Genomic DNA, 64,509 nt, shown 5'->3' on the forward strand with positions numbered 1-64,509 from the left:
GTGGAAGGTCACTAACTCAATGTCGTGAGGGCAGAGCTCACACCATTATGCTGAAGACACAAACAGCATCTAACTGTTGTAGATCCAGCTAATCTGTAGTGTATCCATTAATTATCCGTGTGACGTTGTGCCTCAGCACATCTATTACACTTAAACATCATAATAATTCATCATTATTACATGAAGAAACAGTGTGGAGATGCACATATTAACATTTACACTGCAGGTGAGAGGTAGTGGTGGCGAGGATGTGAAATAATGAGATATTAAGACATTGTTTGAGGTGGTGTAGAAGAACAAGATGACGGATGAAAAAGAATACTCACTTGTCTCATTCCTATAACACTAGGGTCCGCTAAACATAATACATTTGGGACTAAGGAATGGCATTTGCGTCCAGTTGCTTGGAATTGCATTACGTAAAAGCCAGTCAATGAGAATCTGCAGCATTTAGCAGCTTTCCAATGCGTTACACAATTGTGATTCAAAATGACTTGTTTATCTGAGTCTCCCTGTGTTAGGAGGCCCAGAGAACACTTTGAGTTAACACTTTGAGTTCTTAATATTTCCCCATTACACCGGCAGCTCCCATACCGTATTATCTATCATGCTTAGATGGGACTGATGCAATAGGAGACGAAGAGAGAAGACATTAACAGGAGACATTTGCCTGAGTGCACTTGTTTATCTCCTCTTCTTCTCACTTTACTTCCTCTCCCCTCTTCCTCTCCCCGATGCAGGAAGCAGACCCACCTGCTCCATCATGATGCCTCAATACCTCTGTCTGTGTTGTCTCTGTGCTGGAATTGGCAGGAAATCAATCCCACTCTCATCTACAACCCCCTCCTCCCCTCTCCTTATTCTCCTTCCTTCACGTCGTACTCCCCCTTCCGGCTATAAAGTGTCCATTCTGGACTGAGCACAAGCATCAGCACAACATCACGCCTTATCAGAGCAGGCACAAAGACCCATGGGCACATTGTTTGTCAGTATCAGCCAGCTCCAGTTTCTGCGCACTGTCTGCATCTGCCAAGCCCCCCAAACATACTCGTGACCGTAAACAAGACAACAGAATAAAACTGGAGTTGCCACTGAAATGATTTTTGGGCAAAATGCATTTGTAATTGTAGCTGTTAATTACAGAGTGCTATGAGAATGGAAAAAGATAGATATAAGGATACAGCACATCGTTATTTATTATGCAAATGTATTCCATTTTAGACACAATTAAGTGATTAGAAAGCTGTCGCTCTCTGCTCTCTTTCTTCTCCTTGTCCTTACTTGTCTTTTGCTTTGCTTTTCAGCATATTACTGTAATGAAGCCATTACTTCTTCAAGTGAATTTTAATGAGTTTTTAACTAACATTTTAATGAGCTATACATTACCATAAAGCATGGATTAGGCTAAATTGAATTGTGTGTGTGCTTGTGAGCGTGTCTGTGTGTTGGTATTGTTCGGGGGAAAGTGGTTCATTGAGAGTTAATGATATTGTCTCAGGAGCAGCATGGCACATTTGTCCTGGATCAGCCAGCAGAATCGCCCACTGCGGTCCTATTGTCATCATGGTGCTACCTAGGGGCTTGTTAGGCCAAATTAGGGGTGATCTTTGAAAAATGAGCTTAGACCTAGCTGCTGTTTGAATAAGGCTGTTTGTTCGGTCTTATCTAATGAATCAGAGTTAGAGGCACAATGTGTGGTATGAGTTTGATGAAATGCACTCTGTACATTTACAGTCAGCCCCATCCATTCAGCACCTTTGTACTCCTCACTACCTCTTCAGTTTGACCTTGATCAGGCATCCTCTCCTCATCCCCTACTGTGTTGTGTTATGCCTTGCCCCTTTTCCCTCTAGTTTCCCGCTGTAGCACACATTCCTTCTGTTAAGTATGCTCATTCTGTACGTTATCGCCTCCTGCCATTTCCCCCACTATGCCATCACTGCCGACCGTACGATTCTCTTTACCTTCGCTCCTTTCCATATTTCCTGCATCTTATCTGTGAAAGTGACAGTGTTATTTACAATCCCTTGGCTGAGGATTTGCAGATAGGGAGAATGCTGGTGGAGATCATATCGGGCTTCACCATGGTCTATGGAGAATGATCGCTTGTGCAGGGATATGGCTTCATCTGCAGAGTGCAGAGGCAGCGCTGACAGACCAGTGGAAGTGATTGGAGGAGAGCGAGAAGCAAAGCATGGCACGAAGCTGTGGCATTGGAAACAAATAGCCAGAGAAAAAGAATTACCTCTGATGCTGAAGAATAAGACAGGCAGAGAGATGGTGATGAGTTGTGCTAATGATGAGACTCATTTTTCAGGAGGTATAGCCGTGGGCATTGCCAGACGTCCATATTTTTTCAGCTGTTTCTCTGGTCTGACCTGCAACCCCTCGGTGGAGGAATATAGAGGGTATGTGTGAACCTGCTTCTAGCCTGCCTGCTGAGGGGGTAATTTCTGCATCTGGATGGGGGGCAAAGGTTAGTTCTGGCCAGTGGGAGGGCAAATGAGCGAGATCGAGGGGGTGAAAGCTTGCATCCAGACAAATGGAGCACATCTCCTTTCACAGTGTGGTAATATATAGTGTGGCATTATCCTTCTCCTGCCTTCAGCGTCAACAGTAATACAAAACATCAATGACAGCAAATAGAGTGGATTTTGTATGTTTTGTCAAGTGACACATATATTGTCTCTCTCCTCTAAGGGTGGAACTGAAACTGGTGGTATTGTAATAGCACTCTGCCGGATGAAGCGCAAAAAGCACTCGAACAAAATGATATTATAGCTTGGAGCTACCTCTCTTCAGCTTTAACAGGTTGTGTGTGTGTATGTGTGTGCATGGTTTATTTTTTAATCAGAGTGTGGGTAGAAGGTGGTGGGTCTGGGTGCCGGGGTATGGCCCCGGGCCTCTAGCTGTTGTAATCTCTCTCTGTGTTTCTTAGCCCCTGACCCAGGAGAATATCTGAAAGCAAAGTGTGGTTGTTTTCGCGCAATTAAATAGGGGGGGGGGGGGGAAGTAAGAACAACTAAACAAAAACACACAAATATTAACATTTGCAGTATTACAAAAAGTCATCAAGCCCTGCAGCTTTTATGGTTTTGTCAGGTTTGTGCATAGATTTTTGTGTCTGTGTGTGGTGAGATGTCATATGTGAATGTCAAGACTGAGGAGGGGACATACATATTCTTCACACATCAGTGTGCGGTGTTTGTGAACCAGAGCTAGGAACCCTCCTGTAGCAGAATGCATTTGTCAGCACTTATCTCAGTATGCAGGCTGGACGCTTCAGTCAGGACTTTCCACTAATCTCACTGACCAGCAGTGTCACCCTCCGCTGAGTAATATCTTGGGAAGGAAAAGAGCAGCAATGCACAAAATATCTCTCCTCAACTGTCTTCGCCCTGCCACCTCTTTGCTATGATGCAGGGTGCTGTCATGTATTTGCGCCGGGACACATTATACACACACACACACACACACACACACACACACACACACACACACACACACACACACACACACACACACACACACTACCGAGGTGGACCTCCCTGATGGTTGCTGGCACAGGCCTTCCCTGCCAATGTTGGACAATCTGCTTTTCAGAGTAACTGTGTGGGTGTCTTCTTTGTATTTTTATTTTGGCAAAGACCTCAACCCCTTGGCTGTTTCCTTGCGCATCTTGCAACCTGACTCCCTCCCCTTTCAAAGTTTCAGCTGTTGAAACAGTGCCAGCTTTAAGAGCTGCACGTTTGCCATGTTTTGCCCCCTGCCTGATGCTCCTTCTCTCCAATCAGCCCACTCCTCTGATTTTTTGGAGTTGAATAAATAAAAGAGAAGAAGCAAAGACAGATTAATATTATTCAGATATGGGTTATTTTAGCCCGCAGCAGGATTGACACAGATGTAGCATTTGCCAACAGAGGGGTGTAAATGTACAATATATAAATATTAATAAGCAAGACGGCAGAGTTTGAGGCCTACTGGAACTCCATGGGAGGTGAGATGTTTTCAGTGGAAGAAGAGCTGAGTGTTTCAGGGGGATATAAAGCCAATTACCTTACGTCTGTCAGCTGATTCGGATCTGAATGCCTACAGGGCCTCCTAGTTGGAGCAGGAGTTCAATTTCTGACAACAAATGCACAAACCCACCTAATGATTCACACATACCAGATGCACCTCTCGCAGATTAACAGAGAAAAGCAGCCGTATTCACATCATTCACTTGCTTTAGGACCTCCGGCAGAGGGTGGTTCAGCTCACAGTGGTGCCTGCGGGTAACCATTTGAGAGATACATGCTCATACTGTAATGAAGCTAGAAACGGTCACTAAGTAGATGCATATTTAAGTTGTGTGTTTGTGCTCTAACCATAGGAATTTGACCTTGGTGACCTTGTGGTTACAATTAGATTGTTTAATAAAGTGTGTTTTGATTGAACCCTCCCCTCATTTACTTAGTACATCAAACTGGTTAGAGTGTAGTCTTGGTATTAGCAAGCCCTGAACCAACACATAGTTATAATCCCTCACCAGTGGTGTATCTGTTTGTTTGCTTGTTGCTGTTTGCAATCCACTGTTTATCCTGTTCTCAAAAAAGTGTGTGTGTACATTGTATTCATTTCTGCTGGATTGTATGGTTTCTCTCTTTTTCATTTTTCTCTTCACATTTTTTGTATTTATTTAGATTGCAGGGCAGAGATGCATTTAGTGTGACGTGCATTGCCTTGTAGTATCAGATTAGAATAGACAGCGTGGCACAAGCACCGTAATGATGCACCTAATGTTTGTTTCTTTTGTCACTCCTCTGTTTCAAACGAAATTGATTCTGACAAAATCCCATGGGTGCTATCAGCAATGAATGGAAAGGAGAAATTAAATCCATCGCCATCTTGAAAACATTAGGCTGTGTATGGCCCAAACCAGGCTATGATTTTAAACAGCATGACTTCTGTTTGTAATGCAAATACCCCAAGCCCAGTGGTGGTGGTGGCTGATATCCCTGGCCAGGCGGTCGCCACTCTGGATCCGGCTAATTACCTTAGACCTTTATAGGGCAGCCCTGCATTAGAGAGAGAAATCCTCTATCTCTTCTGTATTCGGTCCTATTACCCCTGTGTAAAGGTTTCATTTGAAATTCATGTCACACAAAAGTCCCACTCTGTACCCCTGTGCATCCCCAGGATAATTGGGTTGAAAGCTTCCTCTCCTCCTCCGCCTATCTCCCCCTTGGTCTAAATAAATAAATAAAAAGACAATGGCTCTCTGTAGAGAGGGTAAGGAGAGTGAATGAAGAGATGAGAGAAGCCTGCAGCGCAGGGACCAGTTATCCCCTCTTATAATCCTGGCCCTCCCCACCATTGTCCCCGGTGCTATGTGGAATTTACATAAGGACCTATGGTGCTGCCCTTAATTTAGGCCTTCTCAAGCGTCTTCAAACATCCTCCAACAAGCTCAGTCCTTTTATCCTTCAGAGGAATAATGTGTCCCTCGCTCCCGCGTGGATGGACACTGCTGAAGCTGAAATGTATATAGTGCATCGCTTTGGATTCGATTTATTGCAGATCAAATGGAGATAGATCTGTTTGAGTACACACAGCAGGGGGGGAAGCCAGAACTACGCCCAGTTTATACCTTTATAATGCATTAGGTATTATGTATGTGAAATTATTATGGAAGGTGTATCCTGCTAGTATGTTTGCATACGTTTGTGCATTCATATTGACATGCTTGTGTGTGTTTGTGTGACAGCAGATCGCCATGTTTGATAATGAGCTGGTGTTGTGTGTTTTGCTGAGCACTATCCTGGGTGAGAGGCTATCTCTGTGATGAAAGGCCTACCTGAGGGGTATACAAGCTGGCCACAGTTGTTCACCAGACCACCCACTGTTTTTTTGTGCATTAACACATATCTGTAGGTGTGAGTGTGTAAGTCTGTGAGTGTGTACATGCAAGCAGAGTGAAGCCGTGTTGCACCCATGTGAGCTCTCACATGTGAATGACACCAGGCTTCAGGGCATTCTGTATCTGTTTGTTCTGCTGCCTCCTCAGGGACCTCCATTAGCTCCAATTAGCCTTCACTTGTGCTGGCTTTGTCAGATGAAGCGGCACACCCCATTCAAAATAGCCACGATATAAGCTGTATGCATTCACGCTGTGTTATAAAAATGGTAGACTTAAACATTTGCACTCTTACTGAACTATTTATTTCCTTTTTTTTGTCAGTGCTGCGAGATGACTTCAGACAGAACCCGACAGACGTGGTGGTGGCCGCAGGAGAACCAGCAATCCTTGAGTGTGTTCCGCCCCGAGGCCACCCTGAACCCACCATCTACTGGAAGAAAGACAAAGTGCGAATTGATGACAAGGATGACAGGATAACTGTAAGTACTATTTCTATCTGTTTTAATACCTGGACTCAATAGTAAGAATTACTGTCAATGTCTCTCACTTTCAGTTTCTGGGCACAACTCATGCTGCTGTCATCGAACACATTTAGCTGTGTTTTTTAGTGTTTGATGAAAGTATAATCATTTGGTTGCTTCAGTTCAACGCAAGAAAAAATTGCTGAAAAAAATGCATTATCTTTGTATTAATCCAAAAACTCTCTGTTTCTCTAGATTCGAGGAGGGAAGTTAATGATCTCCAACACACGAAAGACCGACGCTGGCATGTACATCTGTGTGGGAACCAACATGGTCGGAGAGAGGGACAGTGAGACAGCACAAGTCACCGTGTTTGGTAAGATTTATTTCTCTTGCTCTCCTGAAAGAAATGTTGTCTTCAATGATGTAGCAGAGCCACTTTTGTATTGTATATTCCTGGTTTTGACTACATTTCTCTATCAATGTAATGACCATAGAAAATATTGCAGATGATCATTGAGGGTTAATGAATGGACTAAGAGAGTTATGAAAGCAAGAGTTAGTAGACAGAAGGTCACCAGTCTGAAAGAAGAAACCACTGTGTGGAAAATAGAAGAAATAGAATTTTCATTACCCACAAACATAATCCCACAACATTATATAATAATATGTTCCTTTTCTATCCTCGGTGCCCATCATGCAGAACGACCGACCTTCCTCCGGAGGCCCATAAACCAGGTGGTCCTGGAAGAGGAGACGGTGGAGTTTCGCTGCCAAGTACAAGGAGACCCTCAGCCAAATGTACGCTGGAGGAAAGATGACGTTGATGTCCCTCGTGGAAGGTAGAGGAACATTCTTTAAAAATATGCTTTATTTCTATAGAGAGCTTCCTCAAAATATAGTAATGAAATGTATGTGTGGGTTTGCAGCACCACCACCAATGTGACAGGTTGCACGTTATATAAAGGAGCTGCGGAGGCATTAATGTCAATCTGAGGGACAGTTTCGAAGTAATCATAGCCCTCACTGACAGCGCTCACCTGGCCTGGCTGCTAAGGGACATTTAAAATCTTATTTAGGCTCTACACAATGTATATCACACATTCTGGATGGAATGAGCCCACCCTTTGGTATCCCATAACACAGCTCCCACAGCCAGAGGGGTAGACATTGTATCTTGTCAAGGAAAGAGTCTGCGTGAAAACAACCAGAAACTGAGCTAGACAATTAAAAGTGCGTGACAGGTAAGTTGGCAGGGAGGCTAAAAGGTAGACATCTAGAGGAGCAGAAAATAGGCCCCATTGCAAAGTAGACCAAGACAGATAGAAAGACAGCAGATATACAGAGACATCGTATAGCTGCTGACGTGGCCCTCAAGTGTCTGTGTACAGGTGCAGCTATTCAGGTGAAGTCTTGGCACAGACACCTCATAAAAGGATAATCACTCCCTCTCTTACACATTTAACCCCTTTCAGTGCCTATACCCTTGCTGACATGACACATGCATTCACTCACAGCTGCAAAGACACACAGTGATCAAATAAAATAGGGAATACAAGTCTGTACCAAGAAAGCATCGTTGCCAGATAGTCTGGCTCACTTCCTGTAAAAAGCTACTGATGATATAGAGATGCTGTAGCTTCTTGGTCCCGTGTGTTGCTTCACCATGAGTCACTGAACTCCCAGTCAATAGTAGTGTCATTGTCGGGAGTGGACTTCAAAGAGACCAGCGTTTTTTGTCCCTAGCAAACAAGCCAGCCACACACTGCTTGGATAACCTCATAAAAACATACACTCAGTGGACCTGACATCTCTCAAGGCTAGCCGCAGAGCTGTGCGTGGGCGGGTTGTTTGTGTCTGATAAGGATTTGATTCACTGGGCAGTTCGACACGAGCACTGTGCCAAAGCAAACACATATAAGTACTTCACTCATGCCTTTGATAGGGAGTTGGCTCTGGAAATGAGTTCATTTTGTACACTAATTAACAGATTTATAACTGAGTAGGAGGAGAGTCATGTGCTTCCGTCCTTGCGTACCGTCTTGTCCCTTTGAAGTTATGCCTTATTCGGATATTAAAAAAAGAACAGAAAACAAAAAAAAAGATACTGCCAAACAAATAAGTAATATATAGTGCAATGTTTCTAATTACAATGAGAATTCTTTAGTTTCCCTCACTATATTTAATTCTGCAGACGCAGAAAGCAAGCACGAAGACTGCAATATTCCAATTCTGACATTTTCTGCTGCCTTTGTTGAATGGCAAGAAAACTCGTATTTTAAAGTGACTGAGTGTTCCTGCTTTCCCTACCATTTATCCTCACTTAATTATCATCAAACAATGCCTTCTCTGACTGACAGAAGAATGGTTGAAAATCCCACACAGGAGTAGTTTCCAGTAAGATAACTGGCATGTGCTCAGAAATACAAGAAGAAATAGAAGCAGCTGATGTGTCACCAACCTGTAGGCGTCAAACAGTAATGGTCTTAGCCATAGGAGTAAACGATTAAAGATCAAGCACTTCTATATGCAGCGAGGAGAGGTCTTTGTCTGCTCTTTATCTCAAAAGGTTACACTGTCCTTATTATTATGTTAAGCTGTAAAAGGAGGGACTTAGTAAGGTGGCTCCTTCTTTACCATCAAATCGTTTTAACTTATCTTTGCTGGTCCCTTTACACTTGTGCGTGCCTGTTTTTTCATGTGTGTGTTTGTGTATAATTGTTATACTAGGAAGAAGGGAAATGGAGCCTCAGCTGAGTAAACAGGTCTTTAATATGCTCAGTGGTTTCAGCAGCCTCCCAGGCAAACACATGCACACACTGGCACATAGACATAAGGCCCATCAGGATGGCACTGGCTTCAGTCTCTGTGGGATAGAAAAAGGAAAAAGAGACAGCACAAGGATTGTTTCAATTAGAGGACAGAGACAATAGTGATGCTCTTTTGCCTCTGTGTGGGAGTTTTACTACGTTTGTTAAAAAAAAAAACTGGATTAAAATCAAACCAGCTTTTCTACTCTAGGAGACTGGCCAACAAGCTTTGGTACGGCAAAGTAATACAATAGGTACATTTTTCAGTATGAGGCCAAATCCCTAGACGTATCCCTGTGAAACCATTCAAATAACAGTCTGGTACATGTCAGAGTCAAATAAATAGCTACTGTATAAGTGTCGAGTAACAACAGGTGCATTATAACTGCAGGGGCATTAATTATGATTTTGAGCTTAAATATTAGCATTGCCTTTTGATCCAAAATCTAAATAAGAAATATTTAGAAATAACCAAATTGACATGGATATTTTAAAGCACTGTCTGGACTGTGTTCAACCCAACGCCTAATAACAGGATCTTGTTATTTAAAAAACAAATATACCATTTTAAGTGTTGATATCAAAGGCTTCTTTCCGAATTCCAATTCAACCATTTCATTATGAGGATGGGAGTCTTTGAGTTGTTACATGCATGTAGTAGGGCTGCTCAATTAATCGTATTTTAATTGCAATTACGATTATGGCTTGCAACGATTACGAAAACAACGTAATCGAAATAAAATGATTACTTTTTTATTATTATTACTTATTTTTCTTTCTTTTTTCAAATTACTTTTTTTTTTTTTTTATTGTTTTTTCAGTTGAATTATACTTAAAGTTCAGGGCAATCACAACTGTTAAAAACATACTGTTAAAAAAAAAAATTCTCCAATAAATTGATGTTTTCAAAGTAAATGGATAATCGTTTTTAATAATCGTGATATCAATTATTGACCCAAATAATCGAGATTATGATTTTTGCCATAATCGAGCAGCCCTAACATGTAGTCCACCAAAAAATACATGTACTAATAGCCAGGCCAAGACAGAATGATAACCGGCTGCTGAAATTAGATCAGCCGTTTGGTAACATTGCAGGTTCTTACTCTCATAATGGTTTTTCCTTAAATGCATATGGTGGTGCAAAGTTTTTAACAAGACTTAGATTAAAGCCATATATTTTGTCATTTTGCAGCCCTATTAATACTTAAACCAGAAAACATATCATTTTTGAGAGCAGCTTCATTTGGAATTCTATCAGGATCATATTAATATCAGTCTGTAAAGTATCTCTGCTGATTCTTGGGGAAAGTACAGAATAGCTGCTCCCACATCAGAGAGCCAGTAGAGGAGAACCAGGGAGCTTTGTGTCTCCAAATGGAAGAGTCTCCGCCATAGTCTATGAATCCCAATAAAAAAACGTTGCCAGTGTGTGTTATCTCCCACTGGATACCAGCTCAGTGTTTTACCTCGTCTTTCCCTCCTTTGGTTTCCCTTTCCCTGCTTGTTTGCTCCGGACCCCTGTGCCCTCTGCTGTGCCTTATCAGAGCCTCTTTGGTCCTGCAGTCTATCTGTATTCAGGCCCCCTGTCCCCGTTGACCTCCACTGCACAGCCTCTGCAACATTCAGCAGGAAAAAGCCTTTCTTTCTGACTCATTCCCTTCATGGTTTTGCACCGGTGTGGGTTTGTCTATGATAGAGGTGTGTGGGTCATTATATTTGAGAGAGCTGTTAAAGCTAGTGTGACAGGAGCGTCTGCGTTATGCTGACCATCCAGTTTCAGTGATTTCTCACCTCTGCAGCTCAGCAAAAGGAAAAGACGGCAAGCTATGGTTCCTGTCTCCATTACTTCCCCTGATATATAAGTGGATACATCTGGTATTTATGAGTGTGCATGTGTATGGGGGGGTGCTGAGTGCAATAGCAGTATGATGCTCAGCAGTGGTTTATTGATTGTGTCAACAGTAAACTAATGGGAATAAAACAAGAATCCACTGTTTATGACCGTGAATATAGAAATGTTAGTTTTGCATTAATTAGGATGATACACAGTGGATAATGCATTATGTATAAGAGCTTTTCATCCTCATGGAAAGAAAGAAAATGACCTTTCAATTTCTAAGAAAGCCTAGATGACTACCTCAGTTCTTTTGTTTTCTCTATCTCCATTTTCAGATTTACCATACTGACCGCTCCAAACCACTTTTGAATAAGTAAAGACTTCACTGCTGCCACTGTGGCACTGGAGAGAAGTCACTCTTTTAAAGGCACATTTTGGATCAGTTTACTACCCACAAACCACCAGCCTTACAATAAGGGTCAAAGTCTTTCCAAACTGATCCTATATCAATATAGGATAAGGTGCTGAATGTAAGTCAGACTGATTGTAGGCCCTGACCCTGCTGATGCTTCAGAGATGCCAGTAGGGAGTAGAGTTCTGGCTAAGGGCCTTACAAAAGGAAGATGAGAAGCGATAGCGGTTAATTGATTCCCTCTCATGGGTGACAAGCTCTGGACAGGTAGTCTCCAGCTCTTTTGATCAGGATGTGCTAAAGTAGCTGTTAGATGGTGTGAAACTGGATCAGACTGACAGAATGAAGTGGAGCAGAGAGGGGACTTTGTGTCAGAGCAGCAGGGCCAGAGAGCAGGCCTGAATTGGTCCTCTGCCGTATCTTGAGTCAGAGTTGGCACACAACCCTTCTGCCTACAGCCGGCCCCATTCATGTACACACAGAGACAGAGCAGATAAGATCCTTTCAGGTCGAGTCATTTTGTTGATAACAGTACGCACACATTCAGTCGGACACACTACCGAGATATACGATTCACTTAATGCGGGTGAATTGGCACAAGTCTGAAGGTGGAGCATGGGTGAGTGTGTTTCTGACAGATGGTTTCAAAGCAGATCATCTGCAGGACTTTTGAGATGTGATGCCTTTTAAAGTCTGTGCAATAAAGTTGTCATCTTTGCACAGCCTTCTTCGTGCAGCAAACACATCAAGTTGACAACCCAGGAAAATGCTGCTTTGTCTTGGCCTTTGCTTACATTCCCATCACTCCTCATCTTCCTGCAAGATTGAATGACTCGACACATGTGTGGAAATGTGTTGGATGATTGTGTACTCTGTTCTTTGTGTGAGTGCGTGTGTGTACAGCGTGCCTTTTCTCTGTTGAAAAGGAGGGAGAGTGAACTGGCTCTCCCTCCTTTCCACAGCCCTTCTACTTTACATGTGCAATTACATTCCTCCTCTAATAGAGAACAGAACTATGCCCCAATTCAGTTTCAATAAAGAGCTACTGTTCCCTTTCTGTGTGTACTTACACGTTTGTGTGGCCGCAACTACCTCTTATCCCTGAGTATTTCCACTCATCTTGTCATCTAGGCTGATTCCATATAGGAAGTTGATTACAGATTGATTGGGTTTATGTTTTCCCCTAATAAGTCCTGGACCAGCCTGAGGTTCTCTTTTGAGAGATTGATGGAGTAGGGACCTAGAACAAAAAGCATGTTGTCCAGTACATGTATACGTGGGTTATCCAAATGGTGAGGGCTCGGTCATGCAGATGTCAGACTGCAGGAAACTGTATGAGCAGTTGAACTGTCCACCTGTTTTGTTGTTTTGAGATTATAACATATTTGGCTCTAATACATTACCTTAACACAGTATCACAACTAGGGCTGCTCAATTAATCGTATTTTAATCGCAATTACGATTTTGTCTTGCAACGATTATGAAAACAACATAATCGAAATAAAACGATTATTTAATTTTTTAATTTTTAATTTTAATTTGTATTGGCTTTTCAGTTGAATTATACTTAAAGTTCAGGGTAATCAACTGTTAAAAACATACCGTTGAGATTTGTTTTTCAATAAATTGATGTTTTCAAAGTAAATGGATAATCGTGATATTAATTAGTGACCCAAATAATCGAGATTATGATTTTTGCCATAATCGAGCAGCCCTAGTCACAACTATGTCTGTCACAATTGTAGATGTCACAAGATTAACGTGGTCAAAAGTATTCGCAACATTTTGTTAGCCATGATGTTAGCATGGCTCTTTGGATGGTAAAGTCCTTCTGCCATTTAATTGGTCAGTCCACCATTTTGGTCCAGACTGAAATGGACTTAAAATGAATAATTATCTACCTTTAGCTGTACTTTATGATATCACTAATAAGCAAATGTTACATACCAAAATGTATCATCATTTTAAACTAGCATGATGAACACGGCAAACCTTCTACCTACAGTAGAATGCTGATGTTTGTTGACGCAGAGTTGGATATGGTTGGGTGTTTGAAAGTGCTCAACATATTTGTATCTTGTTCACTTGCTCTCATCTTTGTTTGTTTGGGAGTCATGGTGTTTTCCCTAAGCCATTGCCACTCTTTTGCTTATCTCCACCTCCTCTTGCAAGCCAGTACTTCATGTTGAGCTTCCCATTGAAGCCTGGGGGGATTCTCGTTCTAATAGCTTGTTTATTTTTCATCTGGCAACAGGCTTGTCACAAAATGTGCTGTAGATGCCTGTCTCTCAGTTTCAACAATAAATACTTTATTCACGTCCCCCACCCTTACCTGAACTGTACATCCCCTTTCTCTAGAACAAAGCATTCAGTCATGACTCAGTCAAATAATCATTATGGCTCCTTAAGTACCTGTGTGGATAGGAGGAACTGGCAGTCAGAGTTGAGGAATGTGCTTCAATAAAGCTGCCTTTGAATGCTTGCTCAGGAAATGTCATAACAGCAGGTGAAAAAAAAATACAGGACAGGACAGATTAGTTTTGCAGCTGCTAGTGGCAAGCAGCCATCAGTACACCTGATGGTCGAGCAGAGGGGTCTTTCCCACTCTGAGGGGAATGGACCATAGCATGCTGTTACTCTAAAATCACATCAGAAATTTTCGCTGTAAATCAAAGACTGTTGCCATATCTAATAGTCCAATGTATTATCCACAGTAAACAGATACCCTAAAATACCTCATAGTTTAAAATATAAATCACTTCTATTTAAATATCAGCAATTTCCATGAAGAGACCAAAACCAGAAATATATGTATCCCTCTAGCAAGCTGTGTAGCCAAAGTCCAATGTACCATACTCCTCTGTGCCACAAAGCTCTATTGTCATCTAAAGGCCATTAAAAACATATAAAAGAGTCATACTTTTGGACCGGGTGGCATATTTCTTCATTACAATGAACATGGCCAGTGTAGTTCTGAAATAACTTTGCGACTGCATTTTCCAATCTCTTAAGGGTTAGCACCATGTTGGGCAGACATATGTCTTATGTATTTTTAATAGTTGTTGGGCTGCAAGTTTGGAGTTTTATGGCACAGAGGTAAAAGCTATAATAAAAGGAGAATGTAATGTCAGGGCTGTCCTTTAAAGACCCTTTGTGGATTTGAAACATTCTGGCTTTGGGGGATTCCAAGTGGTGTATATATATGGACAGCGTTACTCATATTTAAGGCTGAAAGTAACACACAGATTGCAACAATTTCACTTTTCATTGTCGGATTATGTTCAAAAATATTCTACAATCTTATTAAAATGCTGCACATGTGCTCTAAAGGGGCAACATAGTGTCAAGCTCACATAGAGTGGCCTGTTATCGGAACATCTCAACACTGTTTTCTGTGCCTGTGAGTGACATACTGTGGACAGCAGAAGGTTGTCAGGCTGACAGACCACCATCACACAGCTCCACCACCCCCACTACTTACGCACTGCCAGGCCAGCACCCCCTTCAATTACAGACTGAAACAACAAGCCTGACCAGCATCATCCCCCTGTCAACCGCCTTGAAATGTATACAGGTCTAGGCACACACAACCTCTTGCAAAAAAAACATAAACACAAACAGTTGACTACTGCAGTGTAATTGAAATTACAGCCAGCTACAGTATAGATGCTATATACATTCAGTCAAATACAAAGGTGTAGCTCTTTTTTATTAGATTTATTGTATACATATATCCATGCATAGGGGTGTGGCTGCAGCATGGCCTAGTTATGCACATGTACATACATAAAGCTCTGCATATGGTTTAAACATACATACACAGAGAGAGAGAGAAGCATCTCATGAATATTAAACAAGTTTTGGAAGGTTCCAACTGAACGCACAACACTCTGTTTGTTGTCTGTCATTGTTGAATAATTGATCCTTGCAATCTTCATTTGTCAGAATGAACAATTGTGCTTCTGTGTTCCTCACAAAGGAGACTTTTACCAGCTAGGTAATATACTGAAGCAAGTCTTATCTGTCGAAGGGTTAATTTGTTATCTGAATGTAAAGTATGTATTTTCAATGTTGAACAGGTAACTTAGATTTCATGATTCCTCGTATGTGTTAACCTACCTGGTAATAAACCTGCTTCTGATTCTGATGATGTAACATCTTTGTTGATAGGTACGAGATCAAGTATGATAAGGATGACTATTTGCTGAGAGTGAAGAAGGCTTCCATTAACGACGAGGGCACGTTTACCTGTGTGGCAGAAAACCGCGTGGGCAAGCTGGAGGCCTCCGCCACTCTCACCGTCAGAGGTAAAAACCCTTCTTTTCTTTTTCGGACAATAACTAGCATATGACAACACTTAGAGAAGTCATGGAGCACTGAGGGTAACGTACATGTACACTAAAATGAGGTTCAGGTTGGTAGTTTACTCCATAGGGTCCCCTTTACACAAATAGGAACCCAGTATGCTGACTCCCGCAGCCAAGAAATATGTAGACAGTCAATGAATCTGTTTAATTATTTACATTTCCAAGTGCAGCGTTGACACACTCTGCCACCTTCCCCCTGTCGTGGTGGTCTGCTAGCCACGCTACCCTCGATTCTGCAACCACCCAGTCAGCAAAGCCATTTCACAGATTACTGGTGCACACCGCCAGTCCAACACCTGGGGTTTTGCGATGTTAATAAAAACATGCTAAGCATAATTTTCACCCTCATTTCGCCACTCTTATTTACACTAAATCCAAGTGATTAGAGTCTCTGTTGAATTATTTACAGGGACACAGGGCCATGGGTGGATAAAACCAGGTGTGGGTCATTTTCTCTTATTGGGCTCGTGATTTGTGAAGGCAGCGTCTTAGTGTTTTGCTTGAAGATGATGACATATACAGCACCGAAGAAACACCACCTGCACCAACTTTTCTGAAGGGAAAAGGGTGCTTCAACAGTTCTGATCACTGGATGAACGCACATGCTGTCTTCACGTTTTTGCTTTCTATTGATCTCCTTTATTCTGCTCCGTCCATTAAAAAAACACACCTTCATTTTGCTACTACAGACACACAACATCCGTACAAATGTAGATTTCATTAATGCAGACAGCAAAGGTCCAGTAGCTTTTTTGTCACTCACAAAAATAATTGCCTGAATTGGAAATTTGCGACCACCAGGCTGCGCTCATATTAGATGGCTGTTCCAGACATGCTGTTTCTGAGAAACAGAGCCTTTGAGCTAATCAATAAAACTGCCCAGTGGACAAAGACTACTGGATCCTCTCTGCCATGCTGACCCTGTGCCAGAAAAGGGTTGGCCACAAAGCAACATGTCATTCATTCTGACTTTGATTTTGTTTTGTCTTATTTTTTTTCTGTTTGTCTTTTTTTGTTTTTTCTGTTTGTTTGTTTGTGTCTTGATTTGTTTATTTGTGTATCCACTCCTCCATTGTTGTGTCTCCAGCTCGCCCTGTCGGTAAGTACCCATACTTCTGATTTGATCCCATCCTGCATGATGTCTTCATACAAATGTTTAATTTGACTGCTTTACAATCAATTACCATTGTTTTATTGTTAACAGGTCTTACTTCACATGGCGCACTCCTATAATTATTGTTTACACATCGTTTTGTAGTATGTGGAGATTTTACAGCTCTAACTGGATTAATAAAACACTAATGGTGAATAACAAGTGTTTTTGTTCATTTAATATGATACACTTTATTCCTGTAAGTTTTCTTGAGTATAATGTTTTGAACTTAAATGCAAATAACCTACTTATACTGTAATACATTTCAACAAACTGTCAACATAATTTCTGATCCAAAAGTATTCTCTATATCAACATGATGTTATCATAAAACAACTTGTGAAAGCAGTAATGTTTAAAAATCAAAAAGCATTACTTATTTTAGTGTTAGTTTTTCAAAATGTCAAAAAGCCACAGAATATTCAAAATTAGAGTCTTTATTTATATCACCTGATTTCAACCAGCAGGTGATGGAACTGTTGTAGGTTTCAATTGAACTCTCTTGTGTGACAGATTTATCCTATCCCCTAAAGTTGTAGCATAAAACTAATGCCAGTAGACACAATACCATTTCCTTAACAATGACTGAGTGGGCTGGCAGTCCAATAGTCTCAGAAGTTGTTATCAAATATGTTCCAGAACGTGTTTAACTTGCAAGTCTTGAAGCCATCTGTGAATTGTTGGAACACAAATCTGAGATCTGTTTGTTTTGGACAAGCTTCATTTCTTTTGAGTACCACACTATAGTGTTGGGAATCTCATTGTATTTCCCTAGAGATTGGGAGAAGGTCATGGCAAAAGTACATTTGTTATGCATAACAGCTTACATTCTTAAAGGAATGAGTGAAAATGGGCATCTTGAAAAAAAAAGGTGAGCCTATTGAGAGGCTAAACAGAGAAATAACAGGAAGAAAAAGACTTTTCAGGACAAAGAAAGGAAAAGAAAAGAATGGCATAAGTGTGAGACAGACTTGACTGGCAGAAGAACCCAGACACTGCCTCATTGGAAGGACTTTGGTTGCCAAAACAGCAGTAACTGTTCTGCAATTGTCAAACTGTCAGCTTTCAAGAAGATGGAGGAAATTACACATTCAATCTGCCTGTGGGAAGAGACAGCAATTGTCGTAGACTTCTGAATAAAATATGATTGAACGTGAGATTGTAAAGAAGAAATGCCTCTTGGTTTGTGGCCCTGGGTGTACTGAATGGATGTCTTTCTCTCTGTTCATTTGTTCTTTTCTCCCTGAAATGCTGAGTCCTCTCCAAACCAGGCAGTTGTAGCTTGTCGTGAATTAAATATGGGCGCCAGATCAGGTTTTTCCTTGGGAGAGGACAGGAAGTAGCCTCTCACATGTCATTTAGGGTCTGTGAATCAAAAACAGGGCCAGTGTGAGTTAGCCCTCAGCCAAGCTGTGAAACTGTCACTCCATTTCTTCCTCTTGATTTGTCTGAGTTTTTGATCTGTTCTTTTCTGTTCACCCCCTTTGCCTCTATTAGAGTCCATCCCCTAACATTCCCTATGAGTATTTTATTCCCTTTACAATGACATTTGAAATATAGAAAGGGAAATTGAAAGTACTGCCACAGGTAAAGGGTCCTGATGCAAAGGTGTTTGCTAGTATAACAATTATTCACATTTTATTTTTGTAGAGTTAAAGTCAATATTTCTTTTTACAACCAGCTGCCAACAATCATCCATACAAGGACAAGCCAATTATAAACCTCAAAATCATTCATTTAACCAAATTATGTTTGACAGTACTTGGTATCATAAATATGGAAATAAGTTGGGTAAATTCTTCTCCATAAATTAAGTTGACATTTTATTTGCAAGAAGAGCCTTTGAGAAAGGAAAATACATTGATGAAGAAAGTGTGAGAAGGGACGATGGCGATGCATTAAGGGACAAGTCTGTAAGGTGTTAAACCATATTTTTAGCGGGTAGTTAGTTATGCGATGTGTGGGATGGAGCAGAGGAAGCAAAGGGAGGGAACTGAGTCCTTGCCAGAGCATGATTTAGGAGCTCTGTATCAGGCCCAGCATTGTGAGAGCCACGAGATATTCAAGCTGCAGAAGGCCAAACGGGAAAGCAGTAAATCTGTAGCCATCTGTACCATTCCCAACTGTGTGTATCTTTGACAAATACACACACCCCAAAAAGGGATTACATAGAAAAACCAGCCAAATGGGAAGAGATTGGCCTTACTGGAACCAGCTGGCTTGTCAGTGAAAGGACTTACAAAGAAATAAAAAGAAACAGAAAGGGTGCAAAATGTTTCAACATTTGTTTCTTCGTCATGTAATTTACAAACAATCTCTGAACCTCTTGTTTTCCATATTTTTTGCCTCAAGAAAATTGCCCTTTATTATCTATTTTCTTCACTTACCCTGAGTATTTAATTTGTTGACTTACATTCTCTCGGCAAGAATCATGTAATTTCCTATATGGAACGTGTTGTCGATGTAGCAAACATGGTACTTGTAAACACAACAAGTATAGAATAAACAAGCTTGGGTCTAAGTTCAGGTATTTCACAGAGATCTAGTTTTGAAGCTGGGCTAATTTATTTTAACTTATTTCCTTCGATGCTGCAATGTATTGTGACCAACCCATAGACATAACATAGGTTTTGATTACTTGACATAAACAATTTTTTATATTAATACAAATGAATATCCCTTATGGTAATAAGTAATATAGTTTATCATGGGAGAACAACATTATAATTCATTATTATCCCAGTTTTCTGCTCGGATTGATCAGTTTTTGTTTGTTCGAGTAATGATAATGCTGCCTCCATAACCTACCTCAGACTATGGTCAGGGAGCAAAGAGAGGCGAAGCTGCACACCAAAAGGAGTTGTATCTAATCTCTGAACTCCACTCTCTTTATAATTAAACTGCATCTGCCAACTTGTCAGTCAGAAATGTATCACTCTGTCGCGACTAGGAGTGTGTGACAACTGCATGGGCTTATGATGGAGATGAATATTGACTGAGGAAGCTTCACACTACAATTTAAAAGTCTGATATGTTTTCAAGCCTCCATCTCTACTTGATGGAGAGGTGTTAGCTTGAAGTGTGGTGAACACAGAATTGGTCTTTTCTGTTTCTCACTCCCTGTTGATACAACTTTGATCAAAAGTACAGTGCTGCTTCAGATCTTGACTTTTATATGAGATGCATTATGATGCAGACATTTTAATGAATCCTTGTATGTCTTTACCTGTTCACAGTTGTGTATGATTCCAGGGAATGGGTGTGCCTTTGTGTTGTCCCAGATCTTAGTGCCATTGTGACTAAGAATATTTCCCTTGTGATTGCCAATGTCATTCATTCAGCCTCAGCCCCACCTGGATGAATGGCCAACCTGGTTAACATGACAATGATAGCCATGATTGTCCTTCCTCTGCATGGAAGCTCTGTACGGCACTCCCACTTTGTTTGACTATGTGGTTTATTGCTTGTCTTTGCTTGAAATCCCCAAGCCCTGATTATCTCCAGCCCTGATGTTTGGTGTCGCTGTGTACCTCTGGTCTTCTAACATTGTTGTTTTTGCCCTTTGACCTCAGCTGCGCCCCAGTTTGTCATTCGCCCAAGGGACCAAATTGTGGCTCAAGGCCGCACTGCCACCTTCCCGTGTGAAACCAAAGGAAACCCTCAGCCTGCTGTCTTCTGGCAGAAGGAGGGAAGTCAGGTAAGAGCAGACAATCTCACACAACCCAGTTTGTAGAAAACAAATTTTCTTTTTCCCAATATATCTTACATGTAGAAATATATTGCTCTCTTAGTCTGCAGCTTCTGTTATCTACTGTGCGTCTGGTGATCAACTCTCAGCACTTTGTTTAGATTCCCTGGGCTGTATGCACAATTGCTGAGTACTTCCTCCTTCCATACATGCACATGCACACACACACACACACACACACACACACACACACACACACACACACACACACACACACACACACACACACAGAGCACTGCAAACTAAACTATCTGTCATCCGTATCTTTACTACAGACACATATACACCTTTGTTCTCAGGAGCCGCCAAACGGCAGTGTGCCTGGCAAAGTGCTAATCGGTTTCCCCGTGACCCTGCACTGATAAGAACGATCCTATCCCTCACTGGAGCAGATAACCCATTCAAATACCTGGGTGTCCTCACAACGCTCAACAACAGTGCCAATTAGGAGCCTGTTGGGGCTTGTAGATGAGCCAGAGATATCATTCAGCTCTGGCTAAGGTTCAAACTCACACTCATAGCCTGCAGGCCAACAATTACAGCAAAGTGATCTTAAAAGAGTGAACAGGAGTGAGTCACGTGCTTACATGTTCTCACAAACATTTGGTGTAATTCTCACCCACTTTACCCCTTAACAATGTCTGACCTAAAGCTCATGACTCAGTTACACTGTGTAATGTTGTGAACTTGTTCAGATAAAGCAGATTTATATTCAGCGTCTGTCTCACGTTGTCAATAAAGATGAGTCTTTTGAAACAGTTTTACCACAAACACTTTCATACACCATTCAACACTTGACTCTGTATTGTGTTTGTGAATGCTTTCTGTATCTTATCCACACAGACATATACAAAGTATGAAGGTATTTATTGAGAAAACAAATTAAATCTAATTCAGTACAGTAATTAAATGTCAAAAATACCTTGGAGTGTACCTCTTTCATGCGCTAAAGATGGGTTGAGCCTAATTAAACTAAAACAGCATCATCTGTTGCATTAAAGTGATTAAATGTAATTAAATCCAGCTAATGTATTTGGGGATAATTCTTGTGAACGAAAGAGCTGGGATAAAGTGGCTGCTGGGCTAATAAAGATGTAGAGGTGATGTTTTGTCATCATTTGATCCTGGGTATTTACTATGAAGTACGTGGTATTGATTATCCCTTCCTCTTTAGCTATATTAAAGAAGTATTGTATTATATTCAGTATTTGCTCAACTCTATGGGGTGGTCTCTGTGGGTAAAAGAGCAGCTCAAAACTGCTTTGGAATTGAAGCAGAATGGAAAGTAGTCACGGAGCCAACAAGAGTAAAAGTAGCCTTCAAAACACAGTGGAGCCTTTGGCTTGGCAAAGGAATACATTTGAAACCAAGTCATCAAACTGTATACATGTTGGGAAGTGTGTGAGGTTGGTTAACCAAGTGACATATGAAATGGTTCGTAGTGTAGCTCTAATAGTCTGTGTGAAAGTGTGTGTGCACAGCATATGTGTGAGTTTGGTGGTGGTGATGGATGTGTGGGGGTCTTTGTTATATTTCCAGGTTGTACTGGTTCCATGTTCTTACTAATTGGCTGTTTGTACCTCTTCCTGCAGAATTTGCTCTTTCCCAACCAACCGCAGCAGCCCAGCAGTCGCTTCTCGGTGTCACCCGGCGGAGACCTCACCATCTCATCTGTGCAGCGGGCAGATGCTGGCTATTATATCTGCCAGGCCCTGACTGTTGCAGGCAGTATCCTCGCCAAGGCTCAACTCGAGGTCACAGATGGTGAGGGAAAACTCACACATAACTTATTCCAAACCAGCACACTAACACACACCGTAGCACCACTGCAAATGTGGAGAAGTTGGTGCATAAGAAACAGATATACTTTCAATATGCATGTAAGGGACTTTCAACAAATGCATTTAGACATTTACCGATGCACAAATTCATATTTAATACAGGTTTTTCAATGATATCTGATCATAGTTTTTCATGGTTTAACACACTTCTTGCATGCTGAGTTTATATGTGAATTTGGCCCTTAACCCCTGTGAAACTATAGGTCCACGTCACTATTCTTTTGTTGATGTTATTCTGTGATAGATGTCAGTATGCCCATGACCTTCAGTTGCTGTGTTTTGCAATACTCTCTTTGTTCCTTATTTTTTTATGACACAATTTAATTAACATTTTCCACATTTCCTTTTGGAAAGGAAATAAAGCATTACCCTTGAGTTTGTTCAAGTTTAATGATCAGCGTTTTGTATGAGTGGGCGAGGTGCAAGTATGTGTGTGTGAGGGAGAGAGGGAGGGAGGGAGCTAGAGAAGCAGAAAGAGAGGGGACATGATTGAGTGAGTGACAATGGTTTCCTGTGGAATGAATGATGTGGTCCTGCGAGCTGTGGGAGCATCTAATCTGCTCAGCTACTGTGATGGCAAGATCGAGGGCCATCCATATGTCTGTGGAAGTACCTGCTGGCAGAAGGATTAAAAGCAACATTTTCTTCTGAAGTGAGAATGGTTCCATTGGACAAACTAAATTGGGATGTCCTTCATTTGCCTGAAATAATATATCATCACTTTTTTAAATTGAAATACTCTGGCTTATCAACAGTTAACCATTTCATTCGTTTTTTTTATAAATATGTCCTACAAACAGTATGCTAGTAAAATAGGTGTTGGTCCGACAGAAAAGGATAGAGGAGGAAAGAGTACAAGAGGGCCAGGGTGAGGTCACGGCCACACCTGTCGCAGTCCTTACGTGATTTACTGCCCAGAGCCCAGACAACAGTCTGTGGAGTTCAAGGAGATCTGTAATGAGAAATTCCTGATCCAGAGACCCAAGGCCTTAGTTGAGCCTTGCCTCCCACCCCCCCTGTCACTCCTCCACGCCATCGACACATCCATCAGGCGCATCAAATCCCTAGACTTAGGAATGTCTTATGCTTGTGCACTAGCATCTGTCACTAATCATAACTGACTGTCTTCTGTCAACAGGGAAGGCTTTGGAGGCAAGGTCTTCATTTGAAATATATATATTAACAAACAATAAAAGTTGAGGCTTTATAGAAGCAAAACAAAACACCTTTATCTAGCGTAAATGTTAATAAAAGCAATAGCAGACAGAAACACTTCTACAGCATAGTGTGTCACTGGCAAACAGTAGTTGCTTTGATTCATAGCTTAGTTTCTGATACGCAGTGACCCTCTTAATACTCAAATTGCACCCTTACATAAACATTCCACGGGACTAAAATAATAAGAGAAATATCATTGTTGAAATGGATGTGAAAGCTAAGGGTTGAGCAGAACATAGCAGAAGGGTTTTTCTTGGAAGCACTTCCTTTTGTCAGATGTAGCCTCTTAGATTGGAAATCGGGTTGGAAACGTGGGTGTGATAATGTGTTGAAAGGTTACCGAGGTAGACTGGGTAATTAGCCCCTGCAGGTCTGACATCATTAATCCATACCTTCTAATTAATGTGGCTTCTGTGATGCCAGGGGGACTCCACATTATTCAACTCTAAATATATCAACTGTGCGAGAGCACTAACTCTCTCTGAGATCACCTCTAACTTACCCAATATTTCATTGAGGGAACCCACAGGCTTTTTTTGGCACATTATAACAAATGAATTTGCTCATATAAATGGAATTAATCACAGCATTTGCATTCATCTAAAGTGAAATAAAAACAAATTACAAGGGGATTTTCGTCATTGATTGTTTATTGTTAAAATGTAGATACTTTTCACCTTTCCTTGTGCCCCGTGCTTCACACAATGAAGTATTTATCTGAACCCCACTGAGTCAATAGGCAAGAGTCTCACCACTAAACTTTACCACAAAGTCTAGATTAGTGTATAAAAATAAGGCTAACCAGGCTGTAACTGGAAACTTCTTAGCATCCCTCTGCCACATCAATGGAACTAAAAAAACACTACTTTTCCAAGCTTCCTGGAAATACAGGATACGGTCATTGTTCTGTGGTACAATTACAAGACCTGCAGAGAAAAAAGGATATTTTATGATAGATACCCACATCCACCCCGAGTGAGTTTTATGACCATGCTGTCACTCGTTTTATTTACAGTTAGGGCGCCTGAAAACTGCTTTTATCTGAAATCCTAATGATAATATGCTCACATTTCTGTCTTTGTATCACAGTGCTCACAGACAGGCCGCCACCAATCATCCGCCAAGGCCCGTCCAATCAGACACTTGGTGCGGACAGTGTGGCTCTGTTGAAGTGCCAGGCTTCAGGAGACCCTATCCCCTCCATCAGCTGGCTGAAGGATGGGGTCAGTCTGCTGGGAAAGGATGCCCGCATGTCCCTGCAGGAGCTGGGCAGCCTTCAGATAAAAAACATCAAGGTAAAACATTTCATTGCCCATTTTATTGTGAAACAAATTGACAAATAAATCCCTGCTACTGTACCAATCCTGTATTAAAATAGCTTTATCCAAAACTAGAGCTTAACTATGATTTCAAGCACCAGCTACCTTTTGCTAATTGTTGTCAACAGCCTTGCTTTATGTTATTACTCAATATTTGTATTCAGGTAAAGGCATTTGTAGGTACCTTAATGACTTAAGGAGAGGATAGGCAGCATTGATTTTTTTTAATTCAAATGATTCAATAGTATCACTTTATGGCAGGGCACCTCCAACGGGGCTCAGCTGTGCCGGGTGGGATGGGCTCCAGCTGCAGCATAGAATATATGTATGCACTTATAGATATATACACACATGTGTGCACACATACACGTTGAGAGTAGATTACATTTAAAAGGCCCACATCTTCCTTTCCCCACTCTGAGGCCTCTATGGAATATCTATTACGCTTGACAAAGCTGCCGACCACTGACATGTTATTTAATAAATGGAAGAAAGGCACAGGGACAAAAACCAACAAACATCCAAAGTTCCTAAGAGGGATGGAGAGACACGCCAGCTGTCATCGGTCCAGGGGGTTCCAGCAGCCCACCCTAAATTAATTAGCCTGGCTTTGTTGTGGTCGGCAGGACAGTGGGGAAATCAGGAGGGGGAGTAGAAAAGTGATGGAAGGGTGGTGAGTAGAAAATGGAATTCATTAGGAAATTAGCGTCAGCACTTTGAGGCACTCTCAAATGACACACAATTTGGCCAGCACGAGGCTAGCTCATGAAGTCGCCCCATCACTTTTCATTGTTTCAGCGATTGCAAGATAACATGCATTCATTGCTAGTGCTCTCAGGACGTGTGAAATGAAATGGCACTAAAAGGGTTATTAGTAGTGCCATGAAGTGCTGTGTGCTGATGCTGTTAGTGCGTGTGTTTGTTTTTTATTCATATATACATGTGTATCCTACTGTTTAGCTTTCAGACTCTGGAATCTACACATGTGTGGCCACTAGCTCCAGCGGGGAAACATCATGGAGTGCTTACCTGGAAGTCAAAGGTACAAGATGGCGTCATTATTCCATGTATTTAATATACAGGAAAAAAAACGTGTTTTGGAATATGTCAGCTATGTTTATCGTTAGATAATTGGCCTTTTCTGTATTATTCTCTCCATTTAGAAGCAGGAGGAGTGATAGTCATGAAAACCCATGATGAGAAGGAGCTTCCAGGTCCACCATCTAAGCCTCAGGTCACTGATGTGACTAAGAACAGCGTGTCCTTGTCCTGGCAGCCTGGGATGGCAGGAGCATCACCTGTCTCCTCTTTTGTCATTGAGGCATTCAGGTTTGTTTTATGAGTAACATGAAACACCTCACTCACTTGTAAATACCCTCAGTATGAAATGGTATGCAGGTTGAATTATATTTTGTCATGTAAAATACAACTAAAATATTAATATGGAACCACATGTTCCTCTTCCATTGCAGTCAATCGGTGAGCAACAGCTGGCAAACAGTAGCAGACCATGTCAAAACAAACCAGTATACTGTGAAAGGTCTCCGACCCAACACCATCTACCTGTTCATGGTCCGAGCAGTCAACACCCAGGGCCTGAGTGATCCGAGCCCCATGTCTGAACCTGTCAGAACACAAGGTACTTTACATAACATCAGCATGAAATGAATGCTCAGTGTTTACTGCATATATTTATATAAGAACCATAATCACTTGAATTAGTGGAATATGATTCTTGTCTTTAGCTGAGTATAATTTCTGTTTCTACTGATAGGGGAAGGTCAAGTGTGCTCTGCTTCAAAGTGTGATACTTATCAACCCCTCTCAGCAATCTGCAGTGAATTGCTTTACTCAAACACTGCAGAGAACTTTCCAGAGGTCAAATTCTCCATCTCAGCCCATCTCATTAAGGCTACACTTTAGCAATTATGTAGAATAAGCATCTCTTCTTTTGGAAGGCCTAACTGAGTTTGTCTATCCCTGCTATGTTAATGATCATAACTGGAGAAAATGACTGCCTCCAAATCGAGAGAAGATTTGATTACGATGCTGGACAGACCACGGTCTCCAGATTACACTGATATGATAAGTCCCTGGCAAAAAAAGAAGAAGAAAATAACAACATTTGGCCAAGCTCTATCAAATTCAAGCCAAGAAAATAGTAGTCTATTTGAATTGCAGCACATCCTTGGTGTGCTGAGGTGAAGATTTTGAGATGATATAGAAATGAGTTGACGATGGCATGCATTGATGACACAATGGTTTTTCACTTCTTTTTCACTGTTTGTGGCCTGTCTTGACCTTGGAATGTAGCCTGTGATTCATGACCATGCTGGTTTGTCTGAATTAAGTTTTTTGAAATCATAATTTCTGAGTATTTGTATTCCCTTTTAGTAAATAACTCAAAATGTGCCTCGCTTTTACCACACTCACAATCTCATACAATGGAGTTTGTATTGCTTATAACTAGAAACATGTGCAAAACGGGAAATGAGCTGGAAAATAGTGTCATAGTGTCCATTCATGTCCCATCCAATATGTCTGGCTCTGCTCACTCGCAGTTAATTTGTTGATGCGGTTGTTCAGTCAGGCCCCAGTAAGTGTAGACAAGTCACACAACTGAAGAACTCAAGTCTGCTTTATTTTCTACAAACCAGACAGCAGCTTTATTATTTCAAATAAAGTCATGATCACCAAGTGTATTATTCTGTGTTGAAACCGATTGGTCTATTCAGTCACTCTTTTTTTACCAGTCCACCTCTGATGGTGATGAAGCTAGAAACTAGTAGAGGAGAGTGGAAAACATTGGTATTTTCCTTTCTTTTTCTCATTTTCATTTCTTTCTCTCATAGATATAAGTCCTCCTGCTCAGGGTGTCGACCACAGACATGTGCAGAAGGAGCTTGGTGAGGTCATAGTTCGGCTGCACAACCCGGTTGTACTGAGTCCCACATCCATTCAGGTCACATGGACGGTAAGTGGAGCTTTTCTTTTTGCATATAGAATACAATTTACTCTTCACTTTTAGTAAATACATAATTTGTTCAGCTTTACATTTTGCACTAGCAGAACTTTGAATTACATTTTCTTCCTATCAGACCAGTTTTGTGAACCTGTCTGCATTCTTCTTTTCATGTTTGATGGTGTAAATTCCAGTCATAAAGCCAAGTTTATATTTTAGGATCCCCTTTGAAGACAAAAAAGTGTACCTCGAGGCTACCATTTCTTATGTCAGGACATTTCAGTCTGGTTGTTTCCTTCGACTGCAGCTTTGAAAACTGTAATTTGTGACTTAAAGTAAATGAACATCAAATTGCTGAAAAATACTTTCTCTTAACCACATTGCACATCAAAAGAGATGTCAGAGACATCTGGTTGTTCATCAATCTTCCGTTTGTCTTCAGCTGCTTCCCTTGAAAACAAAGGCCTTGCATGGATAGCATCTGATTGAAATTAATGTTTGTGAATACACATTTTCCTGTTTTCCTACCGTCAGGAGATGATGCATTAATCTTCACTCACTCATAAATACAAACAAAACAAACATACATCTGCTCTTTCACCATCATATGCACATGTTTTGTGGTGTTTGCCTCACAACATGAATCAAACTATTACCTTAAACAAGGCAGTTACGGCATCTGCTAAAATTGTTTTTATTTCATTGTATGCTAATGAGGTAAAAAGGCTATTTATATTATTCAAAGCTGAGTTGGTCTTACAATGTGTTCATTTATTTTCCTCATGGGGCTATGAATCACTCAGTTGCAGGTATGTACAGTATACACCTATCACATAGTGGCATAGGGTGCCTGTTTCCATTTCCAAATGAACCACATTAGCTGTTTTCCTGGTGACATGTTTATTGACCCCTGTAATAAGTCTTACCCCACGACTTGTTAGCAAATGTAATACTAAAGCATTGCTTTATGATTGTAGTGTACAATCGACAAAAAACATGCTACCTAATCAATCAGGGGCCAGTAAACAGAGAGGCCACTCTCAGAGAGCTTTTATATTCCCAAATCATTCCATTTATAAAAGTCACGCACCAAGCAGGGGATCCATTTTGCTGATTTACTCTGGCTACACTTGCGAAAAACAGCTGCTTAATATCCCACTTGAAAGCCGTGCTCACTTCTTCTACTGTTAACAAGCCATTACAAAGAGTTATGCACCCGCACCTCCTCCGCATAAATTAAGCATTTTCTGTCTAGCTAAATGGGTCCAAGTTTTAAGGGAGGGTCCTTTGTGGGTTGCAAGGGGCTATCAGGTTTCCAGTGTCTCCATCTTTTCTATGGGACAGATCTGCTGTTATCACCACTGCTGTGTGTGCCCCTCATGTCCCCAAGGTATCTGTGTATGGTGCTGCATAAACATCCTCAGCCTCAGAGCCCAACTAAAATGTGATGGGACTTGCTTTCCTGTGTCACTAGTTAGAATTTATAATGCTTATGGGACATGTGTAAGTCCTTTAAGGTGGCATTAAAGAAAGTATTTTAATAGACGAGGGAACACTTTGGGCTGGGAGCTGGGTGTATGAGGTAATGTCAGTGTTAATTGAGCTAATTGTGTCAACGCTGTTGATAAAGGGCCTATTAAACAAGCAACAGCCTCTAAACTGTCACAAATGCAATCTTGTGAGAAAGAGATACATGCCTGGAAAACATCTTTTTTTTATTATCTAGTGGCTGGCCCAAGATTGCATCTACCAATTTCCTCTGAACGGTTCTTTTTGAACTGGAATACAACATTCATCTTGTCATCATTCACTTTCTAAGGTGGATCGCCAGTCCCAGTTCATTCAGGGTTACAGAGTCCTGTACAGGCAGACCTCAGGACTACCTTCCCCTGGACCCTGGCAGATGCAGGAAGTGAAGGTCCCTTCTGAGCGCAGCGTTGTCCTCTCTGGACTCAAGAAGGGCATTGTGTATGAGATCAAGGTCCGGCCTTATTTCAATGAGTTTCAAGGCATGGACAGTGAATCCAGAACAGCGCGGACGACTGAAGAAGGTATGAAGAAAAAATGCTGAATATTTTTACATTATATTGGGAGCAAAACAACAAAGTGTACACAAATGTGGAATGACTGTAGAAACATGACCCTGTAGGCTCCTTTCATGTTGGTTTTTGTCATAGTATCACAGGCAGCACTGCCCCTCTTTTTTAAAACTGACTATTGAGGGTGTATGTGAATGCATGTGTGTGTGTCTGCATGTTTGTGGCTGTCGGTCTGACCTTCCTGCTGTGCTTTTTTTGTGTATGATTGGTGGTGTTGCTGCCAAACTTCTTCTAATCCATCACCCAGCAGCCACAGGCCTGAGCTGTGATTGGAGACAACAAACACTTCCTTCTGCGAAGATGATCTGTCGCCCAAAGCATGATACATACAGGCTCTGACAAGGCCACAAAGCAGCGTGGCACAATATCACACACAAACACACACACACACAGGTCTGTGTTTGAATGAATTCACTATTTTGACCTATGCCAAAGCCGAAATGCATCCAACAGCACTGAACACGCCCTGCTTCATCCTTCGAGTCTAATAACTGAATTTAAACTATTATGTGATCTGAAATAAATAAACACAGGACATTCGCACAAAAGCACAAAGAGACAAATACAGATTCCATATACTGAAGACAAAGCCCATCTTGCCACAACATATTTAGCCCTGCATGTATAAGAGACAGTTCACATCCTGTCCATGTGACAGGCCCATTTATTTTCCCTTTCTCAAAGGGACAGTATCTCCTGTGGCCAGCCAGTGCACGCACTGTTGTAGTGGAACACGTTACAGCTGTCCCAGACACACACAAACAGAAAACGCATACATGCCAGCACACCGCCTCTCCCGAAGCCCTCCAGAACCTGCATGTTCCAGCTATTACCAATGCTGATAATGCTCCCTGCTTCTGCTCTATCTGCATCCCAGTCCCTCAGAGAGCCCAACCACTTTCTATTTCTGTCACAACCCCGCTGCCCTCCCTGGTCATAGATGATATACTGTCAAACACACAGCTCTAGGCTCCTCAGAGACCCTGGGACTTCTAAGAAGGGCAGTTAGATGGATAGTGAAGTCTTGGTCAGAGGGTGATTAAAACGTAGGTTGTCCATTAGCTAATACAATTAAATAATCCCCAGAGCAGGTACGGACGGATGCAGCGTTACAGTATGCTCAGCGCTTCAATTCTTTGTCCATCTTTCTACACTCCCTCCTCCTTTTTCACAAATTCTCTCGCTCTCCATCTGGACAGTCATCTCATAGCTGATAAATATACTCTGGTCGCTTGGTTAATGATTCTCACAAAGGAGGCCCATCTTTTATGCAAAACTATGCTTATTTATGGGGAAAGAATACAGTGATGTTGTTGTAAATGTTCATTTATAGCAGACACATTTTTTGACAAATATCTTTGCGGGAGGTCCACTGGTGTCCTCCCACACATCCTACCGTTTTCCATATCATTATTGGTTTTTAATATGATATGTTTATATTACTTCATAATTCAACACAGCACCCTGCGTGTGTGAGAGACGGGGGGTCACATTCCTGCCTGCCATACATCACTCTGCTAATGGCTCTATTAGGACAGCCTCTGGGGCCTCTATTGAAAAATGTGTATTGTTTAGCACAAATATGCATGATAATAAGCTGTTAAATCATTCATAACATTAACTTTGAACGACATTGCCTCTGATTGCTGCCACGCACCAATCCAGCACTTTGTCACCTGGATGTAATGCAGCGTTGGAGAGCCCTAAGCAGGATGGTTGATCAGATGCTCCCTTGGTAGATAGTTTCTAATCTGGCCAAGGTGTTGGGTTCATCATTGGACCCATTCATCTTCCGCGATGCCAGGGCCTTCTGTCTCTCTGGGGGCCGGTGTGGCCAATCGTGCTGAGGGATGAGCACAGATTTACAGGGTGACACGTGCCATTTTGGATGGAGGCGAGGTGAGGGAGAGGCAGCCCAGGAGTAATTGACCTGTCAGTATTCTGCCGTGGTGCCGCTCCCCTGCCAGCCACTGCGGAAATGAGAAAACATTATTTTTAAAGCGTTATTTCCAGCTGGACCGACTGTTATTTATTTTTTCCTGTGTTACACCTTGTGGGGTCAAAAGATTGTAGCCATCAGAATAACAACAGAGTGAGGTTTATGAAAGCGTGGACTTGTCTTGTTTGTGTCTGCCTGTGGATAAAGCCAATTCATTTAGATGTGCCTCGCTCTGAAGCTTCCCTCTGATCCTTACCTACTGGCTTTAGTTTCATCTGGTTGATCGATGGAACCAGTCAATATGTTTACTGAGACTTTGCTTCCTTCCCCTAAAATGTATTTTTTTTTTCATATTTCCTTCTCGTCCAAGCTTCATCCTTTAAGCTCATTGACCCGCATGCCGCCCTGCTCATTCAGTGCCAAAGTCTTAGCTTGACTGAGAGCACTTGCCTGACTGTGCCAGTCCGTCATTCCACAAATCAATACCGGTATTGTCTGAAAAAAATCCACCAGGCTGGAGCAGAGGATGAGATATTAAATCATAGTGAAACGTTAAAGATAGGCTATATTCATGTCAGACCTGCCCTGGTCTTAATGTAAATCCCCCTCTAATGAGACATCTTGACAGCCTCCAGCCACCTGTGAAATCCCAGAACAGAAACATTCTTTGGAAAAGTGTGTATGTGTGTGAGTCTGGTTTTATGAACGTGCTTTTCTACGTATATATGTACGAGCTCCTGTTCCATGCAAATGTACACTACTGCTGTGCATCCCACTTTTCCTACATACTCTTGTTCTGCCTGGGCACCATCATAGTGCATTTGATTGTTGACCTCTTTATTTTGTTTGCCCTTTTTCAGCTCCCAGTGCCCCTCCTCAGCAGGTTACAGTCCTGACCGTGGGAAGCCAGAACAGCACTTCCATTAGCATCTCGTGGGACCCCCCTCCATCAGACCATCAGAATGGCATCATCCAAGAGTACAAGGTTTGTCTCAGCGAGTCAGCTTGGATTCTCCTTTAACTGATACAAGGACAAATGGAATCAACTGTCTGTCTTTTTCCCCCTTCTCTTCTTTAGATCTGGTGTCTAGGGAATGAGACACGTTTCCATGTAAATAAGACCGTGGACGCAGCCATTCGCTCAGTGGTGGTTGGCGGGATGCAAGTTGGAGTGGTGTACCGGGTAGAGGTGGCTGCAAGCACAAGCGCTGGGGTTGGAGTGAAGAGTGAAGCTCAGTCTATCAGCATCGGTAAGAACGATTGATAAAAAGCATTTTCAACTTTTCAACATCCAAGTTTTTCCCCTACGTCAACATCAGTGTTCGCAAAAAAAATCAAATTGGTCGATTTCAGCTAAATAAAATATTGTGAAATTCTAGAAATTCCCATATGGAAAATATTGTTAAAATACCACTTTTTTGATATGTGGCCTGACCAAAAATGATTTATGTGGAGCTGAGGCAGATTGTGCCTGATTTGACCCATAACTGATGGCTTGGCCTGTAGCATGTTCTTATTTCCCCAGTGTCACTCACATAATCCATCTCCGAGAGCCGAGCCTGAAGCTTGGATTTATATTATCTTGTGTGTTGGCGTGTCTGGATGCGCGAATGAGTGTGCGTTCATGTGGTTGCACAGTTATATAAAGTTGACGAGCATTCGTGCAGCTTTGCATGCATGCGCACATGATATGTAGGTTTCATGAGTGTTTATCATTTCCTGTCAGTGTGTTGGAACATTTGTTTTTGCTCTCAGTCTTATCACGCTCCGAGAAATAGTGTCAAGCACAGCAGTCACGTTGAGCTGCAATTGGAGATCAATAAATACCGGGATCCTCTTATTTCACACGGTGTGTTTTACCGACAATGGAGTGAATTAGGGGCTGAGCTAAGCAAGCAACCTGTTCACCTTGGGGTTTGTTATAAGCTTTTAGGCTTTGTCTTTTTCATTCAAAGCATTATATTTCACTGCACATCCTTTAGATCTGTGTCCTGCTCCCTTCAACAATATCTCAGCTAAAATCATCCAACCTACTTTCTTTGAGCTGACTCTTGCCCTTACCCTGCCTTGATGTATCGTTGGCTGTTATTTCTGCTCAGTTAAAATCTAAACATGTTTTATGCCATCGGTATTGCAGGGTTGGATGTGATAATTAGAACCTAAACCAGCAAAACAAGCACATCAGTATGGCTATGTTCTGTTTCTCTCTAGTAGCTATCCACTTAGCATCCCATTAACATTGCTTATCCTTGTGCCCTCAGGTAAAGAATTCCGGGACGTCATTATACATGGAAACCGGAACAACAGCATCACAGAACAGATCACTGATGTGGTGAAACAACCTGCCTTTATTGCTGGTATTGGAGGAGCCTGCTGGGTCATCCTCATGGGATTCAGCATCTGGCTGTACTGGAGGAGAAAGAAGAGGAAGGGTCTGAGCAACTACGCAGGTGAGACTGACATTACGCTCTTATTATATCCCCATCAAACAATGGACTACTCTTCTCTCATTTATGTTTTCTTTCAAAGATGATTCTACTCGATCATCACTCTGTCTTAATGAGTTCAGTTTTGCTAAAACATTAAAGCAGCTGCTAGCAGTATGGTTGGAATTGCTACGGTTTAAAAGCTCAACAAGGAGACAGATGTCGGTGTGAATCATTTCCAGAGGGCTATAGTTTTTTCCACAAATCCACCCACGGTGTTGGTTCATAGCCCAGGGTGGTCGAGCTGAGTGGGCTGACTGGACTCTCTGCTGGTCACTGGAGCTGGAGTTTGTCCAGCTCTCTTCCCACACACAGACCCCGACGTCTTACTGACTGACCCCCAGTCAATACTAGCAACCACTTAGTCCACATGCACCGCCAAGGGCACAGTATTTAATTAGAGAGCAGAACATGGTAATGAACTGATACATAATGTTCTAGGCAGTGCAACCGAATATGTTAACATCCTGCCTCAAAACTAGCAGAAATCAAGAGAAAAACACATTTGTTTTGCCACTTTCTCTTATCATTTCAAGCCATAAAGACTATTCCGATTGGCAGTCTATAGAAGCTGTTTTGTTTGTTCTTCATTTCTGTTTGTTGCATTTATGTGTTTGTGTGTTGTCTTTGGTTTGTGCCACCGTCTCTGCACCTTTGAGCTGGTTGCTTTCCTGGCTGTCGTTCTGCACACTGGGTGCTAATGTGGTCTTACATTCTGTGACCCTCAGCATCTCTTGGCTTGACCCGGTCCCCAGTGAGCAGATACCCCCTAAAGCTCCGCTTATTTCTGCAGGCTTTTAACACACACCTTCTCTGTCTTCTTGTTTTGCAGTTCAGTCCTTCACCTTCACCCCTGCAGGTACTGTTCATTTGTCCCGCCTCCTCACCTCCCCTCAACGCAGATTCATCTCCTGCCCGCTTATAGTCTATATGCTTGGATTGTGAGACTCGTGGTCATGGCTAAATGGAAATCTAAACTTGATAACCATGAAGGCGTTTTATACAACCAGACAAGCACATTTACAAGTCAAATACATCTAGATTTTCTACTAGCCATGACCAGAGGCCTGCAAACTGGCACCTTTATCCCTGCCAAACGTACAGCCTTATTTATCTATTGTGTTGTATTTGTGTTTTTGTCAGTTGTGGACTCTGAAGTATCATCCTGTCTCTTGTGTTTCTTTTTTTGTCTTGTGGTCAAAGGGTGACACTGCCCATTTGTTCTCTTCCTCCAATAACCTATTCATCTTTCTTTTTTTTCTAAGACTTGGATCGTGTTGTAACTTGTATTTATTCTTCTCCTTTTGTGTCATTTAGGCAGCTGAGTGGTATATTTGATTTGTTCCCCCCTTTCCTTTTGTCTATTTTTGTGCCAATTGTTTGTTTCGAGTGGCACCCTTCAGTGTTAAAATCATCCATTGACTGTCTGTGGATTGAGTTGACTGACAGCCTGTCTAAGACTAAACTAAATAAAAGGATTTGTCTGCCTAGAGGCCTTTCTAATGTATAGTATCAGTGTTGCTGATAGGCGTGGTGCAATGAGTCAGGGGTCAGCAAATTGCCCTTCCCTCTGTTTTCTGGATTAACAGACAAACGTAACTAACACATTTTTTTTGGTAAAGCATATACGTGTTCCCTGTTGAGCCTACGGCGAAAAAACCCATTTCACTCTGGCCTTTCCTCAGCAGCTGTGGTAACAGATTATACATTAATATATTAGTGAAACTTGTCTGGTTAAAAAAATGGAGGCACACCTCCGAGAAGCAAGAGAGGAAGCAGGTAATTACACTAAAAGAGTTTAGAGTGGCAGGCACAAAACAAGGTCAAATATCGCAGAGATTATAGAGTTAGAGTGAGGTGATATTTGGAACCTGAGCCAGCGTGCGGCTGAAGAGTCTTGCAGCACTGCTCTTCTCTGTATTGACAATTAGTTTATGTATCTAGAGTGTCCTGTCTCAGCCTCCTAAAGCTGTCAGTACAGGAAAGGTAAATCAACACACTGTTGAGGCGCACGTCCAGCAGGAAGGAGATTTGATGGAATTGTTATACGCTGATTATGACCACCCCCCCGTAATGCTTATTAAAGGGGATTAATCTGTATTCATATTGGAGAAAGTGCTTATCTGGAAGACGGAGGCGAGAAGCACAGCTATGCCGCCGTGTCACTCTGGCTAACATAAAAGTATTGCACAGCAGCCCAGAAATGTGCCTGAGCACAGATATGGACTTCAGAGGCCTCCCCGCTGCACAGCCTCCCCTCGCCCCCACCTCCTTCTCCTGTCAGTCCTCTCTGAAACCACAGAGGATTCTCTAATGCAAGTTTGTTGGTGCTGGAACAAAGAGAAATGGCTTTTGCTATGACTGAATAATGGATGCAAACTCTGTCTCGAGCTGTTAAAGCTATTTTTATTCAGGCACTCTTCCAATGTTGGTTTTATCTGAGTAAAAGCTTTGTTAGCAGTACATTTTTGTAATTCCACTTGCTGGTATTCAGCTGCTTAAAGCTTCATGCAGTAAATCCACATCAACTGTTATGGCATGCATACTAGACACATTTTTTAATATGGGTGTCTCTTGTTTGACATCCAAAACATTTGTTCATGAGAGAGAAAGTAGGATTAAACAAGCTTAAGGTCATGTTGATGCATTAAAATACTTATTTAGCAGCCACTGTAAAAAATATTGTAATAGCTTCCTCTCCCTGTCATGTGTGACGTCAGCCACAGAAAAGCCCCCTCTTTTGCCCATGCCTAGGCTTGTTGTGGAATCAACGTGAATGAAACAGAAAAGAGAGGCGGAATGTTCAGCCCCCTTCTCTCTTTAATCTACATCTGTGGAACAAATGAGCCAAATTACTAACAGCGCTCCCTCTCTCTGTTCAGTAAACCAGTTCTGTTTTTCCCTCCTCTCTTTCCCCCCCACATGAGTATGAGGTGATTTCCAAAACTCTTGCTGCTTTCCCGTGTTTCCTGTGATCCATTGAAGTTCTTACATGCTTAGAACTCGCGATGCTGCTTTGTCATCATGGTGGTTGAACAGAGATGAAATGGATCCTTCACAGCCGTCTCTCACTTTGAGCCATGGAGTTTTACTAGCCGCTGACAGAGAGCGGGCCTTGTTATCTATAGATCACTGTAATAGAACAGGCCACATGCATGGCTTGTGGGGAGCCCTGCAAGCCCAAGGATCAGTAACTCAGCCTCCATGCTTGCAGATAGAAAACCCAACGTGATTAATGAGCCCTCCGCCTGTTCTAATCATTTTTTGGCTGAGATTTAATCACAAATCTGATAATAACTCAGCAGCAAAATAAGAAAGATGAAATGAGATTTGCTTCTCATCAGGCATCTTGTCCTTGAGGAGCACATGACGTCTCTACTTATGCAGAGCAAAGCAATATGCAATTCTCATCATTGCACTTTTTTTTTTTTTTTTCATGAAAGGCATCGGACGCAGAAGGATCCCTTAGTGAATCCATCAACTATCTAGCTGTATTTAAAAAAGAACACATTAATACATTTCTGTTGAAGGACAAACTGGACCACACTGAAAAGAAACTATCTCATCTTGATCATGGGAATGAATCCTGGTTGATTGCTATGTATTATACAATAAATAATTAATGTTTGGCTTTGTTTTTTTTCCCTCTTTTCTTCTTTCTTTTCTGATTTTAGTGACTTTCCAGAGAGTCGATGGTGGTCTGATGAGCAATGGAAAGTGAGTGTCCCTTCAGAGTCTTAACAACCACAATCAGTATTTGAATGCAATATATACAAATTCCCATTATTATTTCTTTCCTGAGCTCTACACAATATTTCCTCACGGATCATGTGTTTAGTCCAAAGCATGTTTTATTTGACTTTACTCTGATAAATGACTGATTCATTGATATATATCCAATACCTGTTTGTATGCCTGCCATGCAAACCTGCGTGCAAATATACATTTCTACCACATCTCCCTTTCATGCATCGATAGATGGACTCATAAATCTCTTCAGCAAAATTAACAGAAACAATTTAAGCAGAGAGTGCTTTTATTTTGTCATTTATCTTCTGCTGCTAGCTACCGGCATCCCAGAAGCCCTCTGGAGTGATAAATTTGCCTGTCACCTTGCGTGGGCGGCTTGGATCTGAGCACATGTAATAATGTAAAAATAATTACCCAGGGGAGAGGTGTGTGGAGGTACCCCGCTTGCACCCCCTTACAGCCTGCTCCATTTCACTGTGTGTTAGTGCGAGAGAGAGGGGCTACAGAGAATAGAGCACATCTCAATGACACCAGTTACTGAGCTTTTTTGAGTACTCAAGAGACTCCCTTGAGATTTCCAGGCTTCTGTCTATCTACTGCTTATCACACCTGACTAGGTAAAGCCTCCAGATCTCAAACACTCGCGGATAGATTGCCAACTGAGTCTGACCCTGCGCGTGTCTTGGCTTTTTGAGAGTGTTCTGCAGTCTGATTGCAGAATGTTATGTCTATGCTTTTTCTCTTACTGTGTGTATGACTGGAGTCCACAATGAACAACTTTGCCTATATTGTTCTGTGAGCTGCCAGCATGCTCTCAATCAATTAGCCACGCCACTTGCCATGCCTTTTCTCATCTACTTTCTGCTGCAGTGTTTTCCCTTCAATTTTCCACTTAAGTGGTTCTGGTTCTCATTTCGTTGAATAGAATTTGAAATGTCTGTTTTTGTGGCGCTCTGTATTTGTCATATCTTTAGTCAGTTTCAGCGATTGCCAACGTTTTCACAGCACTGGAATAACACTCAGTCTGGAACTATAACACGAGCCTCTGATCCGTTAGTCACTCTAGTGCCATCAAATCCCAGATGTTGCCAGTTGCCCATCTGCCCTGAGAGTGAGAATGTGTAGCACAGTATCAGAGGAAAATGTGTTCATTTGTTACATGAGATGTTTATTGCATTAATTAGACAATAGCAAATGAAGCCGCGTCTGATTTCAGTTTCTCATTGGCTCCTGCCAAATTGCCCTGACTGAACAATTACATTTAATCGATCACAAAATAAATGATTCATGGAAGATGAATAGGCTGCAGATTGGTAGACCTGGACGGCTTGACTTTGGCTGCTCAATTGAAATTGATAAAAGCCGATAAAGGCTCATTCCTTATCCCCGTGCCAATAGGGAGATGCTAATGAGAGGTATAAATAACGTCCTACCACGGCACTGATCAATGTTTTAGCAAAGCAGAGCCCCCCTTATTGGCAGGGAAAATGGGCTGAGCATCGCAGCGAACAGGTCTGACTAAAACTGTTGTTATGGAGATTCCTTTACATCTCAGGATCTGAATGCTAAGTAACAGCATGATCTCTGAGAGTTCATCCAAAAAGTAATCAGTGTTTCTCATTGGGCTAAGTGTTAGCTAATGTCTAGACTTTTAATCCACATTCCATTCACTAGTCCGTATGACCATAAACGCCTGATTTATGAAGTTGCTTTGGAATTAATATCTCTCACTTGGCTTATTTATGGGAAGCTCAGTGTCAGGCATCCTCGGCAGTATTTATGGTTTCCAACCCATCGCAAGTAACTGGAATGTCTAATAGGAAGAGGAAACGCTCTAAATCAAATTTTATCTGCCAAGGTTGCCATCCATCTTGGGTTGGGCAGAGATTAAAAGTTAGGTGTTGTATGACACAGCATACATCCCCCATCCACTCCCCATTACACACATCCGTGCACACACACACTCACACACACCCTTTATAAATATAAATACCCAGTAGTAATCAGTCATATTGTAAATATCCTAAACAGAAATAAGGCAGCCTCCTTGTCTCTCTCTGTGGTTCGGGGGTGGGTTAAGGGGATAACTCGCGTTGAGACAAGACAAAGACATGGTCTTCTACTTTAGAAGGTTTTCATTTGTGTTTTTGTATATCCCTTTTTTCCAGCTGTTTGGAATTTATAATATGAAAGATGCTGAGCTTTTGAAGATGTGGAGGATAGAAGATAGAGGAGCTGGATGTATAAGGGGGAAATAAAGGGAAATAGGGTTAGGGAAAGATGTTAAGGCGAGAGAGAGTGATGGCAGTGGGGAAACGTGGTAGCAAGAAACAGAGGTAGAAGGACAGGAAGAGATGTATTACCCTATAAAAGTGCATGTGTCTGATGCACAGCCATCAATTTGAATGACTTGTCTCCCCCGAGGGCCTGTTTTGGCATTCAGGAACCACAGCGAGGGCTTGCCAGGGCTGCAGTTCATTTGGACTCCCCCTTCTTCTCATTAGAACCTGTGGCTGAGGGAAAAACTGACTGCAGCGCGCCCATTACCTGCACTTGTCCTTAGGGCTTGACTCTCTCCCAGTCCCCCAGAGCCAACACGTCACCCTGTTGGAGCCCCATCAGGCAGCCAGGCTGCTAACTACTTTGCTCTGCAGCTCCTCAGAGTGCACATGTGTATCTGTAGTCTGCTACATACAGCACTGCCGGGCACTGACAGCGGGGTGTGCTGTGATTCTGTGGAGGCAAGGCCATCAGCTTCAACACATGTAGTGCTGCTCTGACCGTTGTGTGATTTCTCACGGGGAAATGAATAAAAGAGACAGCAAAACTCCTTTGATATTTTTGTTGGAAGTATTTGGCTGCTTAAAATGTAAAATTCAATCATACATTGTTACATTTCTGTTACATGTCGATAATGTCAATGGATAGTAAATGAAAAAAAATAGGTTATGATGTTTCAAGGACTTGACACATAGACAAAGACATTTAACCTAATCTCTCATTCTCATTGAGCTCCATCTGTGTTATCCATGGTAACGAGCCTCAGACGTGATTGTACAGTAAAGTGGTCCTAATGGCCTCTCAGCAGTCACCCATGACAGGTTAAAGTCTTAATGACTGCTTTTTATGGTTCTCACCCCCTCAGGAGGGACACAACACCTGTTAAATGGCACTGCCCTCTACCATATGCAGGCACCCCACAAGTGGGTCGGGTGCACCATGGTGGGGATAGGGACGAGTTTTGAGGTCTCATCAAATAAGATTTAGACTGTCTGGACATCACCACGAGGGGTTAATGGGAAAACACAGCAGAACGTACAAGATATTAATGAATAAGGAAATGTACGTGTGTGTATCAGCGTGCACTGCTGCACGTGTGTGCTGAGAGCAAATACATGCATTAGTGTCTCCACAGTGGGCTTTTGCATTGATAACTCAGGGAATGTGACAAAGACACAGCAGGAGAAACAGAGAAATAAAGGGCTGTGTTTGCCTGAAGGAATTCCAACTTTGTGAGACGAAATGTCTCCGTACAGTATTTCTTCCTATCACAGAAGTGTTTCATTAGCTTCAGAGGCTTATGGCAAGCTTATCTCACACAAACACACATTGTCGTGCAGAGAATAACATTTAAATATATGTTTTTTTGTTGTTGTCTGCATATTGCCTCGCTGTTGATTGCTGTCATGTTTTGGTTGTTTAATTTGGGAATCCCGTAACATAATGCAGAAATAAACCACGCACGATAAGTAATGAGGGATGTTTTTTTGTACTAAAAGCCCTCATATTATAGTAATTTCACAGCTTAATTTTAATCTAGTCTTTTACCCTCTGTTTCTGCCTAGCCGGCCGGGCTTGCTAAATTCCAGTGACCCAGGTTACCCCTGGTTAGCGGACTCTTGGCCTGCCACCAGCCTGCCTGTCAACAGCAGCTCCGGGGGACCCAATGACCTGAGTAACTTTGGCCGAGGAGGTAAGTGCCCCGATGCTTCCCAAGGTGCTCTGATAAAAAGACTTTAGGAGATGAAAGATGATGGCCTGCCTTCCATTCTGTTCTACCTGAGCTCCTGTTCTTCATCATGTATCCAAGATGTATACGTATGCATATCACACGTGTGCCTGGGTATATATTTATATATCACATCAGAGGACAGCTAGAGCATTAACAGCAGGCCTCCCCTGTCACCAGGCTGAGTAATGGCAAACAGTCCAGCCTGGTGTCATAGCCCATACCTCAGAGCGAGGGAATGTGCGGGGAGAGACGGCAGAGGAGCAGGGGGTGGGCGGGTGTTTGAAAGGATGGTCTTGAGCAGCCAGTCGTGAAGGACAGGCGCAGCTTGACTGGCGCAGATGCGGACACTTCCGCCATGGCTCTACATCATCTCCCCTTCACTGGGCATGCAAACCATGCGCCATGAGGAGAGTCTGCTCTCCAAAGCTCTCTCTCCCTCCCTCCCTTCCTCTGTCATCACACACACATGCAGAGCCGCAGCATAATCCCCCGTGTTTATGAACAGAGAAAGGAAGCACGTGAAATATCCACATCTAACTGGAATTCTATTGTTTGTTTTGATGAAATAAACCTGTTACGTGCAGTTTGTATCATGTGAGCTGACCTAAAAGCACAAAGACCCAGACTGTAATTCCATAACACACCGGAACCATGTGCACTTGAATCTCATGTCACGACATTGCTAACCCTCTTCTATTTATCAGCAAATAAATATTTATTGAATTACTCCAGGGTTACAGGTGAGCTTAAAAATTTTTTTTTATGACAGCTATCGCATAACCCACCTGACACACACACTATTTCTCTTTTCAGATCTTCCCACTGGGCAAGGAGATAAGAGTGGCACCATGCTCTCTGATGGAGCCATCTACAGCAGCATAGACTTCACCACCAAAGCCAACTACAACAGCCCTGGCCAAACATCCCAGGCCACTCCCTATGCCACCAGCCAGATTCTCCACTCCAGCAGCATCCACGAGCTGGCGGTGGACCTGCCCGAGGCCCAGTGGAAGGCCTCCCTCCAGGCCAAGCAGGAGATGGCTAACCTGGGGTACGCCCTGCCTGACAAGAACTCCTGCAACAACAGTAAGCTACACTGCGGAAATGATGTGTTCACAGCCATCTCGGGGATGTCGTTATCTAGAGATGGTTCTTATTCTATTACATCAAAAACAACATGATTTAACAGGTTAAAAGCCACACATTTTAACAAGAAGACCATTTGGAGTTTAAACTTATCCATCAAAGTCTCTGTAACCTTTCTAAACAAACTGTGGCTCAGGGAGTTTGTCTTACAAAATTGTAATTTTCCCCATCAGCCATCATCTTGGTTTCTTTCCAAGGTTGAATAAACATCTCATGAAGGAGTAGTTCAGTTAAGTCATCCATCCCTTTTCTTGCTGTATTTTCATGATAGTACTACTCCTCCTTCAGTGTCAGAGTAATTGCCAATCCATTTTAGCTTGACTAATGTTTAAGAAAATAATCCAAATTAATTACCGTGGATTTGATGCAGGATTTTTTAAAGCCTAGTGGAGTTTCATACTTTAGGTGTAATGAGTATTCCTCGGCTGTATTCTAAGTAATATCACATATGATTAAGTATGATGAAATCTCTCTGAAGGGGTGCAAATATTTCATTAAGAGCTTCGCTATCGACTAATTTTTTCAACTGAAAATTGATTCAAAGATTAGCGCTATGTTTTTTAAATCATCAACACATCCAAATGTGTCCTGCCAATGCACAGTCGGTTGCATGCAAATCAGAAAGGGAGTGAAAGGTTGAACATGTGCTCCCTGTTGTATGTTTCAATCCTGAATATATCCAGCTTGCCTAAATGCTCTAACTGCATGTTTGCATGTGCTTGTGCTAACTGCCAATCACCTGATGCCACTGTGATTTCTGCCCTTTAACCCCCACTGTAGCCCTCCTTTTCATTCCTGACTACCGATTGGCCGAAGGATTGTCTAATAGAATCCCACACAACCAATCACAAGATTTCAGCACCACCAGCTCTCACAACAGCTCAGAGCGAAGCGGCAGTCTCTCAGGTTGGTTTACACAACAGAGAATTTCAAAAAAGCAAACTAGGTCACTCTGTAGGGCTCTGCAGCTTCACTTAATGATTGACTGGTGTCTTCATTGCTTCATTGATCTGCAATTTGCATGAACTAACCTGACATCTAAGAAAAATATTTTAAGCACAGTCCCTCTCCCTCGCCAGAGACACATTGCCCACTCCTTACTCCTGACGCTCCCACTGCTTACAGATCATTACATGTGAATGATTGATGCTGTTATGGATACATTTATTGTATTGGTGTCTTTTATGCATATATATGTTCAGTAGAACAAGAAGCCATGTTGTGATATTGGGTAGGAGTCAACCGTTTATTGGAGCATAAACAAAACAGGGCCTTTTAAGTCAGACAGAAAAATATACCAATCTGATCTTGTGAAAGAATATAGCTGCAAGTGCCAATGCGGGGTTTCTGCCATCAGCGCCGGTCCTTGTAAAGGCTTTGTCTCTTTTTGAGTGCGCAGATGGGGATAGAGGTAGAGGGAGTCTTTCAGACAGAGTGGACTATACACACACACACACACACACACACACACACACACACACACACACACACACACACACACACACACACACATACAGACACACACCATTAGAGATGCTTGGCTAGGTAAAGTGGCAAAAATACCTCCCTTTTTCCCTCTTCCGCTAATGGTGGCTGACTACACTAAAACCCATGTTCACAGAATTACAATGTCATTTATAGGACACCAAGGCAGCCCTCTGCCTGCCTCCCCTACACTCTCCTCTTTTATCCAGTTACAAGCCACTGCCTTAACTGGTCTGTAATTCAATACTCCGTCACACAGTGGGCCGCAGAGAAGGATGTGAAGTGGCCATGCTTTACAGACCTTCCCATAGACACACTTGGTACTGATGGCTCTGACTGGGCTTAGCACATGCTCTATTATAATGTCATGAGATGAAGAGAAACACAATTAACAAGAAAGATCCCTGCACAATATAATTCAAAAATGCTCTTAAAGAATTGGTCGACATTGTGGGGAATATGCTCATTCATTTTTTTGCCGAGATTTAGATTAGAAGATTTATTCCAGTCTTGCCTCTGCCCACTAGCCAGCAGACTGTTAGCTTAGCTTAGCATAACGAACAGCTATGCTCAATTGTCCATCGTTACTAGTATTCTTTTAACTCTAAGCAAGATAGCAAAAAAGCATATTCCTCAATATTCTTAAGAGCATTATATATTGTATTGGATCTACTACAACTTTGCATGTTTAATATGAAAATTAAGTTCACAAAAAACAATAATCAGTGGGCACCTGAAACAGGAGATAAGCACTTACATTAGTTTCTGAGTATATATGGCATGTGGTGCATATTTATCACAAGTGGGATGGAATTTTGAATCAGCACAAGCTCAGGTTTGATTCATACAAAGTAAACTCAGCAATTGAAGGGGGGGAGTTGAAGTTACAGTGCCTTGCTCTGCCTCTGAGGAGATGGAAGTAATAATGAATGTCAGGTCTGAGGGAGGAGAGCAGGATGAAAAGGAACAGAAATAGAGCAGCTTTCATGGCAGCATGGATCTCCACTGGGGACATGAAGCTGCTCATTAAAACCTTTCTTAGTGTAGCGAAAAAGAGGTAGCTGGTGTTTTCTGTGTTTCCTGCAGCAGATTGAGACCCTGAAGACTCGACACTTCCCTCACACTCAGGCTGTTTATGATTCCTTTAGTATGTCAAGTCCGATGTTATGTGCGACTTGTCGTGCTCCTGCACTCTCCTTATATGTTGCATCTCACCTCATTATGTAATATGTAATATGTTGTTGTTGTTGTTGTTTTTGTTCTACACTGAATTTAAAAAAAGATAAAACATGACTTTCAGTTATTTTGATGCCTTTTTTGAAATGATTCTCCCATTCCCATAAGATATATATGGCTACATAGTCCTTCTAGAGTCGCTGCTCTGTGGCTTTCTTCCACAGCATTGACGCACCCAATAAAAACAGAGCAAGCTCAAGGCCATGCAGCCCTACAGTTTTAGGCTGGAAGCGCCCAAACCTTGGGTATAAATACACAATGCTGAATCTATATTTAGTTTAAGTTCCCCTTTGAAGAGAGGCCCAGTTTTGTCAGAGGAGATGGGTTCTTGTGTAACTCATGTATAGTTCCTAGCCACAGCCTCTCTCTCTGTATTTTTCATATTTGGGGTGAGCTGTTGTAATTTCAATGCCAGACCATCTTTCCCTAGAAGAGGCTCATTTACAATATTGATGACTGGTCTCGTGTGGAAGGGCTAAGGATGATTGAAGAATCACGTCAGCTCACCATTTATTGGTAAAAGTCAAGCCCGGAGGTATGCTTAGGAAACTCAATTACTTTCAGACTATACGCTGATGCTGCTTGGCTTACAGTTGTTTCTTTTATTACTTCTATTCTTTACTAATCTTATTTTGACACAGCTTCTATCTCATCATCCCGGATATGTCCTTCCCTGCCCTAGAATCTTTAGCATGAACAACCTTGAAGTGCTTTTGTATTCCTCCTAGTATAAGACTCATAACAGTAACATAATCATCATTTTCTGGACTTGAAAACATATTGGGCAGAGTCTTTTAGTTTCTTTGCCATCTGGCTTCCATGAGAATCAATACAAATGTACCTCATTGCCTCCGTAAGTTTATTTTGATGACAGTTATCTACTTTTAACCATGCCTGAGTCAAGTCAGTTTATTAGATTACATTAGAGAGCATTATTTTACAATGCACAAGATGCAGTATGGGCAGCTTTTTTGTGGCACTCGGGAAAAGTGATTACAGGCCTTTGGCAGAGGGAGGCTAACCAACAATTGACAGATACAAATGTGTTCAACAGAGTTTCCAAAGACAGCTTTCACTAGTCTGTGGCCGGTGACGTCAGTTAGTGGCATTTCCAGGATTGAGATGTTAAGTGTTTACTGGTAGTGCCACAAATGGATTTGCACATGCAAATACTGTGTAGTCTTTCTCTGTACTCCTTTTTTATTTGAAAAAAGAGTCATGATAGAAATAATATTATTTGTTTACACATAAACGCTCCAAAATAAATGGTACAACATAATATTGAATTGATAATGGAAATAATTATTATAGCTCTAAAATGAGGGGGAAAACAATCATGTTTTACCAAGTGATGTGGACATGACACCAGTACTACAGGCCTGTAGTAGTCTGAATTGTTAACAGTAGGAACATTTCCCCAGTTTCCTCCAGTGTGTAACGAATATGAGATGGTAAAAATGTAGCAACCATCCAAAAACAGGTTTCTTTTCTTGATATTTTGTAATCCTTAAATTGCAAGTAGGACAAAAACAGCTGTCAAACGTTTATAAACATCAGACCAAAAAAAGGATTTCACTTTTAAATTGCATGAAAATATCATATTATGTACAGTGTATGTTCATTCGCTTTTCTGAGTCGCCAGGCATATGTGTATGGTGTATATATTTCAACTTAAAAACAGATTTGTGCTTGAAGTCAAATGCGTTTTAAAGAAATATAGGTTTCTCCCACTGTGACCAAATCGTATAAAACCCAGTATTGACCAGGCTGGCAGATTTATAAAGATGGATGGGACAGAGGAGAATCTGGGGTTGGAGGGATATGAGTGGAAATGGATGGGGTTAGCGGCTCTCCGGTGTAATAAAAGAAATGAAAGTAGTAATAGACTCTCAGTGAATTCCATTAGGGACACACTGACACTACACAAGCCATTCATTATGATGATGCTGTGAAGTGAGATATTTCATTGTGGAACCCAAAGCCTAGTGTGAATGGGGACACTGAGGGATGGGTGGGGCACAAAGGTCTGTCTCAACCTTGTTTACTGCCGTTCTTTCCTGTTTCTATGGAGATTTGAGGCTTTTTAGCCAATTAATCAATGGAAGCTTTTCATCCAGCAACCTTGAGCTTTTCTATGTAAGTACTGAAAGGCAGGAGCCCATTGAAATCTTGTTTTTCTATTTTCTGAGGATATGTTGAAGTCCAAATCGATCTGTAATCTAAGTAGCATGTTTGGACTAAATTGAGTTTCTTCTCCATACACATTTGTTACATGACAAAAGCAGCTGCTGTAATTTGCAATGCTATCCCCCTTGTTTATTAGTTTTTAATTGATTTTCTTTTGCAATCTAATTTTCAATGACTGTCTCTTAATGCATTATTTCCTTTTGTAGGTGGAAAGGGAGGGAAGAAGAAGAAGACCAAGGGTGGCTCCAAACCAACTAAAGCCAATGGATCCAACTGGGCCAATGTCCCCCTCCCCCCTCCCCCTATTCACCCACTCCCTGGCACTGAAATGGACCTTTATCCCAATGAGCTTCATGAAGGAGGAGGGTATGTCTACTACACACACAAATACATTATTCTGATACTAACTGTATTTAGCACACGATGAAACTTGCCAGGTTTTGCTGTTTTAGTTTTACCTTTTGATGGCATCTTAAATCCTGGAACATAGGGCAAGAGCAGACAGGGAACCCAAAAGGCTAAAAGCAAGGAACACACACACACACACACACACACACACACACACACACACACACACACACACACACACACACACACACACACACACACACACACACACACAATATGACTAAATGTGTTCAGATGTTTGTTAATCTGTGTACCTATCATGTATTTTTTAAAGACATGTCAAGCCGTGTTTAATCTTATTTTTATGTACACAACTTTCAGTTTCCAAGAATAATCATGCAATTCTGACGTATATGTTTCTTCTTAAAATCCCATCCTTTTTTTTACTTATATAGCTCCATTTAGATGTATATTAGGTTTTTATATTTAGTGTAAATGTAGGTACATTTTGGTAAATGCTTAGAGTATTATACAGTAGAGGTTTAAGCCCCACCAACATCCAATTCAAATCTCAATACTTGTATGCACTTGCTATGCAGCTTGTATTTTGCCATTATTGTATGTCTTCTCCTCTGACTACATCAGTAATAGAGAAACTAGACAGTGGGTGCCAAAGTAAGGTACACCACACATTGCTGTGTACAATAAGAGGGTTCAGCTCTGTTTTCTCTGCAGCTAATTACTGTACTAGTGTACATCTGGAGAACAATGAAGGATCAATGTGGGTATGGTCTCCACAGGCAGCCAGATACGCACATTCTCACTTACACAGGCTCTAACACAAAAACTCATATACAGATGGCTGCAGATCAAACTATCTGCTGTTCCTGTCTTCAATCTGAAGACTTCATGACTGGAAAATAAATGGAGGAGAAAAACAACAATGTTTGAGCAGTCTCCTGCTGCTACTAGCGTGTAGACACACAGATGGTTTGAGATTAATCTATTTTCTGAATTCCATAGTGGGAAACAATTATAATTGCATTGTTTCATAAAGGGAGCAGCAAGACACAGAGGGAGGTAGCTTTACCATCACAGCTTTATCCACCTCTTAGTCTGAATTAAATATAAAAAAGCTGCCATATTTCGTATAGATCTTTGATTCAATAATAATCATGTCATTACTTTAATCACATTACTTCAAAATCACATGACACATTTCTAACATTTCATTTAGTTTGATGAATCAAACAGAAGCTCAGACATACAATACTGTTGGAACAAAGTAACAGAGGCTTATTTAAGTGTGTGTCTGTCTTTGGTCCAATAGGTGCCATGTCCTCTTACTCCCACCTCCAATCTGAGAAAGTCATCTACTTTAATAGGCTTTCTGGCAAATGAAGACTCCTGTGCGCTGTAAATCTCAGGCTGCTCTTAATGGCTGCAGATTAAAACAGTTATGTCCTATGGCGTGTGCACTGACAAATTTCTTTAATGAACATTTTCTTTATGACTGGTATTATTTCAGCATGTATAACCACAGCTAGGAGAAAGTGAAGCCTGACTACCTCCATAATTCCACTCAAGGCTGTTTCAAAAGTTAGACAAGGTCACAAAGCTCTGTTAGATAGGAATGTGCATTAAAATATATATGTATGCTATTCCCCCCCTTTTCATTAACATTGACAATATCAGATACCATTGTGTAGATCTGTGTGCCTTTATCAAGCATAGCTTTTGAATAAATGTGCTGCGTTTAATTTGTCTGATGTATTTAGCTTTTTTGTTGTGGTGACTTATATTCTTCAATATAGATGTTGTAGATGATAAGAGCCTCAACAATTAGTCAATTATCAATACAAAAATAAAAATCTAATTCAAAATAAAACAAATAATCTAAATATTTTAGATTGAATTAAAAAAGTGAAAAGAAATGAAAAACATCCTCTGATTATGAGGACTAGCTGTTTTCTTTGTTTCATTTTCATTACATTTCTAGAATAAATATTGGATACGATTCCACACTTTTATTTATATCTTCTTTTCTTTCATCAGGTATGAGAGCGATGGCTGGGGCCCGCCTATGCCGGTGCAGACCTATCTCCACCAGGGCATGGAGGATGAGCTGGAGGAGGAGGAAGAGAGGGTCCCCACCCCGCCCATCCGGGGGGTTGCATCCTCCCCGGCTGCTGTGTCCTTTGGACAGCAGTCCACAGCCACCCTCACCCCTTCCCCTCGGGACGAGATGCAGCCCATGCTCCAGTCACATTTGGATGAACTGACCAGAGCATACCAAATGGACATGGCAAAACAGTCATGGTAAACACTGCATTATTAAAACTAAATGATACTAATCTGTGATTTAGCTGCAATCCCTCTTGAAACACATTGCTATTTCAAAGTCAACCTATGATGCATCATTTCTCAATCAGGGGATGAATTACAATGAGGACAATAAATCCCATCATGTTGAACCTATATAGTCTTCAATAGTCCACTTGTCTTTATCTAATTTACATCTATCCATCAATCAATCTTGGAAGATATATTTTTCTAGTTGATCATTTATGCATTGTTACCGTTTTTGAAATGCTTACTGTACGTGCTGTTCTATATGCATTGCTTCAAGACTTTCAGTCCTGCTGTATTCTTCCTGTCAACTGTTTGTGCAGTGGAGATAAACCCATTAATCATTTCATTTTAATGGGCCAGTGCTAGCACTTAGGCGACTACTGTATTTTGCTCACTCTAAGAGACACCATTTCTTACCCACGGTTGTTTACTCCCCCCACACCCATGCGGTACATTCCATTGTTGTTGTGCTCATGCAAGTCAGATGAAGGCCATGCCTCATTCTGTCAGCAACGTGGGCAGAATGAGAGACTGGCATTCATTCATAACAGTGAAGTGGGTGGGGGTGACAGGAAAGCCTTGTCAGGAAGGAGATGTCATGTTACCCAGTAATGACTATGTTGGTTAGAGAGCATCCTTGACAACGCCAGAGGGCCAGTAATTACAACCAATTCCCACTGCAAACCGCGTCAAATACATTGTGCTCCTCAAACAAGCGCGGCTGACAGCGGAGCGGCTTGCCACTGAGGTGACAGCCATGTGTCGGCAGGCCTGGAGAGCATGCCTTTGTACCATCCACAGCAGCAATTAGCGGGTCATTATGTTAGCATGCAAGCAGCAACCTAACATTTGTGAAATTGTCTAAATGTATTCAGCACTTCACATATAAAAAAATAATCACTGAAATGATCTCTACACTTCCACATACAGTCTTAGTTTCTCCCTATCCTGTTGCATACAATAATTTGAATATTCCTTTTAGTCTCTCTGTATTCCTCCACATTCCGTTATTGCATGTGGATTTCAGAGTCATATACTCTTTCTTTCTCTTCCCAGGCACATGCAAGTGGGCTCTCTCCCCCCCCAGGCTCCAGCTCCTCCATTGGGCTACGTGTCGAGCACAATGGTTTCTGACCTGGAGACTGACGTACCTGATGAAGATGAGGAGGAGGAGGAGGAGGAAGAGGAGGAAGAGGAAGAGGAGGAGGATGAAGGCTATGGAGCCAGGCATCCCCGCGGCATTGAGCACACACCAGGGTCTAGCATGGACAACCTGGACAGCTCTTTAACAGGTAAGCTGTAGTCTGAACTGTGGCTACTTGTGCGCTCCTTGGTTGATGTACATATATGATAATATACTGTATTTGTATACATTTATACAATGAAATCATATTTTTATTTTTGTTCTCAAAGCAAATGTACTATGTTGCTATTACTGTGTGAAATGGGAACACATTGAATACCCATTGTTGTAACATCGTGTCTGCCTGTAAATGGATAGTTGTTCATGACATGTTCTTCAGCAGTCTGCTATGGGTAGATTGTTAATGTGAACATGCTTACTGAGTCCCTCAATCAAGTTTCTTAAGCACTTTTGGCAGACTCCTGGGAATTATAATTATAATTTCCAAAAAAGAGATAAGAAAGTCCATGAATTTTAAACAGGATAGTGAGAGGGAAATTAAGAGGAGGGAGAGGCAAGGCGAGCAGGAGCGAGTGAGTGTGATTTAATTCGCACATAGCACAGGAGCCAGCGCTTCCCATATCTTCACTCGGAGATTTGAAACACATTTCACGTGCGGCATATTCCTTTGCAGGCTAGAGGCACCATTTCCATTTTTACAACTCACTGAAACTTTAACAGCCGTCTGTCCTGGCGACATATGAAGGGCATGACATTGCGGTGGCAGAGCTGTGTGCTGGACTGTTGCTCTTATACTGACCAGGCCCCACTATCTAATTATAAAATAGTGGGTAAAACTAGAGGGATATTTCTGAATAATAATGTGTGGCTTTCTGTCTATCATGCATTATTAGGGCAAGTTGAGATACTACGTGGCACTGTATATTTAATCCATCTTCCCATAAAGTCTGTGAATACAACAAAATAGAATCCATCTTTGGTCAATGTCAGGTTGGAAAGAAACAGCTATAGCTGTGTGTGTGAAGGTAAGAGGGTTGACAGCGCTGCTTGTTGGTATACCCTCTCAGTGGCAGCCCTAAAGAGTAGTTTTCCACTGGATGATGGAACAGTGGTTTTGGTTACGCTGACACATGCTGCTGCTGATGTATTTAAAGGAATATAAAGCAGCAACCGGGCCCTAATCTACTGCATCTCTCCCCCACTGTATCACCCTAAAGACAGCACTATTTCTTCTTATCTCTCTGCAAGTCTGCCTCGCACCCCATCGGTTTACAACACAGACACGGTCGCAGCCCCATGGTTATAGCAGGAGGAAGAGAGGGAGGAAAGGGGAAACTGATGAGATTTATTGTGGCCACCATTTTGAGGCTATACAAATAGGGGAGGGTAGGGGGGAGATTCCTGTCGAGCCTTGCTTGACAGACATGTCACTGCTTTAATAATATGGAAATAGGTCTGTTTTAATAATGTTAAACCAAAGGCCAGTAAATCAAATGTTTTCACAGATGCCTCAGAAAAGAAAGTCTGCCATCTCCTCTGGGGCCATTTTTCTCCAGCAGATTGCCTGCACAGGCTTTCCAAAGTGTTATTCTATTCTCTGAGATAGAACAGCACATTTGTGGGCAGATAAATGCAAATCCTTATATTGTGGTGGGTAATGCTGCGGAGCTAAATCTTGTTTGAGCAAAAGAGATGAAGTAAAACAAATAGGTATCACCTGACTTGTGTGTAGGCGTTATATGTCGTATAAAGCTGAGATGTGGTAGCTGTGAGGCTGTTACGCCTACTGTTCTGGGCGATTACTCTCCCAGAAAGCCTTGCCAGGTTTGTGAGGAGCAGGGTCACGTCTCCTGACGGCAGGTAGAGACGCCTTGTCGTCAGGGGGAATGATTTTCCTGCTTAACGACATGCAGATTAAGGTTTCCGTCAGTGTAAATCAGTTTTAGTGTTAGGAGGGAGCTGGGCTGGGTTTTACTGCCCCCCCAACCATCTCAGCGTTTACTGGCCTTCCTCTAACAGAGCGGGGAGCACGGGATGTAGCAGCCAGTGGTTTTTAGATTGCATGGCTTGGCCTATCGCTCTGGTTTAACACATGATAAAATGACACGTAGTGCAAATCTTTGTCTGGTGCGAACAGAAAAAACATTTCTATGGCAAAAGAGAAACTTCATTGAATTTTTATCAAATTATCTGACAATGATCACAGTTTGATTGGACTGCTATTTCTGAGAATGGAAGTGCTCCAGAGGTTCAGCAGCAGAAAGTGGCAGTTAGTGCAACTGAAAAGTCATTCTGTGATGTGATTTGCTGAGGCAGTGTTCCTTCGCTGAGCCGGAGGAGTTGGAAGCTTCAGTGCTTCGGCTGGCTCTGTCTATACTTCAATATCTGCTCTATTCTTTGTGGGAGGATTGGACCCGGTGGAATTGCTGTCTTTCTTTCTTAGAGAAAAACTCTTAGAAAAGAATTTCAAAGAAAATAGCTCGATAAGATGAAGGGTTCGAAGTAGTTACTGCTTTGGATTTGAGTTGGCGCTGTAAAAATGGGTTGTGTAAGGGGTTCTCTACCTTATGCAAGCTTATATTTTATAAAAGTTTCCATTAGGCTGACACATTTTTACTGCAATAGGAGTGCAAATCTGTTGCAACTTTAGCCGTTGAATGTGCAATTCCTTCACATCCAGTGACTGAGTAACCACCTCTTTCAGTCATAGGGTTTTAGGTATACAGCAACTCAGAGATGGAGAAGTTGGAAAACCCTTTGAGGGGGGTTTGTGCATAAAAAAAACAATTATATTACCAAGTTTAGTTTGAAACTGTAATCTGTGAAACCCCATTTTTAATACTGCACATACTATACAGTATTTATTTATTGTGTTAATTTGAATCTCTGAACTCTGCCAACCACACCGGCCATGATTATGCCACCCTTTGATTCAAAATGACCTTTTAATAAATCCTGCTGCTAACTTTTTGTCCCCTTTGCTCCCCCTCCATCCTTAGCTTAACACCTCCCATGTTCTCTGTTACACCAGTCTGTTCAATCACGTCACTCTTGCGGACGGTGTGAGGGAGAGATAGTGTGTGAGCAAAGCACTTGGGTTCGTGCCACTTGAGCAAAGTCTGCCAAACCAGTCCCACTGAAAGCTGTCACATTAGCCGACTGTTCTGTGTTTTCGCTTGCCAAAGTGGCATTTTTTTTATTGGCAGGTTGATACTTTTATATATAAAGTGCTGGACTAGCTTTTTATGTGCAAAGAAAAATAAAACAAAGCCTGAAGAAATACTTACAGTAGCACAGATTACATAACAATATGTACACATCTTCTTCCAATGTTTGTTGAGTAAAATATTTGTACTTATCTTCCATCTTTGAATCATCTTTAAAGTAATATCAAGAGCAAATGCATCCAAAATGGTGGTAGCTATAATTAAAATGTTTAAACAATTATTTTCTCAGAATGATAATACATTTGAGATAGTTATGGCTCTGCATTTTTCACAAAAATGAAGAATGTGTGTTTACCACCAGGTGTTTGACTCACTGTTCTATGAGAAGCTCTCCGTCTGTGTCACCTGAGGCAGTTTTGTAACTAACTCTGCTCCGCACAGGTGCGCTCATTGTTCTATATCAAAGGAAGCACAAAATGTGTTGATGTTAGTCCTGCTGTTTCACTGTCTACATTCTGGTATTGTATTTGAATGCACCTGTGTGGGAAAGCAATATGTCTTCTGCATGTGTGTAGCCGATGAAAGACGACAGGCCAGAACAGATTGACTATATGAAAGCACTCACCTGCAAGAGCAGAAGTGCCCTGCGGCAAATATAAAATCATTAAAGTGAAGGAGGTCATTTTACTCTCTTTTTTCACTCAATCAGACATCAATCTAAGAGCGGAATCACAGTACAGGTGTTCAAAATGTCAGATCAAATGTCCATAAAGGTTATGGCCACTGAGCTGAGAAGTATGAACAAGCTGTGTTTGAATATAAGTGTTTTAAAAAGAAGAAAAGGACTTCACACGCAGTCTAACACACTCACACACCCACACACCTGCTCAAAACCTGTGGTGTTCAACAGGGTCCATGGTGAATGGGTGGGGCTCAGCCTCGGAGGATGACCGTAATTTCTCCAGCCATAGGTCCAGTTACGGCAGTTCGTCTGACGGCTCCATCTTTACCCAATGCAGCTTTGCCCAGGCCCTGGTGGCCGCTGCAGACAAGGCAGGCTACCAGCTGGAGGGCACTAGCCTCAGCAAGAGAGGTTGGTGTGTCCAGATACACACTGCTGGACTGGAGCTTCTCCCAGAGGCAGATGAATTGTTCCTTTCTGCTCTGATTCCTCCTCCTGTCATCCATTGGCTGACATGTTTCCCCATAATGTTGGATTTCCTCTCTGCTGCTTGTGGACACTGTGTTTTGCATGGCACCTGTTGTTAATGGCTGGACTACGGATATCTTGCTATCTTCAACTTGTACTCAGTTCTTCTATGACTCGTCTGGCTAAGCACACTTTGCACTTTGGCTTTCTTGGGTGTAAAAGAGTAATAACGGGTGATTTTGACAGGCTTCTACCAGATGACTTTCTCCTCTAATGAACACCTTTCTTTTCTGATAGGTTTCTGAATCTTGATTGATAACCTTTCCTGATGTCAGCACCACAGTCCAAGCACCATCTCCTTAATGTCTCTATTAATCAGCTGGCTGGTGTTCCTGTATCCCTCTTGCAGGTAAAGGCTTGTCCCACAGGCCCCGGCCCAGCAGTCCTTTCTCAACAGATGGCAGCACAGTGGGCTCACACAGCCTGGGCCACCAGAGGGCCACCAGGCCCACACGCAAACCCCGAAGCCAGGGGACAGCACCTCCCCGCAGAGATGCTGGTGGAGACGGTGAGGCAGCGACTGAAAACACATTTTAAATAGTTTATGTAGAAAGTTCCCCAAAACATCTGTTGTTTTACAGACTACAAGTTACTGTATACAAACATAATATCGGATGTGTCTGGACATGTCTTCATTGTTGAACCTTTTTACTTTTCACAGACCTACCTCCTCCCCCTGAGCCTCCTCCCTCTCAGGGGCAGGGCCGGGTCCAGGGGGCCCGCAGTGTGGCACCGCCTACAGATCGGAAGGCTTCATCTCTGGAACGCCCGCCTATGTCCGAGCTGGAGGAAATAAAGAGCAACATTGACAGACAGACACGCACTACTCTGGAACATCATCGCCAGGCTCAGGACAGGCTGGGCTCCATGGAGCGAGCTGAGGAGGGGCGCAGGGGACACAAAACAGGTACGTGTACACGCTGTAAAGTTGTTACACACCTCACACTCATGAGCATAACACGTATTCAGATGTATTCCTTGGCAATCAATTGGACTGATGAATGGACTGTACCAACTATTGAACTGACAGCTGCATGGACAGACCATCACTAGAGCCAAGGTTACTAAAAGGTTATGATAAAACCATTCCCATAGTAATTAGCCTAGTGCACTCTCGCCTTAACATAAGACACTTCCCATTTTATATTAAAAATAAATAAAGGGGTAGCAAAATAATCTTTCAATTGAACCACTTCTCCCCACTTTTCAACACAATATACATAAAACGTGTTTGCTTACTTCCAACTATTCAATACTGCGGAAAAAGAAACATGTACGCTAGAGATAGAGAATGGCTTGATATAAATCATTGCGTTATAGCTAGAAAACAACACAGACACAACTGCTGTTGTGGTTTGACAGTGAGGGATTTCTGAGTTCTGTGTTGAAGTTAGCCCTCATGCTGTGTGGAGACTGGGCTCCTATGAACAGATTGCACAGTCTGCCACTTGCTCTGATTTCCAGAATGCCCCCCTCAGCCTCCCCAATGCCCCTGCAACTGTTGCCAATATCATCCTGCTCCGCTCCAAGTAAGGCAGGAGGCCCCGGCAACTGAAATGCACTCTAATCGCTTTGGCTTTTTCCTCTCTCACACAAACAGCAGCCACTCTGCACCCCATCTGTGTGTGTGTGTGTGTGTGTGTGTGTGTGTGTGTGTGTGTGTGTGTGTGTGTGTGTGTGTGTGTGTGTGTGTGTGTGTGTGTGTGTGTGTGTGTGTGTGTGTGTGTGTGTGTGTGTTTGCGACCATTAGAGCTCTCCATGCTGTGCACCCTTCTCTCTTTGTGCCAGGGCTTTCTCAGACAGTTAATCTGAGACTGTGAGACAAAGACAGGTGCCGCAATCAGCATCTTTACGAAAAACCCCATAGGTGGATTCCCATATGTGTCAGAGTGCTGACTGATTCACAGCAGTATCCACTGAGGTCAGGGCAGGCTCTATTACAGTCATTAGCCGAGTGGTGGGGAGCAGTTTGATGAGATTTCACGCGACGACGGAGACTGCTGAGGGTCAAAGTTATGGTGCCCTGCAGCGGGGGGTCCCACAGCCTCCAGTGGACCCTCTGTTATTGTATTTACCCCCTCATAAGGCTGCTAACTGCAAGGCCATGTGTGAGGCTGAGATTCTTCTCTGTGGCACGGCCTGGCATAGCCTGTTGGCAGTGCCACTGTGCAGATGTCAGCGGGGGGGAGGGGGTTGCAAATTGCTCTTTGTCTCCATGCATCAGATGTTAGATGTGTTTCACTGCAACAAGAGAAAGTCACGTGTCAACTTTTTTAACTGTTAGTATTCCTTTCCTTCCCTCTGTTTTCAGAGGATGGGTGCCTGCCATACAACAAACCCTCCTTCCCCTCTCCCGGCGGCCACAGCTCCTCCGGCACCGCCTCCTCTAAGGGCTCCACAGGGCCACGCAAGGCCGAGGGGCCCCGACAGCCTCAACAGTGGACCGCCACAGAGCACGCTGAATTCCTGGGAACCAATGGACAGGGACAGTACTCGGGAGAATTATGTAAGTAATTCCATTTATTACAGACAGACATATACAAACCTACGTGTATTGTGAAAAAGTCACATTGTGTAGTCCAATTTTTGTTGCTATCTTTTGACTTTGCTTCCTAATCTGTTTTTCATTATTATGATAGCTAATGTCAATTATATTTTATATATATGTACCAGAACATTAGGACAAGATCATTTCTGATTCCAATGCTTTCTATTATTTATTTAAAATAATATGCCATTTCTCAATATTGACACTTTATTGTTTTATTCCCCTTACCTCCAACAGAGTGATCTGCCTTGGATTTGACCTGGAGAGCATCCTCTCTGTCCTGGAGAGCATGACGCCCTCGTTGTCGGGCTACGAACTTTGCCATTATTTGTGTGCCCTCGGAGAGAAGGAGTGCAGCAGAGGGCGGTGTCACAGAACTGTAAATGCGATGTATAGACACAGACATACTGTACATCTCACTATGTTTTCGTCCTCAAGAAAATATTTTCCACCTCCTACCTTACTGTAATTTTTGTTTTGTTAGAAAAAAGCAAGTAAAAAAAAAAAGAAACAATCTATACAAGAACACATTTTCTGGTAACTGCCCTTGGGAGAAAGGGCATTTTGTTTCCTGTAAATATATTCTTTACCATGTTGTTGCATTGCTATGCAAGCCTAATTCAGTTTGAGCTTTTGATTTCCATACACAGAAACGGTTGGTTTTATCTGGTTATTTGTATTATATGTGAATTGAGTGGCTGCTGTGCCATAAAATAATTGTTTTATAATCCATTGTTTGTTAATAGTTACCTTTTAATTATTATCATTATTATAATTATTGTTTTTGCACTGCAATTTTTGGTGATAAGCACAAAAAACATAGCTCCTGCTGACATGAAGAACCGGAAGGACCGGAGGGTGAAGAGGAGTTCCTGTACTGTAAAGTAAAGAGAAGAAATGATATAATGTACAGAGAGATATTAAAGAGTACGGCTTTGCTCACAGACAGCTACAAATAAGGCACCCATTTCCATAGTTGAGAGTAAATGGGGCAGCAGACACACGAGGGTCCCGAGGGTCTGAGGGCAGATATAAGGCTGGAGAGCTGTGCACAGAGGATACTGTATTACTGTTGCTGACCTTGTTAATTACTGAATTCCCAGTTAACTGTCCAGAAAAAACAATAGTTTAATAACAGAAATGTAGTGTTAAATGCTTTGGACAACATATACAGACTATGGGTCTTTTTCAAGTTGTTTTTATGATTTACTGCGTAAATAATTTAACTACACTGAGTTTACGCTGCTCTTTTAGTATAACAGCACACTAACCATAAAACAGAGAGTCAGTGAAATCTGTCCACATGCTGTACTTTAGTCATTGCACTTACAGAGGCAGATGTATGATTCTTCTATAGCCTTAACAGGTAAGCAGACATCACACTTGGGATTAGTAGCAATGATACTCCCAAACCTGCATTAAATATCAGCGGAGCAACATAATTTGTTTACATCTTTTATGTTTTGAATTTTATGTCTTTAGTTCCATCATTTTAATATTGTTTGCTTTTCAGAGCACTTACTGTTTTATGTTTTTTATATTATTTGTTCAGTATCGTCCAGATAAGTGCTGTTAAAATTAGTTCTCTATTAAAGCATTTGTTGCTCTAAAGGTTGGTGCCTCAACGACCAATACACTATGGTCGGCACAGCCTTAGAAAAAAAGTGTGTGTATGATTTACAATGTAGCTTTGATTCAATGTTTGAATTCAAACGATAAAGTGATAATGGAGAAAAGCCTTGTACTTTAATAGCAGGTCCCACTGCCTCCATATCTACAGCCACAGTGTTGAGCAGAGAACGTTCTACTTTCTATCTGCCTGACCGTCACAAAACACCCACTTATCATCTGCCGCTTTCAACTTCTCATCCTTTGAATTGCAATTTTGTGTCTTTCAAGACAGGTTTATTATTGGTTGTCCTTTTTTAGTGAAAGCTTGTTTCTTTTGTATGCCTTTTACGGACTCCAAATTGCTGCTTACAAACATGTTTTCAATATTACTGTTCAGGATTTTTGTGGTTCAATGACTGTTTGTTTTTGTCTTTTTTGTACTGCTAATGTTGATAAAAGGGGGGTGGAAACGAAAGGCCGTCAGAAGCTGTTGTACTGTTGTCGTCATGCCATTGTCATTTTATATCATCCACCCAGTGGCCAGTGTTCTGGAAATGAGGTGCAAAGAGTATCTCAGGTTATTTTACATTCTGGTGGCGTTTATGTATGTGTATATATGTGTATATATCCATACGCATCTCCACTTGATTATGCCATTCCATTTTCATTGACAAAAATATCCCTCTCATGTCCAATTCTGTCTTCCCCTCTTTTTCTTTTCTGCTGTGGATTTTGATTCTGAGTATAATGTGCTGGTTCATCCAACTTAAGACATGATGTCAGTAAAAGAACATACCAAATTAAGATTGATATTTCTAATGTCTAATGCATTTTAGTGTCTCTTTAATACTCATTGTTTTCTTTTAAATCACAGTGTCGTTTTGTATTTATTAAAATGATAATAAAAGTATATTGTGAAATATGCATAAAGATTGGTGGAATATAAAATGTGTTTTTTTGTTCCTTGTAAAGTTTGCTGTCCGAGCCGAGCAGCGAGGCCATAAAGAGATGATGGCACACTGTGCTCACGGCGCGGTGCAATGCCTTGTCAGTAGTTGCTGAGTCACTCTTCGTCCTGCATGTTCACCACACTGCTCCTCTCATGTCAAAACTAAGGCAACTTAGAACTCTTTTGAACAAAAGGAGCAACAACGCTCACAATTTGCTTGTCAAGACAATAGAGAAAATGTCTTTTTGGAAGGATGAAAGTACTTTCACTTTCCCTCTCTTGTGTTCATTTTCTCAATATTGTTGATTCTTTGTAGCCTATCTGTGTGTTGCCTTTTTGCTATAAAAGAGGATTAAAAAGTGACTTAAAAAGAGAAAGTTGTTGGTTGAAGTCTTTCTGTACAGTAAGGAGTGAGGTGACACTCAGATTCAAAGCCATTTCTACCCTACGGTACGTTTTTTCTGTAAACACCTTCTGTATTCACTTGCATGTCCAAGAAGAGAGTGGATCAAGAAAATAAACTTTTAAAGTCTCCCATGTCCTGTAAGATAAATCCATGTTCTTTTATTTCCTTGTACCTGGATCAATATCAAATAAAATATTTTTGAAAAATGAAATTGCCTTAAATTATGTTTGTCTTTGATAGAAAGACTTTTACAGGAGAACTGACAATTCAAAATTAGGTGTTAAAAATATCAATATGTGTTGTAGACTAAGTCCAAAAACATGCACATCACTTTAATATCTATAAGATGTGCTCAACAACATGGGTTTGTGTTTGTACCTGTTCACTAGAGATATGCAGCCTGTGTGTGTGTGTGTGTGTGTGTGTGTGTGTGTGTGTGTGTGTGTGTGTGTGTGTGTGTGTGTGTGTGTGTGTGTGTGTGTGTTTAAGAGTCCTGAATCAGCTGTTATTTTTTATGTCAAACCAATCCCTACCTCGATCCAAATCTCCCACATCACTAAGACAAGCAGCCTGCTTTCAAGCTCTATTTGAAGCGAACAGTAAAATAATGGGGGGGAAATGCAAAACTAGATTTATAAAACTAGGAACAGGTTCTGTATTTGCTTTATGTTCAAATATTAATCAACCAGTATTCTTATTTTTTTCATTCCACATTTTCCATATTCATATGGAATCAGTCTTCAAATTAACTGGGATTAATTCATAGAACAGTGCATACCTCGACCGCAAGTTTGCAACACAAGTTTATAAAAGGTTGCTACTCTATGACTAAGTTGTCTGTTGAGCAGTGTTTGGTCATTTTCAGAAAAAAATATGTTTTCTGGAACTCACTGGTGAAAGCTCAGGGCATTAGACTCTGAGGCAACCGTTTTTTCAGGAAATGCTGAAGGTGTTGATAGACAATGGATCGTATAAAAAGAATGGCAGGACATCGTTGTTACCACTACTCTGTTATGTAGCCAGAGGAAGAGTTCAAAGAAGATACATGTAACAGAAATGCCCATGTTACAGTATAGAAAGAAAGCTTTTTTTCGTATTTGTTTTGGTCTCCCATTCTCTTATCTGACACTTCACGATCAAATGTCCAATAAACGCAAAAATAAATACTGAAAAAAAGGGATTATAGAAGGTCAACTGTTTGACGGATTTGCATTTGTAAAAACTTTTATTGTCATTTGTGCATAGCTACAGTGTAATTATGACGATGAAAATCTTATGTCACAGGCTCCTCCAACAGTGCAACACAATAAAACAGATACAATAGTGCAAGTAAATAAAATAAAAATATAGTATAAATACTGCAGAATAATATAGATATACAAGTAATTGGAATATTGATATGCAGTACAGTATGAGCCTTAAGCATCTTGAATTAAGTGGTTGGTGCTGTCTCACCAGGTTGTTTTCTCATTGTCCATAAGGGGAAGAACACCAATGCATTGCATAAGAAGCGCTGCCACTTCATGTCAAGTTATTATGACCAGCCTCAGTCTGTGGTCATATGCATTACGGTGCTACCTAATGGGCCTTGTGGCAATGTGCCCTCTTGTCAGGGATACATGAGGCATTCATCAACTTAGATTGTGATCTAATTTTAGGTAGTATATAACAACCCCTCCACTGCTGACACATGTTGTCCTGTCAAATCTCCTATCCTGGCTTCACCAGAGTTGCAGGTCAGAGTTCACTTTTGTATAACTTCTCTATTTGAATCAGCAGCCAGCATCGCTTCCATGCACTAAGGTTTTTAACTTACTGTTAAAAATATATTGGTACATTGGTTAAATATTATTTTTAGGGCTGAGTTTGGGAAGGTGTTATTGAGAAAACGGCTGATGTGACCATCTTAACCATTGAGTGTCAGAGACCTAGTTGCAAACATTGCAGACTTTACCATGCTTCGCTGGGTTACCTGAGATGCACTCACATAGTTCAAGACAAAACAAACATTACATTATTCCCTTTAACAATATTAAGTCATGTGTAATTTACGTCGTAACGATTCAGAAAATCCCCATAACATTAAACTTTAAAGTTTTCCCCCCGCCTTCAACAGAGTGTGCTATTCCATCACAAATCACACTGCTAATCACTGCACATGAGATAATTGCTAGCTAAATGAGACCACGTTGCTGGGATTTGAATTTGACGCAAATAGTCACGCTACTGTCCAAATGAGAAAACGTTGCAAACGCGATAAAGTAAGGCATAACGCGTACAACTGAAAATACGTCTCGAGAACTAAGGCCCCGGCAACACAAGGACGAAAACCGTCGTTTGCGTTACTGTTTAGTGTCATATAGACCATTCGGCCACACGAGGACGACCGAATATGACAGTAAAC

General features: G+C 41.7%; 1 protein-coding gene across 1 annotated transcript; it reads left to right on the forward strand.

Moving 5' to 3' along the window:
• The first annotated feature begins 5,755 nt into the window (after positions 1–5,755).
• Positions 5,756–60,037, forward strand: robo2 (roundabout, axon guidance receptor, homolog 2 (Drosophila)). Its single transcript, XM_010782352.1, has 30 exons — positions 5,756–5,804; positions 6,221–6,378; positions 6,616–6,736; positions 7,064–7,202; positions 15,593–15,729; positions 16,877–16,888; positions 20,515–20,639; positions 22,283–22,454; positions 24,839–25,044; positions 26,029–26,110; positions 26,232–26,397; positions 26,541–26,707; positions 27,921–28,042; positions 29,850–30,081; positions 32,929–33,053; positions 33,147–33,318; positions 34,330–34,518; positions 35,387–35,413; positions 38,229–38,271; positions 42,150–42,277; positions 43,130–43,402; positions 44,243–44,368; positions 48,577–48,736; positions 50,774–51,037; positions 52,127–52,362; positions 56,292–56,474; positions 56,941–57,099; positions 57,253–57,498; positions 58,903–59,097; positions 59,377–60,037. Coding segments are annotated over exons 1-30 (4,416 nt in total). The 3' UTR covers positions 59,379–60,037.
• Positions 60,038–64,509: the final 4,472 nt, after the last annotated feature.

The sequence above is a fragment of the Notothenia coriiceps genome, unplaced genomic scaffold (assembly GCF_000735185.1).
Source record: "Notothenia coriiceps isolate Sejong01 unplaced genomic scaffold, NC01 NC01_scaffold00024645, whole genome shotgun sequence".
Classification (NCBI taxonomy): Eukaryota; Metazoa; Chordata; class Actinopteri; order Perciformes; family Nototheniidae; genus Notothenia; species Notothenia coriiceps.

Coding starts and splice junctions, on each gene's coding strand:
- robo2 (XM_010782352.1), top strand. CDS start 5,756: ATGTTTGATAATGAGCTGGTGTTGTGTGTTTTGCTGAGCACTATCCTG. Junction 38,272..42,149: donor GGTCTGATGAGCAATGGAAA/GTGAGTGTCCCT, acceptor GTTTCTGCCTAG/CCGGCCGGGCTTGCTAAATT. Junction 43,403..44,242: donor CAAGAACTCCTGCAACAACA/GTAAGCTACACT, acceptor CCCCCACTGTAG/CCCTCCTTTTCATTCCTGAC.